General features: G+C 40.6%; 2 protein-coding genes and 1 long non-coding RNA gene across 3 annotated transcripts; 2 read left to right on the top strand and 1 right to left on the bottom strand.

Moving 5' to 3' along the window:
* Positions 1–37,942: 37,942 nt before the first annotated feature.
* LOC122649151 lies at positions 37,943–57,252 on the top strand. The gene is made up of 3 exons (XR_006331173.1): positions 37,943–37,953; positions 54,847–54,851; positions 57,108–57,252. It is a non-coding gene; the product is annotated as an uncharacterized LOC122649151 (long non-coding RNA).
* On the bottom strand, positions 50,710–51,014 carry LOC122649150. Its single transcript, XM_043842525.1, has one exon. It carries the CDS (start codon positions 51,012–51,014, stop codon positions 50,712–50,714), a length of 303 nt encoding a protein of 100 aa, XP_043698460.1. The 3' UTR covers positions 50,710–50,711.
* Positions 57,253–57,344: 92 nt separating the features above from the next.
* LOC122652147 (protein FAR1-RELATED SEQUENCE 5-like) lies at positions 57,345–58,844 on the top strand. Its single transcript, XM_043845822.1, has one exon. The coding sequence runs from the start codon at positions 57,345–57,347 to the stop codon at positions 58,842–58,844; it is 1,500 nt and encodes a 499-aa protein (XP_043701757.1).
* Positions 58,845–72,089: the final 13,245 nt, after the last annotated feature.

Here is a 72,089-nt window from a genome sequence, read left to right as displayed (position 1 = left end):
CGGTCAAGGTTGCCATGGATTTTTGACTTCTCTAGTTGATTTGTAGAAAGAGGAGCAACAGTTGGAGGATATTCATAGCGTTAGGGACTTTCCAGATGTGTTCCCTGATGACCTTGTTGGGTTACCACCCGATAGAGAATTGGAGTTTATCATTGATCTAATACCCGGTATGGCGCCGATCTCTAAAGCACCATATCGAATGGCACCATTAGAACTGAAAGAGTTGAAAGACCAGCTGCAAGAATTATTAGAAAAAGGGTATATTAGACCTAGTGAGTCTCCTTGGGGGGCACCAATTCTATTTGTGAAGAAAAAGGATGGGACCTTTAGATTGTGCATTGACTACAGAGAACTGAACAAGGTGACCATCAAGAACAGATACCCTTTACCCCGGATCGATGATTTGTTCGATCAGTTGCAGGGTGCAAGTGTCTTTTCCAAGATTGATTTGAGATCTGGGTACCATCAATTGAAGATCAAGGGTGAAGACATACCAAATACTGCATTCAGGACCCGTTATGGCCACTATGAATTTATGGTTATGCCATTTGGGTTGGGTAATGCACCAGCTGCATTTATGGACTTGATAAACTGGGTGTTCCATGACTTCCTAGGCAGATTTGTTATTGTGTTTATCGATGATATCTTCATATATTCCAAGAATAAGGAAGATCATGAGGAACATTTAAGGACTATACTGTAGAGACTCAGAGAAAAATAGTTGTATGCCAAGCTAAGAAAGTGCAATTTTTTGCTCAACCAAGTTGTATTTCTGGGTCATGTTATATCAGCTAGTGAGATTTCAGTTAATCCTGCTAAAGTGAAGGCAGTTACAAACTGGGCCAAGCCAACCACAGTTACTGAGATCAGAAGCTTTTTGGGTTTGCCTGGTTATTACAGAAGGTTTATTAAAGGATTCTCCACAATTGCTATACCTTTGACTAGACTTACTAGGAACGGTGTGAAATTTGATTGATCAGAGGAATGTGAGAATAGTTTTCAAGAATTGAAGCACAAATTGGTGATAGCACCAGTGTTGACGATACCAGTAGGAACTGGAGGGATGGTATATGGCAAGGTGGTAGCCTACGCTTCGAGGCAATTGAAAAATCATGAGAAGAACTATCCCACACATGATTTAGAACTGGCAGCAGTGGTGTTTGCGCTAAAAATTTGGCGGCACTACTTGTATGGTGAGAAGTGTGAGATTTACACAGATCACAAGAGTCTAAAGTACTTTTTTTTTACCCAGAAAGAACTGAATATGAGACAGAGATGGTGGTTAGAGCTAATAAAAGAGTATGATTGTGACATTCATTACCACCCAAGGAAGGCGAATGTGGTTGCAAATGCATTGAGCAGAAAGTCACAACGATTTTTAGCAGCCATTTTGACTGAACAAATACAACTTCAAAAGGACATCAGGAGCCTGAAACTAGAACTTATTGTCAGTTGCCCCACATCATTATTTGCCAAATTGACTATTAAACCATCATTGATCAAATTAAATTAGCTCAAACTATAGACCCTTACTTATTAAAGGACAAAGGTGAAATCCAGGCAGGAAAACAAACACAGTTCTAGTTGACAGAGGATGACAAAGGACGAGGTTGTGATGTATGGCACTCGCTTGTGTGTACCAAATGACACTGAGCTGAGAGATTTAATTTTGAAGGAGGCTCATTATTCTCCTTACACCATTCATCCAGGCGGTACCAAGATGTACCAAGATCTAAAGGAACATTACTAGTGGAATAATATGAAGAGATAAATTGCTCTATATGTAGAAAAATGTTTGACTTGTCAGCAAGTGAAAGCTGAGTATCAGAGACCATCAGGATTGTTGCATCCATTGAAAATTCCACAATGGAAATGAGAACATATAAGCATGAATTTTGTCACTGCACTACCAAAGACCCCTAAGGGACATGATTCAATTTGGGTAGTAGTAGATCGTCTGACATCGACACATTTCATTGCTTACTCTATGAAGCATTCTCCGGAGAAGTTGACGCAGTTGTATATTGATGTGGTAGTCAAACTTCATGGAGTGCCAGTTTCGATAGTGTCAGACAGAGACTTGAGGTTCACGTCCAGATTTTGGAAGAGCCTACATAAAGCCTTGGGGACAAGACTAAAGTTTAGTACAACTTTTCACCCACAGACCGATGGACAATCAGAGAGAGTGATACATATACTTGAAGACATGTTGAGAGCCTATGCTCTAGACTTTAAAGGAAGTTGGGAGAAACACTTACCTCTGGTTGAATTTGCATATAACAATAGTTTTCAGGAAACCATTGGTATGGCCCCATTTGAAGCATTATATGGCAGGAAATGTTGATCTCCTCTTCATTGGGATGAGGTTGGTGAAAGAAAAATTATGGGACCAGAATTGATACAAGAAGCTCAGGAGAAAATACAACTCATACAGAAAAGAATCAAGGCAGCACAAGACAAATAGAAGAACTACGCTGACACAAAAAGGAAGGAGCTGGAATTCAATGTGGGAGACAATGTTTTCTTGAAGATTGCACCAATGAAGGGAGTAGTACGATTTGGCAAGAAAGGGAAGCTTAGCCCCAAATTCATTGGTCCGTTCGAGATTTTGCAGAGGATTGGACCAGTAGCTTACCGACTTGCACTACCCCCCATCTTTAGCTGGAGTACATGATGTCTTTCACATCTCTTTAATCAGAAAATATGTTGCAGACCCATCGCATGTCTTGAGTTATGAACCGTTGCAGCTTGGAGAAGACCTCTCCTGTGAAGAAACCCCTATTCGTATTTTGGATCGTAAAGAACAAGTCCTACGGAACCGCATCATATCATACGCGAAAGTTCTTTGGAATAATCATGGCATTCACGAGGCTTCTTGGGAAACAGAAGATGATATGCAGAGAAAGTATCCACAACTTTTTACCGATCCAGGTATGTAAATTTCGAGGACGAAATTTTTATAAAGGGGGAGGGATGTAATATCCATGCCCAAAATACAAGGGTAATTTGGACTTTTCACTTTGTGTGCAGAATCTATATCAATAGACCAATGAAGGGTGGAATTTTGGTTGTTAGTATGCACACTAGAGGTAAAACCTTGCTAGTATTTTATTAGTGCTAGTGCAGGGTATGCTTGTTTATTTATTTAGTTTTCCTTCTTTGTACATGGTTATATATTACTAGTATCCAAATATATTTATTTATAAGTTTATTAATATCTAAGAGAGGTTAGCCCAGTGGTTAGGACCCTATATGGACTTAAAGAGGTCAAATCATCAATTCTTGAGGGAAGCAATTAAAATGATTTTTATTTGTTAAATAAAGAAGAAGAAGACGGAGGAGGAAAAAAAAAAAAGAGGGAGAAAAGAGCTTCATTGGGCTTGTCATTTTTCTTGTCATTTATTCAGAAGGTATATATTATCATATTTTCATACTCTACATCATGGTCATTTGAATATAGGAGATTGAGTCTGAAGGTTGTATTGCTATAGTATACTGTTTTGGGCAGATTCTATCTGCTGTTAGAAAAAGAATTGTATTTCTTAATTGGTGAGGATTTTGGACCCCAATTTCGGTAGGATTATGGATGACATGTAGATGAAATATTGTTTCAAATTTAGGGCCCATCCAATTTCGTTTGATATCCCATCTGAATGAGAACTTAGGACTAGTCTGTTGTCTTGGTAGAATTTGGACCTGAACTTGGGAATAATGAAAGCCCAACTAATACTTAGAATTTTGACTTGAAACTTTGTGTGACTCATTATTATTTAGTCTAGTTTAATAAAAAAAATTCGGATTAAATTAAGTTTAGGATATGGTATTTATGTTTCTTTTAATTCTGTTGCACAGATTCTGGCTGAATTTGTGTACTAAGATTGAAACAAATGATTTAAATATAAAATATAAGAATTTGGAGATGATTTTTGGTGGAGATCTTGGTATTATGGTAAATTAGTCCCCTGTAAATTTTGAGAGTCTCTAGATATGTACAAGTGAAGAAAATATTACATTTTGAGGGCTGTCCGTGTTTACAAGTTGGGTACAGCTGTGTAAGGGTACATAAACCTATTGATTTTGCTATTTATGATCTATGTAGGGGATATTGGATTGTTATTTTTGTGATTTGAAGTGCAGTGAGAATTGACTTAAAACTTGTAAAGGTGAGTGAGACCCCGCAGAACCTATGTATTATTTTCATATACAAATCTCTTTTCTTTGATTTTCCATTTTATGAAATTTCATGATTTAAGACAACATGACTATTTGTGCATAATTGTCTTGAAATCTATTTTGAAGTATTATGCATGTTTTGAAATATAATTTGATTTCTATGGAAAAAATGCATGATTTTTACTTTATTAAAGCATGATGAGACTTGCCATTTTATAAGATATGATTTGAATGTAATATTGTTGGACTGCAACCCTTCCAACAGGGGGTTATGTGCTGGGATGAACTGTTAAGCACAGGAGTGAGGCAAGAGCATAACGTTTAAGGACATGGTCCAATTTTGTGTGCCAAGAGCTCGAAGCTCACAATTCTATTATGTTTGGTATGTGGACCGGGGGGTAAGGCAAGAGCGTGACATTTAAAGAACATAGTTTCCCCTCCATAGGAGCCCGTTACATGATTTGTTTTAATATTTAGATGGATGAATGTAATACGGATTTATTCTTACTATTAGTTGTGGTGCCACCAACACCTTAGTTTTGAATATTCGAATTCATATTAATCGAATGTTGGATTTAACTGTTTGAGTCTTCCGCTGTATTATATGATGGTATTGTTGAGGATTTATTTGGAGATTATGACTAATGGTTCAATTTTGGTTCATCTATCTAAAACCATTTCGATCTTGTGGATATGTGTGACAATCCTTACCCCTAGGTCGATTTGGGGGCGTTACATGGGAGACAACTAATAGTCTAAAGTTCTTGCATTTTGGTATAAAGGTATACTTATTGTGTTTCATTTTGACACAATGTAGACTGTAAAGTTTACATATTAATTAGTGTAATCCATTTTTCGCAAAGTTTATCTTTTTAAAGTAGGTAATGATAAGATACGTTTCATTATCGTGTATTTGAATGATATTTTATGAATACATCATCTTAGCATTATATGTTAGTATAGAACATATAATAATGGGAGATTATTCGACACTTAGCATCTACCAAAAAGACCGGTTCAACTGGGCGAGATGGGGTACTAGGGCGAGATGGGGTACTAATGCCTTCCCATTCTCGTAACCTGACCACTTACCCAATCTCTGACTAGACCAGATGGAATCATGTAGCCCTTTCTGTTCATCCTAGATGGAGCTACACCCATTGGGTTTTAGGCCCGATCCCTAGGTGGCTACTCCATTGATTTATGAAGCATGATCTCAACCCCCCCCCCTATGATGCTGTAATGAGATTCGATGCCATCCATAATCCTTGTCGCCAAGGGGCCACGGAACCTAATGGGTCTCACCTGCAAGGTGGAGGAACCCGCATCAAAGGCCATGGTACCTATGCTATGGAACATTTCCAGTCCGATCAATCACTTTCCTCTTCCTTAGATGATCCTCAAGCACATCCCAGGTACCCACTCTCTAATATCATTTCTTATAACCATTGCAATACAACACAGAAAGCCTTTCTTTCAGCTATTTATGTTGAAACTGAGCCCACATGCTTTACTGTAGCCAATAAAAATACTAAATGGAAAGAGGCCAATGCAGCTGAAAGTAAAGCATTAGAGAAAAACAATACCTGGACCATTACTACCTTGCCTCATAAAAACAAGCCCATTGATTATAAATGGGACTACAAAATCAAATATAAGTTTGATGAAACCATTAAGAATTACAATGCTTGACTTGTTGCCAAAGATTATACATAAACAAAAGGTTTAGACTACAATGAGATATTACACATTGGTGGATAAAAATATCATTGTTAGATGTCTTCTTGCCATTGCCATACGTGGTTGGCCTCTATCTTAAGTTGATGTGAATAATGTCTTCCTCGACTATGATTTAGAAGAAGTGTCCATGACTATTCCAACAGGATTTTCCAAATAAGGGGAGCAAAGAGTTTATCGCCTTAACAAGTCATTATATGGGCATAAACAAGCTTCTCATAACTGGTTCTCAAAATTTTCTATATCTCTTATACATGTGGGTTTTATATAGTATGTGGCTAATTTCTCTTTATTCATTTCCATATGAAAATCCTTTTTCACTAATAAATCTAGGCTATGTAAATGATATCATCACTGTCAATGACTCCACCTCTATCAACATACTCAAGAACTTTTTGCACTTAAGATTTTGTATCAGGCATTTGGCTTATCTAAAATATTTTCTTGGGATTGAAGTTTCTCATTAAAGAATGGATTTATTTTTCTCAACGCAAGTATGCCTTAGACCTTTTGACTGACACACTCGAAGTGTTTACATTTGACTTTTTAGTGGAATAAAATTTGAAACTTCAAATGAATGATGGTCCACTCCTCTCTAATCCATGTATTTATCAGTGACCCATATGTTGCCTCTTATATCTTATAATCACACACCCTGAATTGTTTATTCTATCAATCATCTTAGCTAATTTATGAGTAAGCCACAGGAACTTCATTAGTAAACAACATTATACTCTCCCCTACTACCCCTCTCACCCCTCCCACTGGGCTCCAATTGCTATCGTACTCATAAACCCCCTCCCACAAGAGTGCACCACATGCAGCTATGTCCTTGGTCGCAGCCCCCATGCCCTATCTACAACCGTCCCTTCCATTGCACCAACCTGTTTCTCGTAGGCCAACAAATTCCCTAAGTGGCAGGCGGCTATGTCCGATGTGTTTAATACACTACTTCGCAGTGGCACATAGTCTCTGTTGGATATGTGTATCCATCAAACCTGGTTCAATCCGGTTCTACCCGGATTATTATGTATTAAATGTCATACATTTTGGTTTAATATGATCACATGTGATATAAAATTTTTGAGCAATGTATGTCCATAAGTTTCACTTTAAATTGGTAGTCACAACTAGGGTTTGGAATGGGCAACCCTTATCATATGGTCGTCACATTAGATATGCCTAGACATGTTGATGTCTAGGTACGAATGCGAGTACACACATGGGTGTGTATTGGTAAAGAATTTTATTTTGTCGATTCCCTCATGTATTGCTATCAAATGTAGGTTTGGGATAGACATGCGTCACTGAAACCCTATACCTGAGCGGGCCTTGTCACGGCATGATGTGAAAGTATTCTTTGGTTTACCAATGACTGCGGTTTAAGAGAACTAAAATCAATGTTCTGGGAATGCATAAATATTATGTGAGTGAAAGAGTCACTCAACATGGTCTCTACTGCTCAATTGAGAAACATAAGGGGAGTTAGTCTGTGGATGGTCAAATAAGAATCAGGATCATCTACTGTTTTGTAAATGATTTTACGAAACATATTTTCACATAAAATGATATATTTTATTTATGTTTTGATTAAATTGTTTAATCGTGTTTTACAGATTCTGATCACGTACACAGGTGCTCCGATACGGACATGTACCATGGAATGGGGTTTGGCAGTACTAGTGTACATGCTCTAGATTCCATGATGATGATGTTGTTTGGTGGAGGGTTAGTGCATAATTGTTTTGCAAGGGTATTTCTAGGATATACTAATTAATACTTAATTTGTTTAATCTTAAATGAGCTTGATGCAATATTTAATTAAAGGCCCATTATAGGTTAAAAAATTTAATTATTTTATTTTTCCTTTTAGATTATGCTTCTTCAATAATTAGAAGCCCATCAAGAATGCTCATTAGGGATTTAAGTCAAATAGGAGAGAGAGAGTGTCAGACTCTCATTGGGATTGAGGGGGCTCTTTAGAGCCCCATCTATTTAAACACAACAAGGGGGACGACCAGCATGCATGGGCAAATTTTTCCCCCTATGTTTATCATCTCTCTCTCTCTCTCTCTCTCTCTCTCTCTCTCTCTCTCTCTCTCTCTCTTCTCCTTTGCTCTCTTGCTCTCTTGAATTGTGAGGGTTGTTAGGGTTTTGGTAACCCTAGGTTTTTGGATTGGATCCTGTTTTTTGAGAAGAAATTCTAGTTTGGCTTGAAAATCTTCTATTGCATCAAGGAGATTCAACTTTGGGCTTTCTTGAAGTGCTCGTTAGGGGAAGAACTATTATCTGGAGGAGGAGCAACACTAGAGGCTACAAGTTTGCAGATCTTAATGTTTATTTATTCGTTAAGAGTTATTAATTATTTGATAATCATGGGATGTGAAAGAAATCCAAATCGATCTCTTTTCGCTGCACATTTGGGTATGGGATGGATCCCTCTTTCCATGGGATGGAAAGGATTTCTCTGTTCTTGTTAATCCCATAATTTTTATAGGACAAGAAAAGAGATGGTTTGGCATAAATTTTTAAATCAAACCCTTATTAGGTTACACATGGTTTCCCATGGGCACCCATGGAGGTGATCAGAGATTTCTATTTGATCTTTACAATTTTTGTGAACCCGTGAAATGATCCTATGACTATTCCCATAGTTTGGCATCCAAGCCACTTTTCTCACCCTTAGATATCACATAGTTAGTTGTTAGATGTAATATTGTGTATGGGATGCTAATTCTTGAATTCAAAGATTTTATTTTGAAAATGGTTAAGGTTTCTTAATTTCTATTGGAAAGTCAAGATTTCTTTTATGGGCTTGCACATGGGTAGTTATTATATCATGAATTGGTTGTTAATTTTTGTAACAACTTTCCCATGTAGGTTGGATAATTTTGACCATGGGTTTAGAACCGTAGTTTTTCCAACAATTTGAAAAATTGTACCCAAAGCAAGGGAATCTTTGATGAGGGCATGGCACATGGGTGTGGAGTGCACGCTTCCCAGCACCGCTGCACACCATGCATGTGCCCAGCCCCTACCCCTATGCATTGCACACACCCTGCTGCCATAGCATGGCTTGCAGCACTACGCACAAGCTGCGTGTGCACGGCCTGTGCGCCTAGCACACGGCGTGCGGCTGCAGCAGGGCCAAGATGAGCACCACTCGCATGACCTGTGGGTATTGCCCACGGTCCGTGTGTGCGTGTTTTCTGGAAATTTTTGGACTTCGGTGTTTTTCCCTCCAAAAAATAAAATAGAAAATTTTAAAAAAACATAATTGATTAATTTTTATTTTAATTAGTTTTGTGGGTATAAGAAGAAGATGGGTAAAGAGATTCTTTTCTTCACCCACTTGAAATTAAAATTGATTTTTTAATTAATGAGGGCTTGGGTACATGTTATCACATTTGATGTGGTGGTTTAATATTTTTGGTGGAATCCATATGGTTTGTTTTCTTGATTGGTAATGCTCATACATAATGTTGCATTAGCTATGTGATTATGGGATTGGCTTTCTAATAAAATGGATGGCTATGTTATGCATGTGATGCGTTGGTTTATTTTATGGGTTGTGGGTGGATGCGATGCTTCTCTCTCTCTCTCTCTCTCTCTCTCTCTCTCTCTCTCTCTCTCTCTCTCTCTCTATATATATATATATATATATATATATATATATATATATTTTATTTTATTTTTTTTTATTTATTTATTTTTTTTTTATAAACAAATGTACTCCACCTCATGGGCAGCCCAAATGGTGGGTTTGTTTCTCCATGGGGGTTTCTTTATCTTTGGAAAGGAAAATGTATAGATTTTTCTTAGGTTTTTAATTTTAGTGGAGTTAGGTCTCCCAGGGAATGTTGATGTTGACCCACATGTGGCGTTCAAAGCTTATGGAGATGCAAATCACCAACTTTGAAGACTTGATCAGACAAAGGAGATGGACGAGACGTGGCATCTGGAACATCCATGGCATGATGATGCACCCATGATTCATAGAAAGTTATTAGATTTATAATTTTTTATGGGAGGGTTTAATTATCACTTCTATTTAAAATTGGTGTCATCCCATAATCACTTTAATTTTGCTAACGGTATATTTCTATCCATGTGATGATGTGAGAGTTGTTTTTACCCCTCTTTACCTGTTAAACATATATGATATGGATTAATCTAATCTGGTAGATAAAATCCGTGGCCTCCAATTGAGGATAAATATAGAAGTTTTGTGATATGGCCTCATTAATGCCGATAGGATAAGGCCCGGTTAATATCATTTAACAGTGGATAAGTTAGGGTATGGATAGTGAGGGGGCACTGCAACAGTGGACCATCCTTCATGTTTCCATGACACTAACCAATGCGATGCGTATATACATGACTTGAGTGTGCATCAACCGACAAGATCTGGACATGGCACTCAGGTGGCTAAAAATATTGGAAGCCCTAGGGGCAGACAACATAGTTCACACTGCCAAGGTGTATGTAATGACTTTCGACAGGGTAAGTTATGCATGCAAGGGTAGTAGGTATCCAACTAACTTTACAAGTCATGAGGGAGACTTGAATTGTGAGAGAACATTGATGATGATTGCTCACTTTTATTATTTTAATCGATGATTATTAATTCATGTGATCGAACTTGTACATGTGTAGATTTAAACTATGATAGCTGCCATGAATTCAAGCTTATTAACCATAATTAGTGACTCAAAATTGACTAGACCCAACTACGTTGATTGGTATCGGAGCATTAAGTTGCTCCTAACTGCAAAAGGACTCGTCAATGTTCTTGATGAGGAACCTCCCAAAGAACCCCACCCAGATGATGACCCTGAATACATAGGGTTTTATCAAAATTTCATTGTGAGGGATTACAAAGCCTCATTGTACATTTAGGGATCCATTGATAAGTCATTATTGGAGTCTATCAAAGACATAAGAATGGCTGGGGGTAAAATGGACAAGCTCGAAGAGTTATTTAATCGACATCTCACTCATGCAAACTATGATGTGGTGAACCAGATCCATAATACCCAAGTTCCCAAATGTCACACCCCAACAACCACCCTAGGATTTTGGGCATGACTAGGATGCTTACCAACACCCCAAACCACTACCAAGATCTCGATGCAATGACCCGAATCACAATCATCTCCATATAAAATCACATGTACATCAGAGTGTGGAAAGAAACACATTTACAATATAGGCAAATGTAAAATTCAAGAGTGCGAAAGTGCTTATTAATGATAAAAGGGTTCAAAAGTCTAAGTGATAGATAATATTGTATATTATATTTTATCCCAAAATATTAACTAAAAACTAAAAACAAAACAATGCAAATGATAAACCAAAAGAACAAAAGATGAAATTGTGCCCCAATGGCACAGTTCTTGAATGTACACTAGCATCAAAGTCCTAGGTCATCGACTCCGAACGGACCATAACTAAAAGAAGGAGCACCATCCAAACATCACCTGCATACACCAAAAAAGGTTACGCAAAGAGGGGTAAGCTCCACTGAGTCCAGTGATGGGATGGGGATGTACACACAAAAAATTCAAATAGTCCATGATGCATATATTTATTAACAAATTTTTCACCTAACACACAATCTAAGTCACCTAGGCATATGCTACTATAACAACTCGGGAGACACCATGGATCACTTATTTTATCCCCATTGTGAAACCTCAATTGTTACCTTGGGGCCCATGCCAGTAGAAATCCCAGACCACCCAGAGGCAAACCTCGATAACCAGTGGTCATTCCTGACCTAGCCTCATATCACTCCTCAGGCACACAAGGAGCCCTAATTACCTAACCACCTAAACCCCTGTTGGTAAAGGTCGTAGCATAGGGAACGGAAACCTAACCGCAGTTATACTACATGATCTTATCGTGTCGAGAGATATTTTACATGCATCAACGTCCCATTCCATCTAGCACTCGGGTACCAGCACGATATGATGCATAATAACAATATGACATGCGATAGCAAATCATCTTATAGGGTCCCGATGCCGACACTTCTCGGTACTATAACCCGGCATAAGAAATATAACTTAAATCCACATCACTAATCATCAACAATTCAACAAATCATAATTTGTAAATACAAGAATGCAACATGCTTGATTAATGATGCATATTCATATAATAGTATATATATACATTCCCAAAAATCAACCCAAACACACTCACCGTATAGTTCGAAGAAAAAATTAGGGTTTGTCGTCGAATACCGTTTAATACGCCTCACCACAAGTGTAGTTACCTCGAGAGGGGTAAAAAAGAGTGTTAGGAAAGGTAGGAGAGGTCCCAAGAGGGTCCCCAAAGTCAGCCTTTAGGAACAGGCCTTGAGTGCATGGGTGGTTTTAAGGATGGTTTTAGCTGTGTCCTGAAACCGCATGATAAACCACCCTCATCAGGAGGTCATCAAGTCAGGTGGTTTTGGGTGAAGTTTTACCAGAGCCTGAAACCGCATGATAAACCATCCTCATCAGGAGGTTATCAAGTCAGGTGGTTTTTGGTGAGGTTTTACCAGAGCCTAAAATCGGGTGAAAAACCACCAATTTCCACCTCCGAGATAATGACGTTTCCATCTCAGAAATCCATATCTCTTGGGTCTCACAGCTCTAAGGACTAAAGGGGAAGTACCCTAGGGTCCTATTAGGTATCTTGAAACCATTTAGTCCAATCTTTTTGGGGAATTAAGGGTGGAACCATGAATGGATCTGGATCTAAGGTTTTGTGAAAAAAAAAATAATAAGAATAACAAATAGGGTTAGGGGAGGGTCGATGGGGCTTCAAAGGAGATTGCTCTAGCTCCACAATTCCATACGACCAAGGCTCACAAATGCCCTTAGGTTCCAAGTGGAACCCTAGGTCATACCCAACCTAATAAATACCCAAACCCAAAATATGAGGGAAAAAAAGAGAGGAGAGAATCGGAAGTATTATGGCTTACTGGGCCGAGAGTGATGAGCTCCAAGGCTGTCCTCCACCAATGTCTTCTCTTCTCTTTCTTCCTTCTCCTATCCTTCTTCTCCCCTCTCTTCTTTTCCCTTTCCTTTCCTCTTTCCTTCGATTTCCTTCCTTGGCATAGCTTCAAGAGGGGAGGGAGAGAGTATGGTTGTTTTCCCTCCTCTTCTTCTTTCTTTCCTCTCCTCTCATGTTCTTGGCTAAGGAGGAAATCAAATGAGTTACTTAAGAAACTCATGCTCTCTTATAACATGAATGGGCCTTAGGGCCTACTTGGATGATAGCCCAAGGCTCCAGAACTCATTAAAGCTTTAAATGAGTCATGTGGGCCCATATCCTTGGCCCCACCAAGTAAGGAGAGATGGGGATGGGGTCCAACATGCCCGGGACCACCAATGTAATGTCTGAGACATGGGGCATGTGGGTCCCACCAACCTTGCACTCCAAACAGCATATTAACCTAGGTGGTTTTGAAGGAGGTTTTGACAGCAACGAAAACCACATGAAAACCGCCCATACTGAAAGGGCCTTTTTACACTTCGAAACTTTCTAGATTTTGGTTCAAACTTCAAGGGCTTCGAAGGGAACATGTCTAAATGACATTTAAGGGTTAAATGCTCACCTTTGAGTGGTCTTAGTGCTCATCTAGGTGAAGTTCCCATCCTTTTGTTCAAACCTTCCCCTTGACTACTACTACTCAAGGTCACCGGTGTCGATAGTTGGCAGTATCGCAACACCTACCAATGAAAATTCAATTTAGCCCAAAAATTTAGGGTGTACTTTGGGCGCAAGTATAGCACCAAGGGACCCCAGTGATGGAACATGTCATGAAATGATAAATCTGTTTGAGAAACTGGAGACCATGGGGACAACATTCAATCTTCTTTACAAGACGAATGTGATTTTGAACTCTCTGCCAGGGTCATACGCTCCCTTCTGGATGTCATATAAAATTAGTGGCAGGGAGTTGGAGTTGACTAAATTGGCTAATGCTTTGGTCGAGGCAGAGAAGACCCTTAAAGGGAACAAGCCTGAGGTTAACACCACTGATGCAAAGCCTTTTTCCAAGCAGAGGAAAAAGAAAAAGAAAAAGGGCAATAAGGGCAAGACCCTGAAAGCCAAGGGTGGGGGTGATGGCAATAAGAAGGTACATGGTCAATGCTTTTATTGCAAGAAGGAGGGCCACTAGAAGAGAAACTGACGTGCATTCCTGGCTACTTTAAAAGATAAGAAGCCAGAAGAATCAGGCACTTCTAAAACAGGTACATTTGATATAAATGTTCTTTATGAGTCGATTATGTCTATTGAACCATCTAATTCATGGTTGGTGGACTCTGGCATTACTATCCATGTTTGCAATGTATTGTAGGGGTTGAGGGAGACAAAAAAACTCGAAAGAAATGAGGTGTGCATGAGGATGGACACTGTGGGGATAGGCATGTTGCCCAGACTTCTCCATTAGATGCTCATGGTGTGGAGGCTTGGAGTTTGGGTGGAGGCAATCCAGAGATGGTCTTGCCTGCAGGGGAGCCTCACGTTGTGGATGCTATTACCTCTACATCCCTTCTTGATGGCATGGTGGTGTTGCATATGGCAGAGGTTGCAAAAATTGACCAAATGGCCATTGCAGCAGAGAAGGAGGATCTTAAGAGCAAAGCAAGCAACGTCGAGGGAAGAAGAGATAGGATGTTGATAATATGGATCGCAAGCGTTCTAATTGCTTGGATTTTAAAAAGACAAGTAGTCAATGAAGGTTCTTTTAAATTGTTTTGGAACATTAGAGGCTTCAAGAAGAATGCCGCTATAAAAGAATCAAGGTTGTTGGGGTCTTGCTCCTATGTGAGATTTAGAATAGTTTATTCTATTTTCTGGCTATAGGGGATTTATCCCTTATCTTCTTTGTTCTTGTATCCGTCTGGGGATGCTTGGACATTTTTATACATTTGTTATTTTTCTTTTTCTTATAATTTAAACTCATGCTGACCTCTAGCAAAAAATGAGGATGGGCACTAGAGCTGAAGCCATGGCGATGGTTGTTGGAATTTTTGTTTTAAATTTTAGTTCTATTAATTTAGTTTTAAAGGATTGTTATTATGTACCCTCTTTTACGAGGAAGATTATTTCAGTTTCAAAACTTGTTTTAGACAGATATAATTTTTTCTTTAATTCTAAATTAGTTTTTTGTTTTAATAATTCTTTTGTGGCATCTGGATATTTACAAAATGGATTGTACTTCCTAGATTACCTGGATAAAATGAATATAGTTTCAAATGTTGATCTGAAACAGAAACCAGCTCCAGTGAATCTAAATTACCAGTGGCATCTAAGATTAGATCCCATTAATATGGACCGAATCATCAGGCTGGTAAAAGATGGATCTCTGGAGAGTCTAAAAGTCGAGTCCTTTCCCACTTGTGAGCCATGCCTTTAGGGCAAAATGACCAAGAAACCTTTTAGCAATAAAGGTATAAGAACCATAGATTTGTGAGAGTTAATATACTCTGATGTGTGTGGACCCATAAACATACAAGCTAGATATGGTTTTGAGTACTTTATAACATTCACCGATGATTACTCTAGATATAGATACGTCTACTTGATGCATAGAAAATCGGAATCTTTTGAGAAATTCAAGGAATTCCAAGCCGATGCCGAAAGATAATTATATAAACGCATAAGTCTTTGCGATCAGATCATGGAGGAGAATATTTATCGGATGAGTTTACAGAGTATCTCCAATCAGAGGGGATTATTAGTTAGCTAACAAATCCTAGAACACCACAGTAGAATGGTGTATCCGAACGGCACAACCAGACTTTATTAGATATGGTTCGGAGTATGCTCACTTATAATGAACTCCCTCTAGCTTTTTAGGGGTTTACCCTAGAGACAGCGATTTATATCTTGAATAGGATTCCAACTAAAGTTGTAAACACCTTTTGAGTTGTGAAAATGGCATAAGCCTAGCCTACAACATCTTAAGGTATGGGGTTGCATCACACACATGCGTAAGCAACAGACAGACAAGTTAGAATCCAGGACTTCAAGATCCTATTTCTTGGGATACCCTAAAGACACAATAGGTTATTACAGCTATGACCCTGATGACCAAAAGATCATTGTAAGTAAACATGCTACTTTCCTTGAGGAGTAAACACTCACAAGAAAGTCGGAACCTTTAGTTATTGAGGAATTATTGGATAACTTAAAAACAACACTCCCAGAAGTGAGACCAAGCAATGTACCCACTGAAACCCCAACACCTCAAGAACCTCAACTCAGTGGGAGGATATCTAGACCATCCACAAGGTTTACTTATCTCACAAAATATGAGAAAACAGTGGAAGAGTTCCACATGGTGTTAGTTGACTCAGATGATGATCCGATAACATACTCTGAGGCTCTTAAGGATGATGTCGTTATATGGTTGGAAGCAATGCACTTTAAAATGGATTCAATGCATTCCAACAAGGTCTAGACTTTAGTCAATCTACCAGTTGGGGTAAAACACATTGGATGTACATGGATCTTCAAGAGGAAGAAGGGTCCTAATGAAAAAGTTGAAAGGTTCAAAACGAGACTGGTGGTAAAAAGATATACTCAGAAAGAGGGTATTGACTATAATGAGACCTTTTCCCTAATGGCGATGATGAAATCCATCAGGATTTTATTGGTAATCGCAGCGTACTTTGATTATCAAAATCTGGTAGATGAATGTGCAAATCGCATTTCTGAATGGATTCCTCGATGAGAAAATCTATATACAACAGCCGGAGAGGTTCTCTTCCTTAGAGGAAGAACCCAAAGTATGCAAATTGCAATGGTCCATTTATGGACTACAGCAGGCTTCCAAAAGCTGGAACATCAAATTTGATCAATCAATCAAATATTTTGGTTTTGATCAAAACATAGATGAACCATGCATTTACAAGAAATTTAGTGGGAGTGCAGTATGTTTTCTTATTCTTTACGTAGATGACATACTACTCATCGGAAATTATATGGGGCTTCTTACATACATTAAGTAGTGGATAGGAGAAGCCAACTACATCCTAGGGATTAAACTTGTAAGAGATTGCCAAAGACAGATGTTGGGTTTGTCAATCACAGCATCCTATACAAACAAAGTTCTAGCCAGATTTAGTATGGAGAACTCCAAGAGAGGAAGTGTTCTTTTTCAGCATAGAGTCAATCTTTCCAAATCTCAATGTCCTCAGACTCAAATGGACATTGAAGCGATGAGGAGAATTCCCTATGTTTTCGCAGTAGGGAGTCTCATGAACGCTATGTTATGTATAAGGCCAGATATTTGCCATATAGTAGGTATTGTGAACCGTTACCAGTCAAATCCCTGATGAGAGCATTGACTGCTGTTAAAAACATCCTCAAGTACTTGAGGAGGATGAAGAATTATTTCATAGTTTACAAATGTGATCAATTATCGGTTCTGGGGTGTACTAACTTAGATTTCCAGATCGATAAAGATGACAGAAAATCCTAGTCTGGGATGGTTTACCTAATGGGAGATGGTGCCATTGTATGGAGTCTACAGCCGATTCCATTACCAAAGTAGAATACCTTACAGCCTGTGATGCGGCAAAGGAAGATGTTTGGCTGAGGAAGTTTCTATCAGATCTAGAGGTGGTTCCTGACCTTGTAAAATGATCTATTCTCCTGTTATGTGATAATAGATGGACAATTGCACAAGCCAAGGAGCCTAGGGCTCATCAGAGGAACAAGCATGTGCAACAAAAGTATCACCTTATCAGGGAGATTATCCAGCAGGCGACGTGAGTATCTCCCAAGTGGAGACTACTGAAAATATGTCGAATGCCATGATAAAGGATTTATCTCCCAGAGTGTTTAAAAAACACATAGAGGTCATGGGTTTAAAATGTATGGGGAGTTGGCTTTGAAATACAAGTGGGAGATTGTTGGATATGTGTGTCCATCAAACCGGGTTCAATCCGGTTCGACCCAAATTATTATGTATTAAACATTTCATATATTTTGGTTTAATATGATCACATGTGATATAAATTTTTTTAGAAATGTATATCTATAAGTTTCACTTTAAATTGGTAGTCAGGACTAGGGTTTTGACTGGGCAACCATTATCATATAGTCATTGCATTGGGTATGCCTAGACATGGGATGTCAGGGTATGAATGCGAGTACGCACATGGATGTGTATTGGCGAAGAATCTTATTTTTTTTATTCCCTCATGTATTACTACTAGATGTAGGTTTGGGATAGACATGCGTCACCAAAACCCTGTACCTAACTGGGCCTTGTCACTACATGATATGAACATATTCTTTGGTTTACCAATGACTGCGGTTCAAGAGAACTAAAGACGGTGTTCTGGGAATGTGTAAATATTATGTGAGTGAAAGAGTCACCCCAACATGGTCTCCACTGCTCGATTGAGAAACATTAAGAGGAGTTAGTCTGTGGATGGTTGAATAAGAATCTTGATCATGTACCATTTTGTAAATGGTTTTGCGAAACATTTTTTCACATAAAATGTTATATTATATTTATGTTTTGATTAAATTGTTTAATCGTGTTTTACGGATTCCAATCATGTACACAAACACTTCGATACGGACATGTACCATGGAATGGGGATTGCCAGTACAAGTGTAAATGCTCTATATTCCATGATGATGATGTTGTTTGATGGAGGGTTAGCGCATAATTGTTATGTAGGAATATTTCTGGGATTTGCTAATTAATAATTAATTTGTTTAATCTTAAATGGATTTGATGAAATATTTAATTAAAGACCCATTATAGATTAAAAACATTAATTATTTTATTTTTCCTTTTAGATTATGCTTCTTCACTAATTAGAAGCCCATTAGGAAAGTCCATTAGGGTTTTGAGTCAAATAGGAGAGAGAGTGTGTCAGACTCACACTAGGATTGAGGGGGCTCTTTAAAGCCCCTTTTATTTAAACATACTAGGGGGGATGACTAGCATGCTTGGGTGAATTTTTCTCCCCTCTAGTGATCGTCTCTCTCTCTCTCTCTTCTCCCTTGCTCTCTTTCTGTCACACCCCAAACCACCCCCTAGGCGGATCGGCTGGGGGACCCGGATGTCGAACCACATCCGCTAATCCCCAAGGATCCGGAAATAGTATTTATATGTCACAAACCACACAATGAGGGTAAGAGATAATAAATGAGTATCAGAGTGCAACGGAAGATAAAAGAAAAACTACCCAAAAGATACATTATATTAATTACAGTAAAATCCCAAGTACTTATGTTATATTATATATATATCCATTTATGTTCAAAAATACAGTACACAAGAATATTTTGCTTTCGAAAGGATGGAAGCAATAAAGCTATAAGATCTTCATGGGGCAGTAAAGTATGAAAGTTTTACAGCATCATCAACAGCTTCGTCACACATTGATAAGTGAATCGGTACCTGCAAAATCATCTAAAAAGAAACAATCCACGAGGGATGAGCTCCACCAAGCCCAGCAAATGAATAATAAATCTTACAAGCAGGTACAACCATCATCATCATCAATCTACATGCTGGGTTCAATTTTATTACTCTAGTCCACCTAGCACTAAGTCACTAGGTTTTTGCTACTTGCAATGACTCGAGCAACAACCTCAGTCGCTCCCTTATCGATCTTCGGTTGCTCCCTCAATCATTGCGGGTGGAACCCACACTGGTCCGGGAGCACCGACTCCCTCCCTTGGCAGACCCCAAGTTAACCATGACAACCTAACCCAGCATCTATTGCCCTCGACTGTTCAGGAGGCCATAATCACCCAACACCTGCACCACTGTTGCTAAGGGCTGTAGCGTAAGGGTATGTTTACCTAGCCCAATGATCTACACGATAAGTATGAGTTAAGTGGTGTCAACCGTATTCCATTCTACGAGCTACCACAAACTTCATTTCCAGTATGAATTGTACGGTGCTCCCGCAGCCCATACTACGGCTCACCATACCTTTCATTTTCAAGCCATTTATTATGGCATCTAATCTAACAGTTCACATAGCATGTATTTTAGTCATCAATCATTTTATCAACATGCTCATAGTCACAATCCACAGTTACATCTATAATTTCAATGTTCAAAAGCAAATGAATAATAATGTAACACAGATATCAATAATGAAAAGTAATTTTGTTATCTTTGGCATGTTCACAAAGTTACACCTACAAGGATGATCCAATATCCACTCACTTTGACTATACTCAGCCGGATCCAAAGACTGCTGGTCCACAAATGTGCACGGATATGCGTCACCGGGCAGACAATCAAAGCTTAGCTTTATTAATTTCAAAGCATACGTCAATGAGTGTTAAATGAGTAATGGAGTCTAGGGGTATCCTTGGTTCAATTCCCAAACCAAAGCCAGACTCAAAATAGATGGGACAGTAGTAGTGGTCGATTGGCACTGGTCCATTGGATGGACCAGTGTCAATGGACCAGTAGGTCTGCAGTGATCAAAATCAAAAGAGGATTATGGCTTTAGACCAAAAAGGGTGCCCAAGTACTGTTTTAAGTAATTTCAGGGGTTAGGGTCATGTCCCTCATTCATGGTTTGCACTGGTTGATTGGACTGGTCTATCCAATGGACCAGTAGCAATCAACCCATTGCTCAAAGAGTAAGAACAGGGCTGGAATGATGTGTTTTATATTATGGATTATACCAATGGCTCTAAGAAAGGTGTTTCAGACCTTGGGGTAGGTCAGAGACAGCACAAGGTTAGGTTTCCTATAGTGGTTGATTGGTACTGGTCCATCCAATGGACCAGTAGCAATGGACCAGAGGGGGTTACAGTCACAGAATTGGTAAGGGTTCACATCAAGGGTTTTAGATGGCACTACAATAGTTCCATCAGTGATTTGAGTTATGGTTCCATGTCAGATATGAGTTTGGTTGCCTGAAACATGTCTCGGGATGTCAGATTGGCTCTAAACAAAGGTACAGTGCACTGTTTTCAGCTGGGATTGCATGCAAGGCTTCATGTAGGGCATCATAGACCTAAAAGTAGGCCAAGGGTAGCACCGGTTTCAATTTTCTGTAGTGGTCGATTCATAATGGTGGATCCAATCGACCACTGCAATCAACCAATGCATGAATAGCTCAAAAATTTAAAAGGTTAAGCTGTTTTGGTCTGGATCTATAGATTGCATGGATGATCAGGACACATCATTGGGTTCCATGCATGCTAACCAACATATACATGGTGAAAATCAAAACAGGCATGGGGGTTTGGAGCTTTTAGCTCATAGGAACATCATACTTGAACACAATACAAAGATCTGCAGTTTTTTGCATGTTTAAGAAGGCTCTAACAGTTCTGTTATAGTAGGTAGGCCATGAACTCATTACAAAATTAAATACAGAAATTCCTACACCTATATTACTAATCTAAAGTTAGCTATGGGTGTAAGGATCAGCCATCCAAGGCTAGCAGTGGTAGTAACAGTGTGTGTTCCTCATGAGAATGATAGATAATAAGCCAGACATAGCAAATCCATGTATGCATGCAAAGATCTAAGCATATAAGGCTAGAAAAGCATGGTTTTCAATGTAAATCTCATGAGAACAAGGCTGTACAGTAGGTTTCATAGTTCACAACAGGGTTACAGCCATGGAAATTGGCAAGAAACAGTGGGGAAAGGCTGGTTTTGGGCTTACCTTAAAGGATCCAAGCTCCAAAAGGGGTTCCGAGTCCTTCTTCCTTCCTTTCTCTCCTCTTCTTTCTTCTCCTTCTCTTCTTTCTCTCTTCTTTCTCCCAACGAAATGAACAGGGCTGATTTCTGGTCTAAGGTTTGCTTATATTGGTCCAACCATTAGGGGCTGATTGGCTAAAACTGTTTTTAATGAAAATGCATTCTACGAACTCATTATTCAATGCAAATGGCTCCAAGGTGGGCCGCACGTGATCACATTGTTAGGGTAACATCCCCAAAAGTCATTCTAGGCACGGGGAGGTGATCCAAGATGCGAAACACTGGGCCCCACGCATCTGAGATGCATTCTGTGCAGTACAGCAGCACTGGTCGATTCAACTGGTTAATCCAATAGACCAATAGGGATGGACTAGTAGGTAAATCCCTGCTGTTTTTGCATTTGGGTCCCACTGAGGCATGTGCCATGCTTAGGGCATTGTCCTTGTACAATTTGTGGCCATTAACCCAAGTTTAAACATTTAAAAATGAATTTAATTTTATTTTGGTTAAGCAGGGGCTATACCTTAGGTTGCGCACAAATTGGTGTATAGAGTAGCAACATAAGTCTAGCAGTTGCCTCCGGATCGGTAGGTATAACATCACCGGAGATTCCCTTTCAAAAATGATCACTGGGTCGGTGCACCACAGGTTACTAGTGAGTAAGACCCAGGATTCATCGGGTTTCGGACCTACATTCGGAGTTTGGGTCAAGGTCCAGACACAGACGTAACATTCCTTCCCCCTTACAAGAATTTCGTCCTCGAAATTGACGTACCTTGTAAGCTAAAAAGGTGAGGGTATTCTTTAAGCATTTTTTCTTCATTTTCCCACAATGCTTCCTCAGGGGTGTGGTTTCTCCATCAAACCTTGACATAAGTAACGGTACGGTTGCAGAGCTTACATTCTTTTCGATCCAGAATTTCTTCAGGTTGCTCCACATAGGTCAGATCAGAGTCAAGATGTTCTGGTTTGGCCGAAAGTGTATGTGTCAGATTGGTGATGTACTTCTTTAACATCGACACATGGAACACATTATGAACGCCTTCAAATGCCGGAGGTAGAGCTAGCTGGTATACTACTAATCCAACTCTTGTTAGGATTTCGTATGGATCAATATACCTTGGGCTCAACTTCCCCTTTCTTGCTGAAGCGCATGGTACCCTAAGTTGGGGAAATCCAAAGAAACACTTTCTCGCCAACTACAAATTCAATATCTTTCCCTCTATTGTTTGCATAGCTCTTCTTCCTTGATTGAGCCGTCCTAATCTTTTCTCTTATCATACCCACTTTCTCACAGGTGATCTGACCTAACTCTAGGCCCATCATGCGCCACTCTCCAACTTCATACCAGTAGAGAGGCGTGAGGCATTTCCTCCCGTACGTCATAGGGTGCCATTCCAATGGTGGAATGGTAGCTATTATTATAAGCAAACTCTATCAGGGGAACATGCGAGTCCCAATTATCCTTCATCTCCAAGGTACATGCCCTGAGCATATCTTCCAATGTCTGTATGGTCCGTTCGGATTACCCTCTGGTCTGAGGGTGGAAGGCAGGACTGAGGTCCAATCGAGTGCCCATAGCTTGTTAAAGGCATCTCCAAAATCTTGAGGTGAACCTAGGGTCTTGATCAGATACGATGCTGATCGACACACCGTGAAGGCGAACCACACCATCGATGTATAGCTGGGTCATCTTGTCCAATGGGTAAGTGACCTTTATAGGGATGAAGTGGGCCAATTTCGTCAATCTATCAACAATCACCCAAATTACATTCATGCCCTTCCTCGTTAACCAGACATTCCTTGTTCAGGGTGACTACTCCGTAATATTTTTTTTTACAACAAGATAATCAGGTTGTGGAGATTGTGCCCCTTACATCCCATAATCCCTTCGGGTTTTATAGGTCATGGCGGCAGCAAGCTCAGGCGGTTCTTGAGTTAAGACACGAATCGAGTCCGGGAGGTACTTCTTCAACACCGATACATGGAATACGTCATAGACTTCTGCCAATCAATATGCCACTGTTTGTGATTCTCGGATTCAACATCCCCTTCTTATTGGACCACATCACCCCTTTGGTTGGTGATACCCAAGGAAATACATGATCGCCCATGGCGTACTTCGAGTCCTTCTGTCTTGTACCAACATTGCTCATTGCTTCAATTGAGCTGTCAAGGTTTGGTTCTAAAACATATCCACCTAACAACTGGTGATCTAAATCACTTACGGGTTTGGCTAATCTAAGGCTCTGCTTATTATAAAGGTCCAAAGGGAATCGAACCTCATACATAAACCCTCAAGAAATAAAATGATCCAATTATCTCTGTGCATTTCATCTAGTACTCTATACTTTTATAGTATTTGGTCGCAAGGCATAAATCTGAACTATCTGAGCTTACACGACTCATTCCTATGAAAACTTTCACTTTAGGTTCTCCAATACCTAACTCAACTCTAGAATGAATTGGAATATTGATAGAATCCCTATTGTTCGCTCCCAATAACGGAGGGGACATTCGGGGATCCATTACTCCACCCATACCTTTCATTAAGCAAGGTTTTGTCAAATCCGTCAGTTTTGGTTCCATTCTTCTATCAGTTACACATTCTTACAAGTGGATTCGTCATCTTCTCTTAGCCTAAACAAAACTTGTTTCTCCTCTCACATAACATTACCTCCGTAGGTGGACAACCAATCCATGCCTAGGATCACATCGAAGTCTTTCATGTCCAAATAGATCAGATGAGCTATCATGTTTCACCCACATATTTCCACTGGACAAGGTTCTCATCCTTTATTTAAATTCATAACATTTCCAATAGGGGTGCTAACCACTAATTTATGTTCTAAGTTCTTAGAGGGCACAATTCATCTAATCACAAATAGCAGTAAAGTGAAAGGGTGTGATGCACTGAATTCAAATATTACTCAAACTAAGGAGGATGATACGGATAGAGTACTTGTCATCACATCCGAATTCACCTCCACTTTCTCTATGGTTAAGGCATATAATTGCCCCTGAACTCTATCTCTGTGGGGCTAGAAGGCTGAGCAGTACTTTGGAATTGTGGAGGTGTACTGAATCTCCGGTGAGGACAATCTCTAAACATGTGTCCGGGTAGTTTGCACGTATAGCAAGGACTAGGTCCAGCAGGTGGGTAGGCAGGTGCAGGACAGATAGGCTGAGAAGAAGCCTGACCTACTTGACCTGGTGCTGAGCGAGGAGGCTGAAAGGTTTGACCCATTTCTGGTCAACTGTCCCATTGTGGCTGCCCAAGATGAATGACATGCGGATACCACACATACTCCGATTTAATCCTCGGACAATCTTTGGACCTATGCCCCAATCGATTGCAGGCATAACAACAAATGTTTGGCCTAGATGGTTAAGGTATAGCTATGAGTTGTGTTAACTGATTCGGCTAGTTCACATCCCGTCATTAAAGTGCATCGAGGTTGAATCAAGATAAGGTCTTCTGAAAGTTTTGCTAGTTTCCTCATACTCCTGTGAGGTCATAGGTCTCTTCCTAGACCCTCATTGTGCGATGCCATAATCTCCTTGTTCATCTTCCATAAATTTATCAGGTATAGGTTGTGTACCATATACAGGAGAAATCTCTGGTACGGCATATGCCCACTGTGTAGCTCAAAATTATGCGTTCATGCAAGTCATGAACTGCTGGTGCAGTTGTTGCATTTGTAGCAATGGTATTGTTCATAAACAGTCTCTGCTGTTGTTGGAAGTCTTTTATCATGTCTCCCATGATAGCAATAGCATCTTGAGCTGTACGCACTGGTGGAATTGTGGGGGTTTCTGGCATGGTAGGATTAAGGGTCCCGGTTGACTCCCTATCTCGCACCACAGATTGGAATTGAGCATTTATGATTTGTATGAAGGTCCATTGTTCCTGTTCCATGGGTTGTACCATATTAGCCATGATGGCAATCACTTCTCCGGCAGTCATAACGAAGGGAGGTGCAGGTGTATGTGTTGGAGGAGCCTCAGGTACTTGTACCGGTGGAACTTCTATGTCCAGAGTTACAGGTTCATTGGGAGGATCAATTGGAGGGATAACAGGAAGACATGTTTCATGAGGAACATTACTGTTGGCTCGAGTTCGGACCATGTTTGCTTTCTGTGTGTCCTAATTTAAGCACTGGATTTGGTCTGACCATCGATTGAGTAACTTCTCAATACGGGTGGTTTGGTCTTAGAGGTAATCTATTCTCCCTTCAATTACATAGAAATCCTTTACTGTCAAGGTTCAATTTTGGTATAATTGGGTCTGTAGGCATCTATGATCGTTGATCATCATTTCAAACTCTTAGTTCAACTCAAGAGTAGGCCTAGGTCTTAATGTTTTCTAAAATTTAGAATTTCTCAGTTTATGTTCATGTTTGATTCTGTTTATTAGTAGCACTCTTCTTTTATGTTGTGTTTGGAAGTAGCACTTCCACTTTATTTGAATATAATAGTTTATGCTCTTTAAATTATGAGGTTACCGGCTTTGGCACCTAGCTAGTCTCCTACTGTGTTCTTCTATTTCTTTGTTTGTGTGTTTATATAAAAATTTTATTTCCTCGTCTCTAGACCACCCAGCATCCTACTTTCGCTATTTGTACATGTAAATAGAGCTTCTCGCTCTGATATCACTCTATCACACCCCAAACCACCCCCTAGGAGGATCGGACGGGTAACCCGGATGTCGAACCACATCCGCTAATCCCTAAGGATCAAGAAGTAGTATTTTCATGTCATAAACCACACAAAGAGGGTAAAAGATAATAAATGAGTATCAGAGTGCAACGAAAGATAAAAGAAAAACTACCCAAAAGATAGATTATATTAATTATAGTAAAATCCCAAGTACTTATGTTATATTATATGCATATCCATTTATGTTCAAAAGTACAGTACATAAGAAGATTTCGCTTCTGAAAGGATGGAAGCAATAAAGCCACAAGATCTTCACAGGGCAGCAAAGTACGGAAGTTTTACAGCTTCGTCACACATTGGTAAGTGAATCGGTACCTGTAAAATCATCTAAAAAGAAACAATCCACAAGGGATGAGCTCCACCGAGCCTAGCAAATGAATAATAAATCATACCAGCAGGTACAACCATCATCATCATCAATCTACATGCTGGGTTCAATTTTATTACTCTAGTCCACCTAGCATCATAACTAAGTCACTAGGTTTATGCTACTTGCAAGGACTCGGGCAACAACCTCAATCCCTCCCTTATCGATCTTCGGTTACTACCTCAATCATTATGGGTGGAACCCGCAGTGGTCTGGGAGCATCGACTCCCTCCCTTGGCAGACCCCAAGTTAACCACGATAACTTAACCCGGCATCTGCTGCCCTCGACTATTTAAAAGGCCATAATCATCTAACACCTGCACCCCTGTTGGTAAGGGCTGTAGCATAAGGGTATATTTACCTAGCCCAATGATCTCTATGATAAGTATGAGTTGAGTGGTGTCAACCGTATCCCGTTCTACGGGCTATCACAAACTTCATTTTCAGTATGAATTGTACGGTGCTCCCGTAGCCCATACTACGGCTCACTATAACTTTCATTTCCAAGACGTTTATTACGGCATCTAATCTAACAATTCACATAGCATGCATTTTAGTCATCAATCATTTTATCAACATGCTCATAATCACAATCCACAGTTACATCTATAATTTCAATGTCCAAAAGCAAATGAATAATAATGTAGCATAGATATCAATAATGAAAAGTAATTTTGTTATCTTTGGCATGTTCACAAGGTTACACCTACAAGGATGATCCAATATCCACTCACCTTGACTATACTCAGCCGGATCCAAAGACTGTTGGTCTGCAAATGTGCACGGATACGCGTCGCTGGACAGACAATCAAAGCCTAGCTTTACTAATTTCAAAGCATACGTCAATGAGTGTTAAATGAGTAATGGAGTCTGGGGGTACCCTTGGTTCAAGTCCCAAACCAAAGCTAGACTCAAAACAAATGGGACAGCAGTAGTGGTCGATTGGCACTGGTCCATCCAATGGACCAGTGGCAATGGACCAGTAGGTCTGCAACGATCAAAATCAAAATAGGTTTATGGCTTTAGACCAAAAAGGGTGCCCAAGTACTGTTTTAAGTAATTTCAGGGGTTAGGGTCATGTTCTTCATTCATGGTTTGCACTGGTTGATTGGACTGGCCTATCCAATGGACCAATGGCAATCAACGCATTGCTCAAAGTGTAAGAACAGGGCTGGAATGATGTGTTTTATATTATGGATTATTCCAATGGCTCTAAAAAAAGTGTTTCAAACCTTGAGATAGGTCGGAGACAGCATAGGGTTAGGTTTCCTAAAGTGGTTGATTGGTACTAGTCCATCCAATTAACCAGTAGCAATGGACCAGAGGGGGTTATAGTCACAGAATTGGCAAGGGTTCACACCAAGGGTTTTAGATGGCACAGCAGTAGTTCCATCAGTGATTTGGGTCATGGTTCCATGTCCTTGGTTGCCCGAAACATGTCTCGGGATGTCAGATTGGCTCTAAACAAAGGTACAGTGCACTGTTTTCAGCTGGTATTGCATGCAAGGCTTCATGCAGGGCATCACAAACCTAAAAGTAGGCCAGGGGTAGCACAGGTTTCAATTTTCTGTAGTGGTTGATTCACAGTGATTGATCCAATCGACCACTGCAATAAACCAGTGCATGAATAGCTCAAAAATTTAAAAGGTTAAGCTGTTTTGGTCTGGATCTATAGATTGCATGGATGATCAGGACACATCATTGGATTCCATGCATGCTAACCAACATATACATGGTGGTAACCAACATATACATGGTGGAAATCAAAACATGCATGGGGGTTTGGAGCTTTTAGCTCATAGGAACATCATACCTGAACACAATACAAAGATCTGTAGTTTTTTGCATGTTTAAGAAGGCTCTAACAATTCTATTATAGTAGGTAGGCCATGAACTCATTACGTAATTAAATATAGAAATTCCTACACCTATATTACTAATCTAATGTTAGCTATGGGTGTAAGGATCAGCCATCCAAGGCTAGCAATGGCACTAATAGTGTGTGTTCCTCATAAGAATGATAGATAATAAGCCAGACATAGCAAATCCATGCATGCATGCAAAGATCTAAGCATATAAGGCTTGCAAAGCATGGTTTTCATTGAAAATCTCATGAGAACAAGGCTGTACAGTAGGTTTCATAGTTCACGGTAGGGTTACAGCCATGGAAATTGGCAAGAAACAGTGGGGAAAGGCTGGTTTTGGGCTTACCTTGAAGGATCCAAGCTCCAAAAGGGGTTCCGAGTCCTTCTTCCTTCCTTTCTCTCCTCTTCTTTCTTCTCCTTCTCTCCTTTCACTCTTCTTTCTACCAACAAAATGAACAGGGCTGATTTCTGGTCTAAGGTTTGCTTATGTAGGTCCAGCCATTAGGGGCTGATTGACTAAAACTATTTTTAATGAAAATGCATTCTAAGGACTCATTCTTCAATGCAAATGGCTCCTAAGTGGGCCCCACGTGATCACATTGTTAGGGTAACATCCCCACAAGTCATTCTAGGCACAGGGAGGTGATTCGGAGTGCGAAACACTAGGCCCCACGCATCTAAGATGCATTCTGTGCAGTACAGCAGCACTGGTCGATTCAACTAGTTGATCCAATAGACCAGTAGGGATGGACCAGTAGGAAAATCCCTCCTGTTTTTGTATTTGGGTCCCACTGAGGCCCGTGCCATGCTTAGGGCATTGTCCTTGTACAATTTGTGGCCATTAACCCATGTTTAAACATTTAAAAATGAATTTAATTCTATTTTGGTTAAGAAGGGGTTATGCCTTAGGTTGCTCACCAATTGGTGTGTAGAGCAGCAACACAAGTCTGGCAATTGCCTCCGAATCGGTAGGTATGACATCACTAGAGATTTCCCTTCAAAAATGAGCACCGGGTCGGTTCACCACAGGTTAATAGTGGGTAAGACCCATGATCCATCGGGTTCTGGACCTACATTCGGAGTTCGGGTCAGGGTCCGGGCACAAACGTAACACTTTCTCTCTTGAGTTGAGGCTTGTTAGGGTTTTGGATATTCTAGGTTTTTGGATTGGATCCTGTTTTTTAAGAAGAAGTTCTAGTTTGGCGTGAGGATCTTCTACTGTGTCAATGAGATTCAAGTTTGGGCTTTCTTAAAGTGCTCGTTAGGTGAAGAACCATTATCTGGATGAGGAGCAACACTTGAGGCTCTACAAGTAAACAGATCTTAATGTTTATTTTATTCAATAAATGTTATTAATTATTTGATAATCATGGGATGTGAAAAAAATCTGAATCAATCTCTTTTCGCTGCGCATTCGGATATGGGATGGATCGCTCTTTCCACGGGATGGAAAGGAGATGACTTTCTCTGTTCTTGTTGATACCACAATTTTTATGGGACAAGGAAAGAGATGGTTTGGCATAAATTTTAATACCAAACCCTAATTGGGTTACACATGGTTTCCCATGGGCACCCATGGAGGTGATCAAAGATTTCTATTTGATATTTCTAATTTTTGTGAACCCAATAGATGATCCCATGATTATTCCTAGAGGCTCTTGTTCCATACACTATTTCCATGAACCTGGTGGGTTGTAAATGGATCTATCAAATCAAACGCAAGGTTGATGGTTCTCTTGAGCGCTATATGGCGCATCTCGTCACCACAAGATTTCACCAATAACTAAGCCTTGACTACATGATACGTTTAGCCCTATTGTGAAACATACCATTATTCGCTCAATTCTTGCCATCAATCCTTATATGGTCTTAAGCAGGCTCCTCGTGCCTTGTTTTACAGTTATCTTAGTTCGTATTATAGCTGGGCTTCAAGGCTTCTCAAACCAATCCCATCCTTATTTATATGCAGGAATGGTGTGCATTTTGTTTTTGTTCTCATATATGTGGATGACATTTTGGTAACCAATAGCAATCCTAATTAGGTTACCACATTACTTGGGCAGCTTGCCAATAAGTTCTCCATTAAGGACCTCCTCTTCATTCTTGGGTCTTGAAGCTCTTCCTTACTCCCAAGGGCTTCTTCTCTCTCAATCTAAGTACATCACTGATCTCCTACAATGCACTGGCATGATAGACTGCAAATCCATACTTACTCTAAAGGCTACATCCCTCAAACCATCTGAAATAGGGAGTGCCTTGATGTCTGATACCTCCAAGTACCAGTCTATTGTAGGTGCTCTTCAATATGTTACTCTCATCTACCCTAATGTATCATTTGCAGTCAATCAGGCTTGCCAGTACATGAACGCCCCTACTGAAGACCACTTGATGCTTGTAAAACGAATATTCCGCTATCTTTAGCATACTCGCACTCATGGTCTTCTCATTGAGCGTTCTTTAGATATAACCCTTCAAGATTACTCTGATGTCGATTGGGCAGATACCAATGATCATGATCGCAAGTCCATAGGGGGTTATGCTATCTTTCTGGGACCCAATCTCATCATCTCCTAGAACTCCCTGAAACAAAAGACTGTGGCTCGTTCCTATACCGAGTTGGAGTACATGGCCCTTGTAGATGTGTCAACCGAGCTTATAAGGCTAGGATTTTTTTATCGGCAGCTTGGTTCCTCACTACGTGGGCCTCCCATTTTGTGGTGTGACAACATTGGCACTACCTATTTATCTGTTAATCCGATTTTTCATGCCCACACTAAGCATATCAAGATAGATTTCCACTTTGTTCGTGACCGGGTTGCCAAACGCCAAGGATTCTATCTCAATCATATATCTATTTTATGTAAACTCTATCTCTTAATCTTGGTAAGCCGGCTAGGGCTGCCTCTCTCCATAACTATTTAGACCATTCATTGTACAAATCAAATATTAAGAAATACAATACACATTACATTCTGACATTCTCTCTCTCTCCAGCTTATACTTTCATTTTATTCTTTTTTTTATAAAATATAGCTTATGCTTTCATTACTGAAAAGAAGAAGGTAAGAGAACAGATAGGGCAAGCTACCTTTTATTTCCATTCAAAGGGAAGAAAGGAACGTGACCTTCTAGAACTGGACCAAATACAAGTTCGAAGTAATAGTCGATCCACATCCCAAATGGTTCATGTGATAACTACAGCTCATGTGAATTCACTGTATATTAGGACTTGGACATGTCATCATCTACTTGAAAAATCAAACACTTAAAAGACACTTTGAATTTGCACAAGAACTGCAAGGAACCCCGGCATAAGAAAGAGTTTAGAAAACCCAAGCTGACCCAGACAGGTTTCGATGAGAATCAAGATAAGCCAATTCTGGATAGAAGTCTTCGACATTAACAAAAACTACAAAGACATAGTTGGCGTTGGAATTAATGCCTGCGTGGAAGAGTCATGGCTGCTTCATTCCATGTTCTATTGACTGTCTTGCTGCTTCTTACTTGTCTATGCTGTTTTCAACCCAAAAAAAAAAAAAAAAAGGCATCAATTCATTAATCTCCAACTACATATTCACACACTATTGTTTTTGCCGACTTAGCGTTGTCGAAAGTCGACGGGATTGGTTTCTGAAGGCAGAAGGGTCCCCGCCTTCAGCTCATGAAATGGAGCAGTCGAGCAGAAGAATTCGAGACCAGGCCCATTTTATTTTAAGAGGACCATTTTGTTGTCCATTAATTTGATGGGACTCTTGGATTCAACAACTGATTTTGAAGAGTATTTAAGGAGGGCTGGAAGTGGGGCTGCAACAGGGTCGGTTAGCGCCGGGCTTTTAAAACCCAGTCCAACATTGAGTTCCCTTAGTTGGGCCCAAGTCCAGCTTTGACTCAGGGCCTGAAAAATCCTACTTTGACCGGCTCTTAGGGCCAGGTCAAAGTGGGCTCCGTGATTGTCCCTGACCATGGGGAGGCAGAAGGGAGATGCAGGAGATGGGCCAAACCAGGGAGAAAATGAAGGAGAAGAAGAAAGAAGAAGAAAAATTTTTTTTTAAAAAAAAAAAAAGAACAAGAAGAGGAGGAGGAAAAAGAAGAAGACAGGATCGGCTCAGCTTAGGTTAGGCTGGGCCAAACTTAGCCCAAGGCCTCAACCCTGACCTGCCCTCGGAGTTAGGGTATCTCAGCCCAAACCCTATTCGGATTCAAGGTGGGCCAGAACGGAAAAAAAAATTGGGGAGAAAGAACACCATACTAATTGGTGTTGTGCCTCCGCGTGTACCTGTGCTCAGACACAGTCCAATGCGAAAAGACCCAATCACCTCTGATCCTTTCTACCTTTCAGGGGGTGTGCCGATCTTTTCGCTCTGGGCTGTGTCGGGTGCAGGTACACACCACGCCCAACGACCTAGCTCTCCTTTTCCAAAAAAATTGACTCAAAAATAGGGAAGCAAAGACTTACCTATCAACAAAATTTGAACCCTCCCGACCTCCCACGTAATCGACCATGCACTAGCTCATTTTGACACAAATAGGGAAGTGAGGAACTACCTATCAACAAAACTTGAACCCTTCTGACCTCCTATGTAATGGACCGTGCACCAGCTCTCTCTCTCAAATTATTGGGTTCAATGATTTTTATTTTTGTCCGATTGAAGATTTGGTTTGATGGTTTAGATGAGCTAATGGAAAAGGTGGAGAGTTTGTTGGTGTTGGTCCATATTGGGTCCAAGCTCATGCATGCAAATGTCAAATGAATTGACAAGCATTTTTCTTAGTGGAGTTTGGAAAATCAAAGAGTCACTTGGGGAAGTGTATATCGTGGGTGTTTTTTTACCATGAGAAGAAGAGAGGGAGTGAGTGGAGGCTTGCAAGAAGTCTTCCAAGTAAGTGGAAGAGTGGAGTCTTCAATAAAACTGAATATTTCAAAAAAAGTGGAAGTGGTTGATAGATGAGGTCATTAAGCAAGGTAGAATTTTTTAAGAGACACTTTAGAAGAAGTGTATAGCGGATTTTCTCTAACGAGAAACAAAGCAATAAGTTAGAAGAGGACTCCTATAAAAAGATATAGATGTCTACCAAAGAGAATAGTGATGATCCAAATGAACATCTTAGAGGATCCAAGTGAATCCAAAAGGTACAACATACGTAGATGCAACATGTGTACAAGGACTAAGCGAGGATGCAACGAAGAGTAAATGGGAGATGAGAGAAGGGTGTATATGGGGGCTTGGGTTTGGGTGTCAAATTGCAAGGGTTGTATTTTTTCTCTTCTATTGATTCTTAGTGGAAATCGAATCTTACTCAGTGGATGTAGACTATTTTACCGAACCACATAAATCTCGTCTCTTGTGTATATGCTTATTTTGATTTAATGCTCTCACTCATTGATCCAGCACATATGTTTTTGTATACAGAATACAATTCTGTGATCATATACAGTTTTGTGTGTTGCACACAATTTCGTATGTTGCCGAATTGCTCACATTGAAAACAGGACATTGATTTCCCCAGCACAAATCATATTTAGCTATATAGGGGTGATAATTTCCATATAGTCTAAGCAGCTCTAACGTACCCGTGTAGACCTGACCAATCAATATTGAATAGGTTAATATTGGATTTAGCCCTTTAGCTAAAATGCCCATGGAAGTATAATCTCAAAAGTTTAGCAAGTCTAAACCCTAATTGGATCTTAGCCTGAGTATACTTTTACAAGAAACTTTTAATTTTGAAAAAGAGAACACTATTTGAGCGTGTATGATGCATTGCACTGCCTCTGCACCACACACAGGGACGGTACGGGTAAAATGACAGTCTCTGAGAAATTTCGCCTTTGTATGGGGTGAGACGGTCATTTCACCCACGCCCAGGTATCTTTAATTTTTTATTGCTTATACTTGTGACACGATATTTTCTCATGGATAACTCATATTAGTTATTAGATCAAGCTGTGGATTAGTCCATCAGGATCTAACTTATTAAGGGCGGAAGTATGACTTGGCCATGTATTACACACTCAAAGCCGTGGTCCATGTGTGTCAGACTAACACGGGACCCAAACTCTTTAATATCTATGACAGATAGATGGATAAAATTTCTGTCCTCTAATGGAAGTATGAGTACATTTAAAACTAAGGCAGTGTTTGGTAGTACATTCTCATTCTTAAAATGTAGAATGCATTCTTAACCAAGAATGAGAACATTGTTTAGATCAATATTCAGCTTAAGTTCATTATCGGGAACAAAAGACTAGAAAGAAACGATATTCCTTGTACACATTTTATCGAACTATTTAGTGGCATGGCATCACAAAGAAAACTGCTATGACACCTAAAATCAGTAAGAGGAAAAGAACTACAAAATCCAAAAAAGTGAGAAGTTCAAAACTACATAAATCATTAACCAAAATGATCAGTTGGTGAGCCAGATCAAAAAGAGAGGAATAGATTTCGGGCCTTAGTACATGCTTTTACAATTATGTTTGAAAACCTTGACTAGAAACTACACAATTATAGATCACCCCGAACGAACTCCTCTCTTCCAAGTCTCATGGCCGCTACCTTTCTGTTTCTACTTTCTCTCCACTTTATGGCGGCTATGTTTTCTGATTATCGATGTGCTCTCTCTCTCTTTGAAAAAAATGCAAAATGGTAGACATGGTTCCAACTGCTAAACCTAGAATACAGAGAATCCCTACTTGCTAGAGTTGCAGATCTTGTAGATATATGGATGGTTCAAAGAATGGCGTCTTGCAAATTTGTAGATTAGTTGCCGAGCAATCTAGTTCGACCAGAGATTGTCAGTTGGGGCTGCCCCAACTGATCCATGTTTCGCTTATCGAAAGCCTACGAAGTCTTTCCTGCGGCAAGCAAACGAGGGTTTCAGGGGAACAAAAGAATCGAAAGTAAAACATCGAGCAAGAATGAGAATGTGGATTGGGTAAAATAGCCCATTCTAAAATGGGCCATGTTCTCTAACGCATTCCAGGCCCCAATGACGAGAATGCATATCAAACATTATTTTCATCATCTCCGAATTCATTCTCAGCCTATAATGCATACCAAACACAGCCTAAAAATTCGATGGAAGTGTGAAAAAAAATACGTACCCAGTGAACGAGGCTCTTGCCACTACAAGGTCTAGGGAAGGTCATAATGTACGTAGCCTTAGCAATTTGGATCCTCTACTGCGGAGCAGCCCGACAGGACCGTACTGCCTAGACACAGTGTTGCACACAATGTCCGCCTTATCCCTACCCAAACATCTTGCCCGAATGAGGGTAAGGCGGTCATTACGCGCAACACCGTGTCTGGGCAGCATGGTCCTGCCGGACAGCTTGGCAGTAGAGGATCTAGATCCTAGCCCTAGTCTTACTTTTTCCGAAAATTTTTTAAGATAAGGATATAAAAAATAATTTCAACAATAATTTGAAAGTGATATATTATTAAATTTGTTACACCATACTTTCCACTTTAAATCATGAACATACACGTGGCCTCGAGAGGAGATGTGACTTGGAAGGCACGCCTACAAAGTCCCACGTGCGTAACAGTTATGGGGGATGGCGGTTAGAGACCTCCTTGAGAGAAAAACTCCCACGTGGACCTGGAATACCGAAGACGAAGGGGGACCACATCCCGAACGAAAGAACCAAAAAATCGTGCAACGAGAAAAGACCACGGCTAACGAAGAATGGGCTACTGCAGATCTCCACCAACTATATAAATACTAGGCGAGCCCCTCATGAGGGAGGACAACTTTTTCTGTAATAATCAATAAAGAGAATGTAGTATTCCAAGGCTGGTTTTCTGTATTTCTTTGGTTCCATCATTTTTCACATTTTTCAATCTTCTGTAACAGTTTAAGAACTGTGTTTGTAACGAGGATTCTCTCCAGCAGAAATTCTTGTACAACATGTGGCGCTGTCTGTGGAAACTGGAGACAGAAACCTGCGAAGATCCCACCATGACAAACACGAGAAATCAGGCAAGGGTCACACGATCCAAGGCTGCCGCTGCTCTTGCTACTATTCCCCCTCCGGGACCTTCAGTCGCCAGTCTGGGAGGAGCTCCACCAGCAATTCCCCATCAAGAAGTGCAAAATCATATCTCAGAAGATCCGGAACCATCGCGTTTAGCTGAATCGCAGCCAAGATTTCCAAGAGATCCATCGCATTATGTGACGGTGGAGCAGTTCGACGCAATGCAGACTCGCTGGGATGATAAGATCGAACAAATGTTGGAAATGCAACGCGGCCTTTTGCAGGGGATTCCTGTACCCCCACCTCCATTATTGAACAGAGAAAGATCTTATTCTCCAGAACTCAGCGAGAACCACAGCAACGTAAATAATATTCGACGGAAGAACAGAGAGATACCAGGAGCCACTAAGAATCAAGATTCACATATGACAAAGATTGAGCAAGCCTTGAATGATAAAGTCCTGGAACTCCAAGATCAGCTATAAGAAGTCATAAAGGGAAAAAACCCGGCCTTAATCCACAATTTCCACTTCACAACAGATCTTGCATTTACCGATGAGGTGCGGTCTGAACCTCTCCCAAAAGGCTTCAAGATTCCAGCTATAGAACAATACACCAGCATTACTGACCCGGAGGATCACCTGGAAACTTTCAAGTCCCTCCTGTTCTTCCAAGGCACGTCAGACGCTATAATGTGCAGACCCTTCCCCTCCACTCTGAAAGGGGCAGCGCGTCAATGGTTTTCCCATCTTCCGCCATGATCTCTCTCTAATTTCACTGACATAGGTCGGGCATTCCTGGTTCACTTTGTGAGCAGCAGGGTACACAAGAAGACGGCCACCAATCTTTTGGCTATAAAGTAGCAGCAGGAAGAGTCCATCAGAAGTTTTCTTACAAGATTTAACAAAGAAGCCCTACAGGTCCAAAACTTGGATCCAATAGTGAAGTTTCAAGCTCTGCGAAGTGGAGTCAAAGATATCGAGTTGAAAAAGTCATTAATCATGGTCGAACCAGGAGATATGTATGAATTATTCTCCAGGTGTGAACAGTATATCAACCTGGCTGAAGTCCTTGCGGCAGAGAGAGAAGATAAAACTGAGAAGAAAACTCAAGGGAAGAAGGAAGAAATCCCCCATGAGTCCGGCGTGAAGCGCAACCGAGATGATGATGATAGAAAGAAAAGGAGAGATGATAGGAAAGCTTGGGTTCCTAGGGCCGTAGATCAAGAATCCGAGCCAAAATATACGGCCCTGACTCACCTTCTGGAACATATCTTGAACGAGATCAAAGATCAGGCCACACTACGCTGGCCAGCCAAAATGGTCAAACCAGCCCATGAGCGCAACACGAATAAGTATTGCCGATTTCACCGAGATCACGGTCATGATACCGAGGAATGTAGACAGTTAAAGGATGAGATAGAGGCGCTTATCCAAAGGGGACATCTTGGTCGATTCGTCAAGAAAGAGACGAGTGGCCGAAGGACGGATTATCAAACTCGGGAACCCGAGAGAAGGCAAAGGTCACCCCCCAAGGCCGATAAAGAAGAAGTTTCCCGAGGTAAAAACCACACTGAGAATGCACCTTGAGAGATATCACTACTATATTTGGTGGACCTAGCTTTGGGGGAGAAACCTCAAACTCCCGAAGGTAACATGCACGGAATGTGCTGCAAACCGAGACTATACTCAAGAAGAGGAAAACTAGCTGCCAAATAACCTTCTCTGACGAAGATCTGGCAGATATACAGACGCCCCATGACAATGCTCTCGTGATCAAGATGGTGATCGCCAACTGCACAGTAGGGTGGATCTTGGTAGACAATGGGAGTTCAGTAGACATCCTATATTATGATGCCTTTGAAAAGATGTTCCTGAAATCCGAGATGCTGAAAATAGTAGAATCCCCTCTCTATGAGTTCAATGGAGCCCCGGTCCAAGTTGAAGGATCGATCGAGCTACTGGTCACAGTGGGGACAGAACCCAAGCTCTCTACCATGATGATGAACTTTTTGGTGGTAAAGGTGAATTCCGCGCATAACGGGATATTGGGACGCCCTGGTCTCAATGCTCTACAGGCAGTGGTTTCAACTCCCCATTTAGTCATGAAATTCCCGACTGATCAAGGGATTGGGGAGTGTCGAGGAAGTCAAGTGACGGCCCGTCGTTGCTATGAAGGATATCTGAGGGACAGGGGGAAGGAGCCGCAAATGAACCTAATCCATTTGGATGATAATCGAGATATCAAATAGCCAGAAAGAAGTGAACCAACTGAGGACCTGGCTCCAGTGGAGATAGTAGAAGGAGATGCCACGCACCTTGTCCAGATATGCGCCAACCTGACCGATGAAAGGAGAACCGACCTCATAAACTTCCTGAGAGCTAATGCGGATGTATTTGCCTGGTCTGCCGCTGACATGCCGGGGAAAGACAGAAAGATAGCTGAACACAAGCTCAGCATCTACCCCAATGCCAAACCAGTATTCCAGAAGAGAAGAATATTTGTGCTAGAACGACAAGAGAAAGTGATTGAAGAGTAACCAAGCTACTTGATGCAGGCTTTATTGAGGAAGCCATTTATCCGGAATGGCTCTCAAATATTGTAATGGTCCCCAAGTCCAATGGCAAGTGGCGCATGTGTATTGATTTTATCGATTTGAATAAAGTTTGTCCTAAATACTACTACCCTTTGCCTCGCATTGATTTATTGATAAACGCCACAGCAGGCCATGAAGTACTTTCTTTTATGGATGCTTATTCAAGGTATAATCAGATCAGGATGTATGAGCCTGATATATTAAAAACTTCATTCATCACGCTAGAGATACATATTGTTACATCCGCATACCCTTTGGACTGAAGAATGCAGGAGCCTCCTACCAACGCTTGATGAATTACCTTTTTAGACACCAAATTGGCCGGAACGTGGAAGTTTATGTAGATGATATGCTTGTGAAAAGCCTGAAAGCACGAGATCACATCACATATCTAAGTGAGACGTTCCAAGTCCTAAGAGAAAGCAAGATGAGGTTAAACCCACCCAAGTGCGCTTTTGGAGTCACATCTGGGAAGTTCCTTGGTTTCATGGTCTCAAGAAGAGGAATCGAAGCAAATCTGACCAAGATTAAGGCTATACTGGAGATGCATCCACAAGGAAGAGTCAAAGAATTGCAGGAACTTACAGGAAGAGTTGTGGCGCTCGAAAGATTTATCTCAACCGCGGGGAACTGATGTCTACCCTTCTTTAAGACTCTCAAGAGTCGAGCATAAGAGCGAGGGACCAAAGGGCTCAAACTTACCTTCGAATGGACCGAGGAATGCCAGATAGCCTTTATTGAACTAAAAAGGTATTTGGCACAACCACCTCTTCTAGCCAAGCCTGAACCAGGGGATATACTGCAGCTGTATCTGGCTATCTCCGTTGTTGCAATTAGCGCCGTTCTGGTCAAAGAAGACGGGCAAACTCAGAAACCGATATATTATGTCAGCAAAGTCCTCTTAGTTGTTAAAACTAGATATAGCAGTGTAGAGAAGTATGCATACGCATTGGTTATGGCGACTAGAAAATTAAGGCCCTATTTTCAAGCTTATACCATTGAAGTGCTTATCAATCAACCTTTGAAGACGATATTGGCTAAGCCAGACCACTCAGGAAGACTAGTAGCATGGTGCTTGGAGTTAGGGGAATTTCAAATCCATTACAAGCCTCGAACTGCAATAAAAGCTCAAGCCTTGGCAAATTTTGTGGTAGAATGTACACTTTCCGATGAGGAAATCACTACCACCGTGGAACCCGAGGAGACAACGAAAGAATGGACGCTATATGTGGACAGTTCATCCAACGCACAAGGATGTGGGGCAGGTTTGATATTAACCAACCCCGGAGGATTTATTGTGCAATACGCGCTAAGATTCGAATTCCAGACCACTAATAATGGGGCGGAATACGAAGCTCTGATTATAGGATTGAAGCTAGGACAAAGTTTAATGGTGAAGCGTATTACTGTACACAGTGATTCACAGCTGATAGTTAATCAAGTCAAAGGGGAATATGATGCTAAAGAAACACGGATGGCCCAATATTTGAGAAGGATTCAGGACTTGATCGAGCACTTCAATCATTTCGAGATATTACAAATACCTCGGGCACAAAATGCATCAGTAGACGCACTCTCAAGACTTGCCACCTCGGATTTTTAAGATTTGGGCAAAACCGTGTATCTGGATATAGTAACCTCCCCGAGCATAGCACAATCCGAAGAAGTATTATTGGTGGAGACAGAACCTTGCTGGATGGATCCATTAATCAACTACCTACAGGAGGGCATATTACCCACCGATAAAGAAGAAGCCAAGAAAGTCAGGATGAGGGCCGCCCGATATACAATGATAGAATGAACATTATATAAGAAGGCATTTGCAATGCCCTATCTAAAATGTCTCCGACCATCAGAAGCAGAATATGTACTCCAGGAGATACACACAGGCATTTGCGGACAACACTTGGGGGACATAGCACTAGCCCACAAGATCATTAGACAAGGATACTTTTGGCCATATCTCCGCAAAGAAGCATTAAGTTTTGTTCGCAAGCACCTGAAATGTCAGAAATTTACACCGATTGTTCGTCAACCAGCTACCGAGCTCACTTCCATATCTAGTCCCTTACCCTTCGTACAGTGGGGAATGGATATTTTGGGGCCATTTCCTAAAGCGTCGGGGGACAGATAGTTTGTGATAGTAGCTGTGGATTATTTTACAAAGTGGGTGGAGGCAGAGGCCTTAACCACCATTTTTGCAACAAAAATTTAGAAATTCTTCCTTCACTCTGTTATCTATCAATATGGGATACCGAGGATTCTTATTACCGACAACGGAAAGCAGTTTGAGCAGAAATTCAAAGAATTCAGTGATCAGTATGACATTCAGCTAAGAAAGACATCGGTAGCACATCCCCAGTCGAACGGATTAGCGGAGGCAGTAAATAAAATATTACTAGATGGGATAAAGAAAAAGTTGGAAAACGCAAAAGGGTTGTGGGTGGAAGAACTACCCAATATTCTGTGGGCATACCGAACAACTACAAGATTAAGCACGGGAGAAACACCCTTTATGCTCACATATGGTACAGAAGCCGTACTTCCAGTGGAAATCGAAGAAATTTTGTTTAGAGTCCAGTCATATAACCCCAAGGACAACGATGAACAGTTGAGGGCAAACCTGGATCTATTAGAAAAAATCCGAGAGACATCACGGTTAAAGAATGCAATGCATCAACAGCGCACAACGCGTTATTACAACAAGAAGCTGAAGAGCAAAAAGTTTCATGCAGGGGATTTGGTATTTCACAAGGTTGAAGCCTCAGATCCGAGATCAATGGGAAAGCTGTCACCAAACTGGGAAGGACCGTATAGAATCTTCAAACGAGTAACTCCTGGGGCATATCATTTGGAAACCTTAGAAGGGACATACATATTTCGGTCTTGGAATGCTGAAAACTTACGGAAATTTTATCAGTAAAAGGTCAGCTTACCAATGACGTTAAACTACAACTTTTGTAAATCTGTCATGATTCTCAATGGAATAAAGTGAAATACAAGTCGACAATGAGCATACAAAGTTTCCTACAAATGTTGAGCTGAGGAGCATAACATGATCAGTGGGCATATTATTCCCCAAAGAAATGATGGTCATCCGACCTTAATGGTGAGTTGCACCATAGGGGTGCTTCCCCAAAGAAATGATAGTCATCCTACCATAATGGTGAATTGCACCATAGGGGTGCTTCCCCAAAGAAATGATGGTCATCCGACCTTAATGGTGAGTTGCACCATAGGGGCGCTTCCCCAAAAAAATGATGGTCATCCGACCATAATGGTGAGTTGCACCATAGGGGCGCTTCCCCAAAGAAATAATGATCATCCGACCATAATGGTGAGTTACACCATAGGGGCATTTTTCCAAAGAAATAATGGTCATTGTTTGAGTTAAAATAATACCACAAGCGTACGGGTCAATCGTAGCTACGGGTCGAACACGAGGAGATATACGCCACTCTATTTAACTAACTTAAAAGTAATGCAAAGTGAACCAAATTAAAGTGTTAAATTAAACTAATTAAATTAATAAAAATTAATGCATCCTAACTCATAAGCATCTAACAAAATTAAGGGATTAAATTGGAGTCCTAACACATGAGCATCTAACCTATCAGACTAACGCAAATTGAAAGGAATAAAAATGCAGCCACACATAATAACCACATAAAAAGGAATAAGGGAATAAAAGTGCATCCACAAACCACAACCATATAAAAAAAAAATAAAAGAAATAGAGGGAGAAGAAGAAGAAGATAGAGAGAGATAGAGGAGAGGGAGAATGAGATTAAGGGTTTAGAGAATGAGATACCTTGATGTGCTTGAATACTTAAATAAACTCACCATGGCTTCCTCTTCTAAATCTCCATGTCTTGTCATCAACATAGGAACTTAGACTAGGAAGCTTTAAACTAAAACTATTACAACCATTAAACTAGACTTATGAAATCAAAACTAAGAACTTGAAATCAAAACTAAGAACTTAAGCCAAAAATAGAAAAAGAAGAAAAAATTTCACTAAGTGAATGAAGTAAAAATTACACTAAAAAACTGAATTAAAATTGAATTAGAAACTAACTAAAAACTAAACTAAAAAACTAACTTGTTACAAGCCAAAGGGCAAGGGGTATTTATAGGGGGAAGAGAGGAGAAGAGAGAAGAGGGAAGTGTAGGAAAAATATTCCCTAAGAAAAGAGAATATTCTCTTCTCCTTCCTCTTTTACAATGCCTTGAATCCTAAGAAAAAAGAAAAAAATAGAAAGAAGAAGAAGAGAAGATTGTTTACATAGACCTTCTATTTCTAGAAAAGTAAACTTCCAATTCTAAAAAGTGCTTCCTTTTCTTTGTAGATATCTTCTCCAAGCAATAAAATCAAAGCATCTTTGACTTTTCAACTTCCATAGGTGAGAGAATATCTTTCAAAATAAATCTATCCCAAGTAGAATTCCAGAAGCGCCCTTGAAAAGTTGGAGGAGAGAGAGAGTAAGGGTGATGACTAGGATTCCTTCAAGAATAAATAAAATACCCATTCTGTCTTTCAGAAAACGTGGAGCATGGGATGCTTATATAGGCCTCACCATTGTGTTCCTTGCGAAAAATCACCCAAAATAGACCCAAATTTCGTCCAATTTGGAGTTCGGGAGCCCAAGATATCTCAAGTTGAAGTTGGACTGTCCAGAGCCCTCCAAATGGAATCTTTCGGGTACAGGAAATATAACTTTTGGTTATTACGTTAAAGCCCCTAGAATCCAAAATTTCGCTTCACTTTGTCCCCGGCCGACTGTCAATAATTACAAATAAACCCCTATAGACCATTTTCACGCTTCGTTATGGAAACGGCCGTAACTTCTTCGTTTCAACTCGGAATCAAGTGTCGTTTGAACCGTTGTGAAACTGACTCAATGGGCTACGCATCCAAGTCATTAACACCTCTAAATAGCTTAAAAACATTTCCTTAACATCATCTCCTTCATTTTCACAAGAATTCACCTAAAACCTGAAAAGCACAAGAAAGCATCGAGTAACTCTGTCCAATGTGGTAAAATGTATGCTTTATGCCCTAATATTTGACACATAAATGTGCCCATCAGTCATCCTAGCGAATTGCATCACAGAAGCACTACTAAAAAACCGAGGAAAGACAAGAATCGTAGAAGTGCTGCAGCGAAACCAAGGTGAGATAAGATGAAGTATCAACCACAAAGGACATCAGTGAAAATAAGAGTTTAGCTTTGAAGAAAAGGAGGAGCATACAAAGAAAGCAGAATAAAGTAAAACAGTCTCTTTATTAAATATTCAATGCAATATTACAAGTATGAATTTACAAGCTCTATGAAAAATCCATTACATTCCTTAAACATTAGAGCGCAACGAAGATGATAAATACAGCTCATCTCGGAAGCAAATCCGTCGAGGAAGAAACCTGGCCACTTTAGTGCACAATCACACTGCCAGGAGATTATGTATAGGGGGAATCCGTGCAGAAAAGAACCGAAGAAGATCGAACATCAATAGTCCAAACAGAAGAAATATATATCCACCTCGGTGATCAATACCAAGCTCGATGTTGGACAAATGGCACTAGCTGCTTCAGACACCCCCTGAGAATCCAAAGAAGACAACATCGCTAGGAACGATTCACTCCCGATCATGGTGAAGGAAACCAAAATACCCCTGTTCCTACTCCTCTCAAACCAGTGATGGAAAGAAACCAAAAAATCCTGGGAGAAAACAAAGGCATTTAGGGTCCTTCAGCAGCTTGCAAGATCCACGCCGTCGATCACCAAATATGTTAATAGTGAAGATCAACCGCGAGAAGTCTCCTAAGGATTCTCTACCTCTCCAGAACACCCTTCCTTCTTTGAAAAGAAAGAGAAAGGGAGATATCACAGAGAGGTACCACCACAGCCTAACGACTCAAAAGACGCTGCATGTCGATTGAGGATCGAAGCTGTGATGAAAAATATCGATTGAAGATTGAAGCCGAAAGAAAAACTTCTGTAAGGTAAGAATACTAGGGTTTTATGTCCTTCATGTGTGGGAGAACTTCCATAATCAAGATGGTACTGAAGATATAGAATCTCCGTGAGATAGCGATAACAACAGCGAAACAGTGCCATTAAAGAGTAAGAATTTCTTCCCCAGGACTGAAGACATTGGAAAAAATCTTCCACTATATATAAGGCAAGGCGATGGTTCAAGATAAAAGAGCAATTTAATAAGACATCTATCCCACGTTCAAAGAAGTTACGCTTCAAGCCACGTGGTCCAATCCTAATGAGTCCGTACTACTCTCATGACTAGAAAGGGTGCGATTTCCAAAACAACGATTCAATTCACCCAACAATTCCTATAAGCATAAAGCTATGAGAAGCGCCGGTTAAATAGGGAAAGCAATAAATGAAAGCTCATCGAATCTGCCAAAAATCTTGGAAAAGTGAGATATCCTTTAGTAGGGACCACAATGCCAAAATGAAGTACAAGCGTCATCAGAAGCCAGAGAAATAATACAAGGTACGCAAAATATCACTATATTTTTGGTGATCTATATACATATAATTACAAATATCCGAGACGCCACAACATCTAGGAGTTTAGCTCGGGACCCGGTGGAATAGGGGGCAAAGGCCCAGGAACATTCTGCAGGGGAGGAAATGTAAGAAGGGCTATAGACAAAGGGTCAAGCATTACCTCCTAAATAGGAATTCAAAAATCCAACCCTATTTCTATCTTGTCCCATTCAAAATCTGGGATAACATCCTTTAATTGAAGGAACAACCGATGAGCTCCTTTGCTCTCCTTCTCCCTACAAACATGTTCGAAGGCTAGGGAATCAAGTATATGAGTAATTGTTAGGTTCGCCGCAACCCGTCTTTCAGCCCATACATAATCACCAACGTTATCCATAATATCCCGAGCATAGTCTAGCCTTGCTGCCAAATCATCCTCCCGACGTTCCAGAGCCTGAAATAACTCCAATTCCTTTTTTAATTTTTTCAGCTCTTCCTTTAGCTCCTTAGATTCCACTTGTAACCCGGAGTGACGCTTCTCCAGAACAGCATTGGCACGACTCAATATTTTCACTTGAGACTCTAGCTCCTTCTCGCGCTTTGAGATTACCCGAGGTAACATACTCAATAAAGAGACAAGCTCCTAAGTAAAGGAATAAGCAAATTAGGAAAAAACCCGATATATAAATATAGTGAATAAACAAGTAGAAAGGAAAAAACTGACGAAAAAAATTTAAAATCCTTTCATTGAATCATAAAAACAAGAAAGAAAAACATTAAAAATGTTAAACATTAGAAGTATCATCAGGAATCTCGGTGGGGTTAGAAAGATTAAAGGTGGGGGAGGGAATACTCATCCCTCCTTTAACAAAGGGATCTGACTGTTGTTCGGGAGCAACATTCATAGCAGTAGCAATAGTCACCTCAACAGCGTCACCACTCGTAATCACATCAGAACCAACCTTGGTCCCTGGATCCACAGTTTTTGGAGGAACATGCTGAGGAATTTGAGAAGAGGAAAGAGGAACATCTGGCTGCCCTGCTGAGGAACCAGGCTTGAAAGTACCAGATTCCAATCGCTCGATCATCACATCGATTTCTCGAATCCCCTTGAACTTAAAATCTAGATGTCTTTCTCTCACTTGCTTCCACAACGAATAAGCAGTATTCATTAAAGTTAAGGAAGCAGTCCCTTTATGCATCTCCTGACATGCCTCTGAAAGAAGATATTCTTCGACAGCTTGAGCTTTAGCTATAGACATTTGCTTTTTCATTTCATCAATCTCAGCCTGCTTGTCATCAAGTGCCTTTTTCTTTCTATCTATCCTCTTCCTCTCCTTTTTAAGAGCATTTTTTGAAGAACTAGCCGACGCCTTGGCCGATTTCAACTTCTTTTGAATTCCTGACAATGATTTTTCAACAGAACCCCTCTCAGCTTTCGGTGTTTTCAACTCATCATTTAAATGAATTCGTTCACTCTCAGAAAACTCGAGAGACCTCATCACTATCAGATCTTCCTCTGATTTTTTATATACATCAGCCACGCTCCTCCTACGTAGCACCAACTCAGAAAGATAACCCAACGCCTGAATGACACCAAACCGAGCTCAGAAAATATATATATAGAAAATAAGGAGGAAAAGAATAGAACAAAAAGCTCACCTCATAACTTCGAGCAAAAGCAGATTGCTCTAGCAACACATCAGCATCCCAGAAAGTAAAACTTGATCCTCCGGAGCGATGCCTTTCAAAACCCACTCCTCGGAAGCAGCGAGATCACCAACCACCTTTTGATCCTTAGCAATGGACCATTCTGGGATGAACACTCCAATGTCTGCTTTCTCTTTACCTTCATCCTTCCTAAGAACATTAGGGAGGTCGGTAGGTATGATGGAAGACCCACCGGCATGATGATCAGTTAACCTTGTGGAGGATCCAACCTCTTGGGGGATTGGCTCCACAGTGAGACTGCCTCCTTCTTTCGGGGAGGGACCCTCAACCTCGGTATTTCAAGAGGATGCAGGAGAAGGTCTTAGTAGCCCTTTCTTGGAATGACCCTTATCTCCCGAGGAGGAAGACGCTTTTCTTTTCCTACCCGCACTCACCTCTGGAGGTTCAAAAACCTGGTTCCCATCAATGCGAAGATCTTTCTCCACTATGTGGCTAGTCAAAGAGTCCAAACAAAGTTCACTGCAACATACACAAAAAAAAATAATATATCACAAATAAGTATAAAACAAGACAAGATAAATCCTCATATATTATTCGTAAAACCTCCATTCCCGAGGTACTCACCCAATTCTAGCTCACCCATATCTTGTAAATCAACGGTTTCACCCTTGATCTGATTCCCATCTGCCGTAATAGCTTCGAAACTAGCTTGATCAACAGAATCTAAGGGAATAATCTTGTTCCCCTTTCCAGTTTTGGGGAAACCCCAGTTAGTAGGGCACCCCGGTCCTGTATGGACTGCCTAGAAAAATTGTTGCTTCCAGCCATGGTTAGATGTTGGAAAAGACCCAACAATAGGGACACCACCACGCTGGCGAAAATAATACCATCCGGGGTGGGTACTCACATGATTTAGGGTGAAGCATTTTATAAACAAACTTACAGAAATCTGTCTCTCCAATCGAAGACACTTGATCTGGAAAGCCCCAATACTTCTCCAACCATTAGAGACCAATTGGCAAGGAGAAATTTGATAATGCCTAAGAAGACATCCCACAAAAATGGAGAGCGGATATTGAAGGCCAACCTCAAAGGCATCCAAAAGAAGACCCACTTCCCCACGACGGGGTCGATTTAGCCTTTCTTCGGAAGAAGGAACCCTTAGTTCAATATCTTCCGAGATCCCGTAAACACCACGAATGTCCATGAGATTGAAATCGGAGATAACAGAAGAAATCTCGCCCACACCTTTCCCAATAGTAGGATCCAGTTGTGGCTTTTTAATCCGATAACCTCTCCTTCCTAATTGTCTCATAGAATCTAAGGTAGAAACATTAGTTGGAATCTCGAAAACATTCCTAGGTGTAAATATTGAAACCCTAAAGATCGATTCTTCTGGTAAAGACGCGGGAGAAGACATTCTTCGATTTTCTTCCTGAACAGAACCATAATACAAATTCACGCACTCGTCCAACAAAGAAGCAACTTCATCGTTTTCCACTCTTGAAATTTTTCCTTTATATTTTTTCATTTTTCTAAATGCAAATAAAAGCAGAAAAAGAACTCAAAATTGAAAGAAAAAGGGGATATATCAAGCGTATACTCACTTGGACCAGAAGAGCCTGCGCTTGGAACGGACGTAAGAAGCAGAATAATATTACCAGGCTCAGAAAAGGCCTCCAATCGAGAAGGTTCAATAGACAATGAAGTACGGGATTTAGAAAGTCCTTAGAAATCCTCGCAAAACTTTTTGGCTTGGACAGTAAAGAAGATGAAAAGACCTAGACTTAAAAGTAAGAGCACGGGAAAGGATAGAAGGATCTAAAAAAATTGAATTTTGTAACTCCCTGATAAAGGCTCTCAAAAGGCGCGAAGGATTGAATCCATTTTCGTTTCCACGTGTTAAACATAGACCCTTAATATACTATTCAAAATATACGGTACATTATTTTCATATGGATAAACAATGCATTGAAATTATAAGTAAATTGGTTAAATTTTACCAAGATTGTATTATCTTCACCTTGACCAAAGCATTTAATAAGGTAAAGGGAATAGGGGGCAAATGTTACAACATACTTTCCACTTTAAATCATGAACGTACACGTGGACTCGAGAGGAGATGTGACTTGGAAGGCGCGCCTACAAAGTCCTACTTGCGTAACAGTTATGGGGGATGGCGGTTAGAGACCCCCTTGAGAGAAAAAATCCCACGTAGACCTAGAATCCCGGAGACGAAGGGGGACCACATCCCGAACAAAAGCACCAAAAAACCGTGCAACGAGAAAAGACCACGGCTAACGAAGAATGGGCTACTGCAGATCTCCACCAACTATATGGGAGGACAATTTTTTCTGTAATAATCAATAAAGAAAATGCAGTATTCCAAGGCTGGTTTTCTATATTTCTTTGGTTCTATCATTTTCTACATTTGTCAATCTTCTGTAACAGTTTAAGAACTGTGTTTGTAACGAGGATTCTCTCCAGCAGAAATTCTTGTACAACAAAATTATATCAATCATTGTCTTGCACATCCTCATGGCCAAAAAAAATTGTCAGGTAAAAGGAGACAAAAAATTTACAGATTTGACATGTAAAATAAAAAAATCCCAAATTCGACAAATCTCTATTGTAAGTACACTTTTTTTGGTAAGAATTGTAAGCACACTGATGAACTGAGCTTTTGATTGCTCCTTTATGCCTAAAAGTTATTTAAATGCCGATCATAAAATGAGGTATCGGTATCGAATTGCTCAGATCGGTTCGGATCGATATTGATGGAGGTTGATACCGATAATTAACCCATTTTGGATCGGTTATCGATATCAAATCAAAGGTAATATCATAAAATAAAACCTAATTTTAATGAAAATTAGGGATAAAATCGATCGATCAAAGCCTATCTGAATCAATATTCAGATATCGGCCGAGACCAATACCAATACCAATATCTCAATCCCTGATTCGGATAGATGTGTTTTCAAAATAATTTGAGTGACTTAGCATGAAGTGTGTTTTACATGTTTTTCTCCTAAAAGTAATAACAAGTTTGTGTTATAATATAAGAGTAAGGGTAAGGTTAACTTTGTTTTTATTTCCCCCAACTTTACAACAAAGAAGATTCTTCCAAAAAACTTTCACCCACCGACCGTGAAGTTAAATTAGCAGAATCTCAATTAGCACAAGTACATAACACACAGAGAGAGAGAGAGAGATCACACTAGAGCATGAATCAAGAAAGAAGCCCAACCCATGATGATCACAGTTTTTTTAACTTTTCTTCTTTTAGTACAAATACGAGTTGAAGTAGTGGATGAAATGAATACATCATAGAGAAGAGCAAAACTATATAACATTTTGGCCAAGTGCAGATGCAAAGCAAAGAAGCTACTTCCGAGGATGGGTGTCCTCAGGCTTGGCTACACCGACAGTGACTTTGGCAACATCGACTGCGGTTGCATCACGCTTCTTCTTAATGTATAAGGTAACATAAGCGATACCTGTAGCGATAAAGAACCCGACAACGGCCATCTTCGCTGGGGAATAAGGTAGGCTACGTCGCTGGTGCAGTACTTCCCCTGGTCTCTGCCCAGGCGGCCTCTTCGACGCTTCCACCCTTGCCGCCTTCACGTCCTCCGGTCTCATCTTGTGCGTGCCTGCCATCTTCCTCCAATCCTCCTGTCCTGCCATTTCTCCTTCTCTCTCTGTCTCTGTCACAATTGTGATTAAATCAAGAAGTGAAAGAAGACAGTTAATCATTATCAAAAAAAAGGAACACAGTTAACTGAGAAAAGAAATCAGAGAGGAAGCAGAGTGTGATCGCCACGTTTAAGCCGTGCATGCTTGCTGGGTACGTGGAAGTATGTGGGACCTCACGATTAAGACAAGTGTTCTCTATTGCTTGGGAACTATTTATTATGTACCTCGGAGGAAGTCGGAGAATGGAAATTCACTTGTTTGGAGTTTGGATTCACCCCGCAACCATTTGGACCCGGTTTTGCCAATGCCAAATCAGATCTAATTAGGTTATATTTGAATATAGGGCTTTCAAAAAATCAGCTTGTTTGGACTTTGGAGCAATAAATAAATCCAATCAGGAAAATTGGTTTGGAATATTTACCACCGACAAACCCAGGACACCATCCGAAGTAAGGAAGATTCCAAAGCAACAAATACCAATAATTTGGCCATTTGATGGGAAAATTATCCTCTGCAATTTTCTGTCCGATTTATTTTCCTAAGTCCTTCAAATAAGGGGATGATGGGAAAATTATCCTCTACAATTTCGTGTTCAATTCATTTTCCTAAGTTTTTCAAATAAGGGGATGGACACACCCGGGAAGGGGGTAGGGTCGTCATTTCTGTCCCCTATGAGAGGAAATTGAAGAAATAGACAGGCAGAGAATTGTAAGGGATAAAGATCCCCATTTGATTGAATTTCCTTTTTGTTCTAGTTTTTTTCTCAACAAGTTTTCCTTTTCATGAATGAGGAGATCCATAGAACGGACCTGGCTCTCCTCTGGCACTGGCGGGAGTTGGAGGATCCAGCTCGGGAAAAACAAGGTGGTTTTGATCATTTCATAGGGGGCCACCTTTGAAATGATCTAAACACCCCTACTTTTGCTGGATTGGATCTTCCAACACCCGCCACGGCTAGAAGAGAGTCGAATACCTATAGAACACCCTAAGAAGAGCGAGGAGACATCTATAGAACTAGGGTTGCAATTTGGACCCCAAATACCTGGGCACATCTCAGCTTGCATGACTATTTTTAGGCTTTAGCTTAAATTTTCAGGCCAATTAATTTCCAGCCCATGTGCTGGAATGGGGCTGGAAAATATCAGTCTTAGTTCTAATATGATGTACTCCATCAAATATTAACACTAAATCATCTGAGTTCAGGTACTAACTGTACTAAATGAGTGTCGGATCAATGTTGACCTCGGGCTCAATTACCTACAATTGTGCTTTCGGGTCTAGGTTATGTTAAGCCTGTATATTTTTCACTGTTATAATGTATTGTTGACAACAAAAACATAGGGCAGTCAGCTGAGTCAACAGTGCAGTGTCAGTGAGTTATAGAGCAGATAACATGACAACATCACAGTGGCTAGCAACATCAATAAATAAGGTATAATGGCAGTTGCATTGAGTTGGCAATATAGATGTGTATTGGTGTGTACAGTGATTTGGTAGCTAGCAATGTATCAGAGAGTATGGCAATGGTCATGATGGTAGCATGGTAATAATGGCAGAGTGCACATGGCTTGATATGGCACAGGTGACATGCTTATGTGGCATGTGATAGTTGGGCAGTGTTGAAAACGGTGCACAAGTGACATGGCAATGTACACGAATGTTTGGCAGTGACTTGTAGCGATATATAAACTGTACATGTGTTTTGAGAGTGATTAGATGATGATTGAGTAGGTCAGACAATGAAAACTAGACATGTGTTAGTTTGGCACAGATATTGAGGTATCTAGGCACATGTGGTAGCATTTGATAATGTATCACAATGTACTTCAGTGATTGGCAGCGTGTAGCAACATCAAATGAAGGGTTCATGGACTTTGAATGGTAAATTCATAGGTTCGCGTTGATGTATCTACTTTGGAGCCAATTTTGGGGGGTTGCCCCAGTTGATGTTCGAATGGATGTCCTATAGGCCCACAGGGCGTAGGATAGTTTGTCATCGTAGTCATTATACTTGCCTTCTATCTTTTGGATTATCTTTCTAATATTCTTGTTGGTGGTTTCCACTACACCGTTAGTCTAAGATCTATATAGCGAAGACGTATTGAATGTTCATCCAAACGCTGAGTTTGTTTACTTCTCCCCTGATTTGGGACCCTTGGTCTTATACGAGTTCTTGTGGTACTCCGCATCGATATATGATATTGTCATTTATGAATTTGACTATCTTGGCCACGGTTTATTTAATATAAAACTGAGCTTCCATCCATTTTGTGAATTAGTTGATGGCTACTAGTATGTCCACATTGCCATTGGAAGACTTGGAGATTTCCTGCTCGATTACGTCTATGCCCCAAGTAGCGAATGACCATGGTGAATTTAGAATATGTAGCTCTGAAGGGGGCTTATGTATCAAGTTACCGAATGTGATACCCTGTAACCAGTTAGACTTATAAAATACTTATTGGTACTATCAGGTGTTGGCGGGTTTCGGGTTTCAACGGAACACGGGGATGGGTATGTTTATCCGAAGGTGAGATTTTAATATTTTAATACATTTTAATGTGAGATGGTAAGATATGTTTTTTTATATTTTATTTGGGCATAGAATACCAAGGGATTTAATAGCCCAATGGTCGTCAACACATTCCATAAACTATACCCCCCCCCCCCCCTCGTTTCTTTGTTCCTTTTTGTACTCTAATTCCTGTGGGGTTGTTTTTCCCATGAGTTTAGCTAATAAAGTTTGGTATCAAGAGAGAGAGAGAGAGGAACCGTCAGAGTTGGAGATTGGGAGGAAAGCCGAGCAAGGGAAGAGAGGCTAAGATGTAGGAAATTGAAGGGGGAACTGGACAGCAACACTAGGATCTTCCCAGTCTTGACTAAGAGGCTAGAGTTGAGCTGAATATTTAACGAATCAAACCCAGAAGAAGGGGTTCTTTTATTAGGTAATATTCTCCTCTCAAATGATCTATGTGTAAGGATCCATTCCCAGAACCGCGCCCGCGTTCCCTCTTGGGGCGCTTGGTTCGGATGGGGTTGGGTTATGCTCCTCGATTGGAGAGAGAATGAATGCATCTTCTCGAAGGTTATGATTTATCGGGGAATGGGGGTCATACAATCAAGTGAAATGGAGTTGCCACCTAGGATTAGGGCCTAGGAGCCATTGGTGTAGCCCTGTGAAGGGCTACAGGACTTCGTTTGGTCTGGTCAGAGATTTGGGGTAAGTGGTCAGGTTATGAGAGTGGGAAGGTGTTAGGCACCCACCTCACCTGGTAAAACCGATCTTTCTACTAGATGCTGGTTTTTGAATACTCTCCCTTCATAAATGTCCTATTCCCACATGTATAACTAAAATGATGCACAAACTGCTTAATTAGACTAACTACTGTATACTACACGGGAATAATTTAAAAGTCTACATTGTTACGGAATTGAAATGCGATGAAAGAACTAAATACCTGTATGTGTTAAACCAATGCAATTATACGAGACGAATCACGTCCCCCAGCTCAGGTGGAGGCAAAAGACAAGCTTTGTCCTTCGTCGGATAGAGTAACGGCGTCAAAAAGTAATTACCTGGATATCAAGCAGAATAACAGTGTCAGAAAATATTTGGAGAGTAATCACCCAGATGTCAGGCAGCATAACGGCGTACGGATGTTGGGTACTGAGACCTCGGACAGAACAACAGCATCGAAAAGTTTTGAAAACTAAGCTTCTTCAAATATCAATTAGAGGCGCACGGGTGTCGGGTACTAGGACCTCTGACAGAATAATGGCATCGAAAAGCTAGCACTTCAGAAACTAGGAATTGGGATGTCAGGTAGGGTGACTAGGCCATGGGAGGCTTTGGGGTTTTGGGCAGAAACGGGTTAGGAAAGGCGGGTCCAGAGGACCTAAACTCCTGACAAAGGGACGAGGCTCGAAAGCTTAAAATCGGACAGGGATAGGGCCCCGAAACTAGGAAAAAAGGAAAAAAACTGAAAACTGGAGCTCTGGGAGTCCCCCCTCTCCTCAACTTGGAACTTGTTGAAATGAGGGGTGGAGGTATTTATAGCCAAAAAATCCATCTGGCGGCGCCACGGTGAAACCGACGGTGTCGCCAAAAATAAAAAGTTCACTTTGCGTACCCGGCGGCTCCACCGATCGGGGGGCGGTGCTGCTCTGCAGCACTGCGATCACACGAGATGCTATCGCGCAATGCCGCGGCCGTGCACGATGCCTTCGGGTCAGGGCTTTAGGCGAGGGCGTCCTGTAGGGTCGTTCTAGGGATACGAGGGGACCACGGGTGGAAAATGAGGTGGAAGAGGGGGTGTCCGAGTCACTTCGAAGGGAAAGAGTATTTAAAGGGTATTGTCAGTCTTTCGCGTCCGGTTTTTGTCATTGCTGGAGGGTGGCAAAACCCAGGATTTTACTCCTCTCCATTTCCAGATCCATTATTTCTTGTTATTTCCCCCTCCAGAGTGCGACACGTGGTGGACTTAAATCTAACGACCCTAAATCATTCTCTTACTTTTGAGTAATGAACTAGCTATGGTTACCCCAACCCAGAGTCTAACCCGGGTCAAGTTTAACCAAACCAATTTTAGACCCATAGTTAACTCAAACCGAATCTTCAACCCTAATCTCATCGCCTCTCTCTTCTATTGCCCTCATTGAGAGACAAAGCCCAACCGAGGAGAAGTTGCCGCCGCAAGCCCAACCAAGGAGCTACAACTTTGTCGGAAGCCCACCTCTTCTTGCCGCTGCGACTTCAGACGACGGAGCAACAAACACATTTAAAGGCGACGGCACACCTGATTCTTGCCGCTGCAACTTCAGGCGATGGAGCAACAAATGCGTTTTCAGGCGACAGCACCCTCTGCTTCTTCAGGTAACTTCAGACGATGCCGTTATTTTTTTTTTATGAACACAACTTTTAAAAATCAGAGATCTATTGAATTTGTAGAATTAAAAGGAAAAAAGAGAGAAATTACCACAGAAAATGCAACCAGATGAGAGCTCGACCTAAGAAAATGCAACCAAGTTTTGGTTGTAAATCTGCAACAGTCTTTCCAGATGAGAGCTCGACCTAAGAAAATGTAACCAAGTTTCCTTTTTTATCTCTGATTTTTAAAATTTGTGTGTTCATAAAAAAAATTACAGAAAACATACCTTGCAGGATGTAATAGTTCCAAATTCTAAAAAAATTCCTTTCGTTTTCCATCATTGATACTATCATAGATTTTTCAAATATAAATTGGCCCCTTGAAGTTTTTCTAACCTACCATTTCTTTCCTGTTCATATTTGAACTAAAAAGAAGGCAACCACTTAGCTGCCAACAAACAGATAGTGCCGGAGTGGGTAAACACTTGTTCTTATCCACAATGATACAACATACTAACATAAGACAGCCATAATTTCAAAATACAAGCAATGCTACTAGCATTCCTTTGATAAACAAGAAATAGGACATGGACTAGGATTAAGAAAAGCAGAGGCTTCCAACTTTATCAATTCTTGAAATAAAAGTATCCAAGTTGTCGCCAAGTTAAAGCTCACCAAAAATGGGTTATTATAGTTGTTTCATGCATACTGATTCAAACCTACACAAAATGATGCATCCTATTATATCCATAATCAAGTGTCATTATAAATGAATGGGATAAAATAATTACAATGAGGTCATTGCTGGCTGTTTTACTTATATTGACCGCGGGAGCACAATTCAGGGTTTCAGGAAGTGATGGAACCACTTTATTTCATGTTGCAGTGGTGGCACTACTAGTATATATGATATTAAGCATTTATGGTGTTTTACTTTTTAAAGTTAGCCTTTAAATTTTTTGTTATGTGTGTCTTGAATTTTTGTTACAATAGATCAAAGTTTGCCCCACTCCTGACATAAAGCTGCATTCGTTTTTTTTTCCATTGCTTCATCTAATGGTTAATGCAAAACTCTTTGATTGTTTTTTTCTTCATATAATGGTTAATGCAGAATTCACTGATTTTTTTAGGTAAATGTGTTGTTACTATTTAGTGATTGATTTGAGAGACTGTGTAGGGATATGGATAATCCAATGGCTACACCAGATGAGAATAAGCCTCAGATCGGCATGCATTTTAATTCAGAGAGCGAGGCTTATGAATTCTATAACAGTTATGGAGGAAGATTGGGTTTTAGTGTCAGGAAAGAATTTGAAAATAAGAGTAAAAAAGACAAGACTACGATAACTTTAAGGAGATTCGCATGTAATAAACATGGTATTAGAAAAAAAGACAAGCGTGATATTAATACTAATTGCCCTCGAGCGAAGACAAGAATAGATTGGCCTGTTCGAATGGGCAGAACGCTTATGGAAAATGGGAAATACCGATGCCATGATTTTGTTGAAGGCCATAATCACGAGCATTATATACCATCGACCACACACATGATTTTGTTGATCGATGATTCTGGAATTAGACCTAAGGCCGCATTTGAGTACATGGGTAGACGGGCAGGTGGGAGACAGAACCTTGGTTATACACCAAAAGATCATCACAATTATCTCCGATCTAAGCGTCAGCATGACTTAGGTTATGGTGAAGCGGCTAGTTTGTTACAGTATTTTACAGAACAATCTAGGTTAGACCCATCTTTTAGCTATGTTGTGCAGTTGGATATGGATGAGCTTATAACAAATATTTTTTGGGCTGATGCGAGAATGATAATAGAATATGCCTTGTTTGGTGATGTTGTTACCTTCGATACTACATTTCGTACAAACAAGAAAAATAGGCCGTTTGGAATTTTTGCTGGATTTAACCATCACAGAGGAGACATTGTATTTGGGGCAGCTCTTTTATACGATGAGATGGTGGAATCATTCAAATGGTTGTTTGAAGCATTCTTGAAAACTCATAGGCAAAAGAAGCCTATAACCATTTTTACAGATCAAGATGCTGCAATGGCAAAGGCAATTTTAGAAGTGTTTCATGGGACATGGCATGGTTTGTGTATTTGGCATTTAATGCAAAATGCGATTAAACATCTAGGCAACTTGATGAAGAACAGATCAAGCTTTCTATCAGATCTCAAAAAGTGTGTCTATCAGTATGTTGAGGAAGTACAATTTGAGTCTGTTTGGGAAGAATTATGGATTAAGTATGGGGTTGAAAATAATTCATGGTTAAATCGTTTGTATGGACTTAAAGAGAAGTGGGTCAGTTCTTATATGAATAATACATTTACAGGAGGTATGCGGAGTACACAACTGAGTGAAAATATAAATGCTGACTTGAAGGACTATACAAAATCTACTTTAGATATTGTACAGTTTTTTAAGCATTTTGAAAGGGTAGTCAATGAGAAGCATGCTAATGAATTGAAGGCTGAATTTGATGCAAGAAATAAGCTCCCAAAGAATATGTTTTCCCATATAAAAATTATTAAACATGCAGGAGAAGTTTACACTCCAAAAATCTTTGACTTATTTCAAGATGAGTTTTCAATGGTTAGTGATTGTCACATAAAGTGGAAGAATGAAAGTTCTAGTTTGGGTGAGTATGGTGTTGGTATAGATGAACAGGAGATTGAATTTAAAGTTGAGTGTAATCCATCTGAGTCTATTGTTCAATGTAGCTATAGAAAGTTTGAGACATTTAGCATTCTATGTTGTCATGCTTTAAAAGTTTTGGACTTGTTAGATATCAAGTTAATTCCTAAAGCATATATTTTGAGTAGATGGACACGTGCAGCGAGAATCATGGTGATTGAAGATAGCAGGGAAAAAAGGTTGTGGAACATGTTAATTTGGCTTCCACACAACGTTATACATTGCTATGCCGTAAACTGGTAAAACTTGCATCAGAAGAATCCAATTCAGCAGATGGATATGACTTAGTGAACAATGCTGCTACTGACTTATTTAAACAATTACACAATCTTGTCAAGGATACCGCACACCAAGCTGAGTTAACTGAGGAGCCTAATCTGTTTATTGCTAAAGGGCTTAAAAAGAAAGAAAAGAAGAAGATAGAAGGCAAAAATACTACAAAACGATTGAAAAGTTGTTTGGAAACATAGGGAAAAAGGACAAAAAGCCCTATGCCATCTAATTTTGGAAGTTGGACTCAAATTGATGGATCTCAATAAATAAAAAAAATTTATTTTTAATTTTAAACATTTCAGTTGCACTTTAGTGATTATTTGTATGTTGTAATATAATCACCTCAAGAGATGAATCAATCTGATGGATCTAAATCCTCCTTTCAAACAACCCTCTGTCTCAGACCACTACCTCAGGTATATTATACTCATATTGTTTCAACATTGAATTCAATATTTTGCTGTATTTTTTAACAATTATTTATATGTTGTATTATAGTCACCTCAAGTGATGCATCAATCTGGTGGATGTCAATCCTCCTTTCAAATAACCTTCGGTTTGAGGCCACTACTTCAAGTATATTATATATACTCATTGTTTCAGTCAGAAATTCAATATTTTGGTGCATTATGATGATTGTTTATATGTTGTATTATAATCACCTCAAGTGATGCATCAAATTGCTCTCCCTACACTGTCAACCAGAGCATGTTAGAACCAATTTAATGGAACTCAAGAAAGCCTAACAAATATTGGTTTCAGACCATTACTTCAAGTACTTTATAATCATTTTATTTTTGTTTTTATTTTAAACATTCCTATTGAACTTTGGTGATTATTTGTATGTTTTGTTATAGTCACCTCAAGAGATGCATCAAAATTGTTCCCCCTACACCATCAACTATAGCAAATTGGAATCAATTTGATGATTCTCAAGAAATTCAAACAAACCTCAGTTTCAGAGCACTACTTCAGGTAGATTATACTCAGTTAAATTATTATTATTATTATTATTGTATTTTAAATATTTCTACTGCATTTTTATAGTCACAAGGGTCATTTGATCATTCTACACCAACACCAAGTTCCTCCCAAGCTTCCACAAGTGCGCAGCATAATCTTCAGTTATAGTTCAAGTATTGCTTTAAGAACCTAAGTATTGTGCAATTCTATTGGCTGAACAGTGTGCAATTAGGTGGTAAAAATTATGTAGTTTTCTGATTGGTAAATTCATTCCTTTGTAGTTGGCTGATCTACTAGACATCTCATTCAAACTAAGATGAGGATTTGAGAAGCTGGTCATTTGGAGTGGAAACAAGTGCACGCCTAGTATATAATTTGGGGAAAAAGAAAGGCTTAGCAGACTTTGATTTTAACAGTCATTGTTAAAAGAATGCACTTTATTTGATGGTTATGATCAATTGTGTGTTTTCAATTATCATAATTTGCTTCACATCTATGTTTCCTTCGTTTGACTAATTTGGATCTGTTCTTTCAGAACTGGATGTAATGGTGAAATTTGGATTTTTAGTAGTTGTATCCAGTAGTCTCTAGTCAAAGTAATGGTCCAATATTTTGATGTTTTATATAATGAAGAGATGCAACCCTTATCTTTTTCGGTCTTTCTTTTTTATGAGTGCTTTAGTGGTAAAGCGGGGAGAAATCCCAAATAGCCTAATGTGGCATCAAATTCAATGGAATCATTGAACATGAGGCTAAACAATTTTTATTTTACCATTTTCGCCAATGGACCTTGTTCTCTTCCATTCATGGTTAAAATATAACTATTCTTCTCTTTAAGAGGCTTTAGTGGTCATCTCCATAGAATATGAGGAAATATAACTTTATATTTTTTTTTATAAAAATCTGATAATTAAGTTGGTGGATGTTGCTACATCTAAATGGGTATTTGATGTCACAACAAGAAAATTTAGTGTAAAACAACGAAGTTACACTCGGTAGTGGTTTCGAAGTTAATTAGAGTGAAATATAAGCATCTTATGCCTTTGAAGTGTTTTTAGGTTGCTGGTGTTTGTTGACAATGGATAAAGTACCTGACCTTCAAAGGGAATTTGAATCAACTAATGTAGAATATACAACTAAAACTTACAACATACAATGTTAATTTAAACACAAGCAAACTTTTATCTCTATTATATGGTCGGATTTACTCATGGTTAATCTAATTTTTCCAAGACCATGTTTGTTGAAAATATTTATTAAATCCAAGCTAAAGAAAATAACAAAGTGGAAAAGATAAAAATTGTTCATATCTAAGAACAAAAACATTATTCAGTCTGTCAAAATAGAAGACATATAAATTTACACAATCGTTGCATAAAATACATAGCACGAAAGAAACAACACCCAAATACAGAGGAAGATGGTCATTCCATAGTAGTGGTTGAGTAGTGTCTGGTTCACAAGTATTTGGTTATGCACTTGTGGGCCAGATGCTCGTTGTGGAGCAACCGAATTCAACCGTGTGCGGCTGTTAACACTTTCATATAATTGGCACACCCTTGTGTCTACATTCCCCGATTCATTCCAAGAAATCCGATCCACCCAGATAAAAGCTTTTAGATGTTTTCCACTGACTGGACATCTATAAAATTGGGCCCACACTGGATCCTCTGCATGTTTGGGGATCTAGGTGGCCCTTGTAATGGTCTATCTCATGGTCCAATCGATTTCATCATCAGGGTTCCAGTCAGGCTGACAATGGCTGCCCAAATAACCCTGGTGAATAGTATTTAGCGTTTTGGCAAACCTGGAATCTTGGATTCAGCCACATGCAAGGCTGGATATGCATGTTCAATAGGGTTTCAGAGCTGCAACCACCTAGGGTTAGGTCTCTGCAGCCCTGGCTTGCAGTCTGGGCTTCAATCCATCAACCAAAAGGGGATCTGGGCAGTGCAACCATGCACAGCCAGATTTCGGCCAAGGCAGCAGCATAAGTGCCTAATGAAAAGTGATAAAAATCACAGATCTCCCATGCTCTATGCATGCATGGCAGATCTGGAGCCAGACTGGGAAAACCCTAGCTTGTCTGGGTTGCCCAGGGTTACAAAACATAGCAAGAATATTCCTCATGGAGCATGTCCTCCTGTTAACCCTCCAGTCAATCCCCCCAATGAACCTGTTGCTCAGAACATGGAAGTTCCACTTGCATCTGCTTCTGAGGCCCCTCCAGCTCATGCACCTGCACCTTCCCCTAATATGACTGCTAATGAGGTGGCTACCATCATGACCAATATGATGCAGGTCATGCAACAACAACAACAAATCCTGTTGCAAAATAGCAGGTATACAGGGGATTTTTATACCTGAAAATAGCTGTAGGTGAGCTCGGATCAGCCTAAGATGGGCTGTTGCAGCTCCTTCTCCTTCTTCTCCCTTCTTCCTTCTCTTCTTCCTCTCCTTTCTCTCTCTTCTTTCCTCTCTTCTCTCTTTCAGATTCAGATCTGCCAAGGGCTCTAAAATGAGCCCAAGGCCTCCTATTTATAAGCCAAGGCCAACTAAGGCCTATTTGCCTTCAGTCCCTTTTTTAAAAATTGATTTTTGGAACTGATTTTGTTCAGTTTTGGGCTCTCTGGTGGGGTCTGCAGTGAACCAGGGATATGAGGTGGTCCCCCAGACTTCCGTCAACATATGGAGGGTGCCCATGTCCAATATGGGTGGTCCCTGATTGATCTAATGTCCAGCTTGATTTTAATGCCCTATGGGAAATCGAGCTCCCAACATATACCTCAAAAGAAATCAAATGGTCCAACTACTTCCGTATATTTTGCCTAATAATCTATACTTCTATGGCTTTAGATTGTGTGGTATAAGTCTACACCATCTTTCCTACATAGCTCTTCCTATGAACACTTTAACTTCTGGTTTCCCAATACCTAGTCTCAACTTTAGGATGAATTGAGATATTGATGGAATCCCTATTGTTCACTCCCAATAACGGAGGGGACATTCGGTGACCCATTACCCCCTTCATACCTATTGCTGAGCAAGGTTTTGTCGGATCCTTTAGTTTCAATTTCATCTTGATCTTGGTTGTTCTATTCGTTTGGTTTGTAATATAACGCTTTACCAAGACCTAACTACGCGCCAACAGTCTTTTATTGTCCTCCCCGAATCTACATATGAATGTAGAATTTCTAAATGGATAGGGTCTATAATCTTCATTTAAATTTCACGATGTTTTAATTAACAATGCCAACCACCAATTTGTGGTCTAAGTTCTTTGAGGGCACCTTCCACTTATCAGCAACCTCAGTAGAGTGAAAGAGTGTGATGTGCTGAAATCAAACAATACTTAACAGGTGAGGACGATGCAGATAAAATACCTGTTATTACTCCAAACTCGCCTTACTTCCCCTATGGTCAAGGCATTTACTTGCCCTCGAACTTTGTCTCTGTGGAGCAGGAAGGCCGAGCAGCAGATTGGAACGGTGGATATGGATTGTATCCCCGGTTGGCACACTCTCTCGCTATGTGTCCGAATTTGTTGCACATGAAACACCTAGCACGGAAATCAAATCCTAAAATAATAAATCAGAAATGTGTTATTTTAATTATTCAAACTATTTTGGATAACCTAGTGTTGGTCTAAGCTCACCGGGTTGACTCGGTGTATAGTCAGTCATCACTTGGAAATCTCTAGGCCTTGCATTGGGCCTTAGGCCTATGTCCCGGTGCATGGGCCAATGTCAAGGGCACAAGGGCAAAATGATCATTAACAGTGTCCGTACCTACCTCTAGGTCAGAACATGATCCCATTACTGTCTATGACATAATTACATTGTTGTCCACTTTAGATCGGTGCTGTAAAATCAAACACAATAGTGCACAGTCACCTGCGGGGCCCACTTAGGGTTCCAAAATATTTTTCACATATGGACAGATGTGGGGGAAGGGCATTTTTATCATTTCTCACATCCCACAGTGTCCAGGGATCAAGGCCAACAGGAAAATACAAATCTACCCCTTTATTCCTGAAAGATTCCATCACTGGGCCTTGTACTGGGCCTTGCTACATCACCCAGTGCATCGCCCAATGCCTGCAGAATCGACCTTGGACTGAGTTTCCAAGGTGGGACCTGCCAGAACTGAACAAACAACTGAACCGGTAGGATTAAACCAAGGTGAGTGGAATTACACCATGAGTGTAGGTGTAACATGACTGATGGGTCATGACAACAACAACAATATTTCCTGTCCTTAATTACTTTAAATTGTTTTATATTCTCATTTGAATTCTGAATCTTATCTGATGAACATTGGACATGTATGATAATGCTTGTATGTGGAATTGCTAGATTAGATGCCGTAGCCGGCTTGAAAATGAGGCTTGTGGTAGCCCTTATTATAGGATACGGTTGAAACTGCCTGACTCATACGATGCCATATAGACATGGGGCTAAGATTTCATCACCTGTGCTACGCACCCTTGCCAACAGGGGTTAAGGTGTTGGATGCCTGTGGGGACAATTATCAGGGAGTGAAAAATAAATAAATAAAAGAACACCGGAATGGTGCATGAGGGAAGAAACGGTTGTCCCCCTGGTTAATCACAGAGGGCTGGTCGGGCTGACCTTGGTGAATGGATGCAGGAGCTGACTGGTCCTCTCCGACAACTCAATGGGTGTATCGCGGGAAGGGATAACCAAGCCCGTACTAGGGATACATGTATTGAGGATTGTAGTAGCACTGACCCGACTTAGTTGTGATGTTAGGTGGCTAATAAAAAAAAATGAACTGCACCTCATGTAGGACTCATTTGGTTGTGCTTGCATGTGCATGCATGGTTTATATTTCATTCACGGGCTCAGTGGAGCTCACACTCTTGTATATTCTCTTTTAGTTGATTTTGCAGGAGCGGGTTTGCCAATGGGCGAGGGAGCAGTCGATGGAATTGCAGATCTCCCTCATCTCGTTGCTTAGCGACGATTTTATTATTATTTAAGTTTCTTTCTTTCAAGAAGTGTAATTACCAAGACAATGTACTTATTAGACATAAATGGATATATATATATATGGTAAAATATAGGTATGTGGGATTGTATTATCGATGATATAAATCATCTGTGGGTAGTCAGATCTTCCATTGCACTCTGATATTCTTTTAATTATCTTTTTACCCTCATGGTGTGGTTTGTGATGTGTAAGTACTGCTTCTAGATCCTTGGGGATTGGCGGATGTCGTAGGATATCTGGTTACTCGCCTAAATCCTCCCAGTGGGTGGTTTGGGGTGTGACAGAGTGGCATTAGAGCGAGAAGCTCTATTTACATTCACAAACAACGGAAGTAGGAAATCGGTAGCCTAGAAACAAAGAAATAAAATTTTTAAGAAAATACCAAAATAAAGAAGTGGAAGAACACAGTAGGAGACTAGCTAGGTGCAAAAGTCGATAACCCTATAATTGAAGAGGCATAAACTTTTACATTCGGAAAGGAAACTGAGAGTACTATTTCCAATCTTATTAGAAACGAAAGTGCAACCAGTAAAGTAGAAACAAACATAAACATAATTTGGAAGATTCTAAATTCTAGAAATTCTAAAATTAGCTCTACACTTGAGCTGAACCTTAAGCTTGAGGTGATAATCAACAAATCATAGATACCTATAGACCAAGTTGTATTATAATTGAACCTTGATAGCTAGGGACTTCTGTGTAATTAAGAGGAAAACAGAGTACCTTTAGACTCATACAACCTGTATTGAAATTCTACTCCAACGATAGCCAAGCCGAAGCTAGTGCCTGATTCGGGGTTTGCTGGTGCATATCTTACTTAACACTTCCTTAAGATCATCGCACCATGTATTTCAAATTTCTTGCTCCAAATTGTTCTATTCAAATATTTCAAGTACATAAATGTCGCCTCAATATATGAAATATATTGAATTTTCCTGTTGCATCCATGTAATCATAAATCTTAAATTCCTTTCAGAAAGCAAGTATGGTGCAAACTCGATCCACCATCTACGATTTTTTTGCATCTTGGAAGTCAGCATGACCATCCTTCCTTGACCACAACTACACATTGAAGGTTGTTCATTCATTCTTGTGAAAAAATAAGCTAATGAAATCAATAGAAGAACAACTAAAATTTTGTATGAAATTCAGTAGGGTACAGATCCAGATGAGATTTTAGGGGTTCATTCTTAATCCATTTCGGCCTCCCAAAACCCATAAAAAGCTACAGTAGAACCCATTTCAAAGATGGGTTATATTATGAATTGGGTTATATTTGAGAAGCAAAGGACTCTTATTAGCTAGATCTTCTTCAATGTATTCATAAGAGATACCCTTCAGTTTTAGAGCTAACTCTACTCTGCGACTGAAAGGGTTTATCCACATGCCCATTATCTTTACTTCCTCAGCCATTATAGCTATAGTTGCTGCTCTATTTCTCTCTTTTCTAATCACTTGTTAGAGTTCCACTTCTTACTCTTGGTTTCTCTTCCACTAAGATATTTTTATAGGTACAAAATCCCATTAATTGGCTAAATGGGATGCTGCACAAAATGCCATTAATCTCATCTCTCCAGTATTCCAAATGTAACAGAGCACCACAGAGAAGAACATTGAGCAGACAAACTAATGGAATTTGTACTGAAACACCTAGACCTGATCTTGGTCCCTGCAGGACTCTTGATCATGTTCACCTACCATCTCTACCTCCTCTATCGAATTCTTAGATTTCCTGAAACTACAGCCAACGGCTATGAGAACCACAACTGGATGGCTTGGGTCGAGAGAATGATGCAGGTTACTACTACTAACAGTGATATCAAACAACACATCAAGTGCAACCTACTTCACTTCCCTGTGCCTTACACTGAGCTCTTTCATAGGAGCATGGGTAGGAAGTTCCTCCAGCAACCCCGTTAAACTCGTGTTTATATTGGGGAAGACCCTCCCCTGACTTTATTCTGATCAGGCCAAATATGAACAGGAAAGAACGAAAAGTTTTTGAACACACAAATTTAAAAAATCAGAGATAAAAAACTGAAGCAATTTTTTTTATGAACACACAAGTTTAAAAAATCAGAGATAAAAAAGGAAATATGAAAAGTTGGTGTAGAGGGAAAAAAATAACGACATCAATAGATCTCTGATTTTTAAAACTTGGTAATTTCTCTCTTTTTTTCCTTTTGATTCCACAAATTCAATAGATCTCTGATTTTTAAAAGTTGTGTTCATAAAAAAAAAAATAACGACATCGCTTGAAGTTACCTGAAGAAGCAGAGGGCGTCGTTGCCTGAAAACACGTTCGTTGCTCCGTCGCCTGAAGTTGCAGCGGCAAGAATCAAGTGTGCCATCGCCTTTAAACGCGTTTATTGCTCCGTCGCCTGAAGTCGCAAAGACAAGAAGAGGTGGGCTTCCTGCGAAGTTGCAGCTCCTTTGTTGGGCTTCCGGCGGCAGCTTCTCCTCGGTTGGGCTTCGTCTCTCAATGAGGGCAATAGAAGAGAGAGGCGATGAGATTAGGGTTGAAGATTCGGTTTGAGTTAACCATGGGTCTAACATTGGTTTGGTTAAACTTGACCCGGGTTAGACTCTGGGTTGGGGTAACCATAGTTAGTTCATTACTCAAAAGTAAGAGAAGGATTTAGGGTCGTTAGATTTAAGTCCGCCATGTGTCGCACTCTAGAGAGGGAAATAACAAGAAATAATGGATCTAAAAATGGAGAGGAGTAAAATCTCAAAATTCAGCGTCTACAGTTTGCCCCTCTTTGGCCGAGACCTGTGCCCACAGCCGAAGGGCAAAGACAAAATACTGGTTGATTTTGTCACCAGGTGCATGCATCACCACCACTTTGCTCATAGGTAGCGGAGTTGAACGATTAAAACCACATCTCGGTAAACCATTCGACAAATCTTTTGAGCAACTACTATCGTCACTTTGCTCATAGGCGATAGTGTTCCCTCGGTAAACTTTTCAGTGAGCCTCCTTGGGTCGAGCAACTACTACCGTCGCTTTGCTCATAGGCGACGGAGGTCCCTTAGTAAACCTTTTGGTAAACTTCCTTGGGTTGAGCAACTACTATCGCCACTTTGCTCCTAGGTGATGACGTTACGAACGATCAAACCTAATTCGGCAAATCGCTTGGTGAAGTCTTTTGTTTTGAATGATAAAACCTATCTCGGCAAACCGCCCAATAAATCTTTTGTTTTGAACGATAAAATCTATCTTGGTAAACCATTCGGTAGCAACTGGTGCTCATTCAGTAAATCTAGAGGATCGGTGTCAATGGGAGATCTAATGGTAGCGGGCAATCAACAGATCGGATGACAGCGGATAATCACAAATTCAAATGGCAACAGGAGATCTAGGGATCGGATGGCAATAGGTGATCAATAGATCAAATGGCAATGGGCAATCCGAGGATCGGATGACAATGGGCGATCGACAGATCAAATGACAATGGGCGATCCAAGGATCAGATGACAATGGGTGATGAACAGATCAAATGGCAATAGGCGATTTAAAGATCAAATGGTAACAGATGATTAACAGATCAAATGGCAACGGGCGATCCGAGGATCGGATGACAATGGGTGATCAACAGATCAAATGGTAACAGGTGATCAAAAAGTCAAATGGCAACGGGTGATCTAGGGATCGGATGACAATGGGTGATCAACAAATCAAGTGGTAACAGGTGATCAAAAAGTCAAATGGCAATGGGCGATCCAGGGATCGGATGACAACGGGTGATCAACAGATCAAATGGGGTAATGGTTTTGAGAGACGCTCCACTGGATTCTGATTTCGAGCAACGCTCAGCAGGGTTTTGATTTTGAGCAACGCTTAATAGGAGTATGATTTTGAGCAACGCTCGACAGAATCTGGTTTTGAGCTTCGCTCGGCGGGAATCTAATTTTGAGCAATGCTCAGCAGGGTTTTGGGTTTGAGCAACGCTCAGCTGGGATTTGATTTTGAACAACACTCAGCAAGGATTTAGATTCTGAGCGACGTTCGACAAATTTCTGATTTTGAGCAACGCTCAGTTAAGTTTTGATTTTGAGCTACGCTCAGCTGGATTCTGATTTTGAGCAACATTTAGCAGGGTTTTGATTTTGAGCAATGCTCGATAGGGTTTTGATGTTAAGCAATGCTCGGCAAGGTTTAGATTTTAAGCAACACTCGACAAGGTTTAGATTTTGAGGATGAGGTGGCATCACTCAACCAGAAGGATGGGGTCAACAAGTGATCAAGCCATACGCGAGTATATTAAAGATCAGAAGACCACAGGAGATCGGACTATACGTGAGTATAGAGGAGATCAGAGGACCACGGGAGGTCGAATCATACACGAGTATAGCAGGGGTCAAAAGACCACAGGAAGTCGGATTATATGCGAGTATAGCGAAAATTAAGAGACCATGGGAGGTCGGTCTATACACGAGTATAGCAGAAATTAGGAGACCACAGGAGGTCAGTCTATACGTGAGTATAGTAGAAATCAAGGGACCACGGGAGGTTGGTCTATACGCGAGTACAACAGAAATCAAGAGATCACAAGAGGTCGGTCTATATGCGAGTATAACGGAAATTAGGAGACCACGGGAGGTCGGTCTATACGCGAATATATCAAAAATCAAGGGACCACGAGTGGTCGATCTATACACGAGTATAGCAGAAATTAGGAGACCACGGGAGGTCGGACTATACGCGAGTATAGCGGAAATTAGGAGACCACGGGAGGTCGGTCTATACGCGAGTATAGCGGAAATCAAGTGACCACGGGAGGTCAGACTATACGCGAGTATAGCAGAGATCAGAAGAGTTAACAATTCACTTGCAAGGATGATCAGATGATGGGTCAATTTGTACATGCGTACAACGGGGACCGAAAGATTTATGGGGTGATCGAACTATACATGAGTATAACAAGGATCAAAAAGGTCAATGATCTAATTGTACGCGAGTACAAGGGGGGTCAGATTCATAGGATGGTCAAACTATACATGAGTATAGCAAAAATAATCAAGTTATATAGTAGAAATCAATAGGATCAAATTGCACAATCAATTTGTATGCGAGTATGGTTGAGACCAGAAGATTCATGTGATTATACCATACGAGAGTATAGTGGGATTAAAATGATCAAGCTATGCACAAGTATAGTAGGGATCAATAGGATCAAATTGCACAAGAGTGCAGAATTTTTAAAGGTCATTGATAAACCCAGCAGTGGTCGAAAAATCAAATTGATCTCGAGTGCAGAAGAGATCGAAGGTTTGGTCAAACCATACATGAGTGTGGTAGGAGCCAAACGATATGAGATCAGGTTGTATGTGAGTGCAACAAAAATCAACATTTAGACAACATGTGACAATGCAATCCTTATGCATGATGAAATTTTTTTATTTTTATGTAAAGAGATGAAATAATCAATTTTATGCAAGTGTTTATGATGCAAACATGGACAAATGAAAAGCAATCATATACAATCATAAATGCTTACCAAATATCCTTCATTTCTGTACTGCACAATACCTGTTCTTCGCAAATGGTTAGTGCATAAATGTTATGGCAGCACCAAAAAACTAGGTAGAGATAAATAATTTCCATGGTTATGATTCACCTCTTTTTTTTCTTCTTTTTTTTATTTTTCTTTTGAAAAATATTTCATTTTGAAATCCTATGTTCTCTGCACTAGGACGTAGGATACGCCCACACACATGGGGTGGGCAAAATGACCGGCCCACCCGGACTGAGAACAATACCCCTAATAGGACAAAGGACCAGGCACGACGAGAACGAACCAATGAGGTCAAGAGTCTAGGACAGGGGTCGCATCTGGCCAAGCGCGAGCTAGCAAGCTCCCCCGGTTCGGGTGAAGGGCCAAGCTGTGAGTCACATACAGAGCTGGGCGCCAGGTCGCACCCCAGCTCGCACTGCGACCAGGGCATAACACGCTCGCCTATAAGCGGTAAAACGGCCTGGCCACAACCAGGTGCAGGAGGGACGACCTCTCTACCTTGCGTAAACAACGCAAAACTTATGGCGGGCCAACGTGGCCCGAGATTCTCGCCCACGCCGCGCCTAATTCTGCGCGTGGGAAGTTATGGATAAACACTATCCCACGATTCACTCCGAAACGGTCTCACTCCACTCCGAGAATCCAGCTTACCTATTTGGACACGATTCTATCCCTCAACCACCTTAAGTAAGGGAGGTAATGCTAAACTGATCTATCTGAATTCTCTCTAAATTGACTGTTGCTCTGAGATCTAACTTAAGCATCGGAGTGAGATCACCGACGATGCCCGATACCCCCTACTAATCTTCCTTTTACAAGCAGAGCTCGCTCCAGCCAATTTCTTGACGCAACAATTTGGCGCCGTCTGTGGGAACGACAGTTTCAAAGCCTTAAAACCTCTACCATTCAATCGGTACAGATCATGGCAAGCGAACAAAATGTTGTTCCTCCCAACACCCAAGTTCCACTAGCCGTGGAGAACCCGGTGACACGCCGGGTGACGAAGAACACTCATGGTGGAGGGCAAACTGGGAAGCAAACCCTTCGGTGAACAAACACTGCACCAATCGGACCCCAGCTATTGGCGACAGGGGAAGCAACATGGTCCCAACCTCCGACGATGGAGGTGGCTGGCCGAAACCCAACACGAGATCAGGGCCAGTCCAGCCGCAGCACCAGGGCACTACCACCTCCACCGCCATTGCCTCAAGGATTTACCCCTGAGACAATAGATCCTAATGCATCGGCCAACGTGGGCCAAATCCAGGACCTGCAGCAACAGGTTCTCCAATAGAACGAGTTCCTCAGGGACGTGGTCAAGGAGCTCCAGGCTTTGAGAGCAGCCAATCTGGCAGCCACCGCCATTGCAGCCCTACCCCCGGCACCAATTCTACCTCCAGTGCTGGTACTCCCCGGGGCTGCCCAGGAGAACCCGAGGCCAGCGAGAGATGATGCACGATCAACTGGGAGTAGGGCTGGGTCCTCACACCCATCTAGAAGAAATTTCCCCCCTCCCAGAATTGTTTGCACTGGGAACCTGCCCACTAGAAGCAGGCCCTCGCGAGGGGGGGAGCAGTCGATGTCCACTAGTCGGAGGACTCATAGCAGGACCGAGAGAAGTCACTCTAAAGCCTCTAACGTGCGTGCTGAGAAGGTCGATCGGTAGAGGTCGCCCAGGCGTGACCTACTGGATGAGTTGAACGCGCGTCGTGCCCTGGTT

This window comes from Telopea speciosissima, chromosome 1, assembly GCF_018873765.1.
Source record: "Telopea speciosissima isolate NSW1024214 ecotype Mountain lineage chromosome 1, Tspe_v1, whole genome shotgun sequence".
Taxonomy (NCBI): Eukaryota; Viridiplantae; Streptophyta; class Magnoliopsida; order Proteales; family Proteaceae; genus Telopea; species Telopea speciosissima.
This window is presented reverse-complemented; position numbering and strand designations above follow the sequence as displayed.

Coding starts and splice junctions, on each gene's coding strand:
- LOC122649150 (XM_043842525.1), bottom strand. CDS start 51,014: ATGGCAGGACAGGAGGATTGGAGGAAGATGGCAGGCACGCACAAGATG.
- LOC122652147 (XM_043845822.1), top strand. CDS start 57,345: ATGGGCAGAACGCTTATGGAAAATGGGAAATACCGATGCCATGATTTT.